Source organism: Gigantopelta aegis, unplaced genomic scaffold (assembly GCF_016097555.1).
Source record: "Gigantopelta aegis isolate Gae_Host unplaced genomic scaffold, Gae_host_genome ctg2940_pilon_pilon:::debris, whole genome shotgun sequence".
NCBI classification, from domain to species: Eukaryota; Metazoa; Mollusca; class Gastropoda; order Neomphalida; family Peltospiridae; genus Gigantopelta; species Gigantopelta aegis.
The window spans coordinates 1-60,334 of record NW_024533106.1 but is presented as its reverse complement, the minus strand read 5'-3'; the positions used below and the strand labels follow the sequence as shown (position 1 = coordinate 60,334).

General features: G+C 37.3%; 1 protein-coding gene across 1 annotated transcript; it reads left to right on the top strand.

Moving 5' to 3' along the window:
• The first annotated feature begins 16,959 nt into the window (after positions 1-16,959).
• On the top strand, positions 16,960-36,492 carry LOC121391773. The gene is made up of 4 exons (XM_041523282.1): positions 16,960-17,152; positions 23,178-23,315; positions 24,146-24,230; positions 32,830-36,492. Exons 1-4 carry the CDS (start codon positions 16,960-16,962, stop codon positions 33,131-33,133), a joined length of 720 nt encoding a protein of 239 aa, XP_041379216.1. The 3' UTR covers positions 33,134-36,492.
• The last annotated feature ends 23,842 nt before the right edge of the window (positions 36,493-60,334 follow it).

Below are 60,334 nucleotides of genomic sequence, written 5' to 3'. Positions count from 1 at the left end.
GACTAATGTGACTACCCAGCTGGGGTTTTGCCCTGGCAGTACAGCCCTAAGGTCCCCAAAATGAGGGCCTCCTGTGAATCATGCATGTGTATAAAGGCAACCACGAGTGTCAACCAACGTGAATGCATACATACCCATCCCTTCCGAATGTCCACAGACGAAAGGCGGGGTACACCTACCTACGCCATTATAGCTTACTTATCTTAAACGTGTATTATAAACATAGATATTAATATGCCCGCCCACCACAACTCCGCCACAAGACTCATCTATACAAGGACACCCCACTCACTAACAACACTACTTACATATCATACATATTATAGTTCAATGGCTGTAATAAACATTGGTGTCCTTTTTTTAAAAAATAGCCTGCAAACCATCCTGGAACGTATTAAAAATATCTTGTTTCCCAAATTCGATAAATGAATCATCTCCCTTGAAACGCACCAGATCTGATCTCATGCTTTATTCCTAATCCCCTATTTGACAAACCCACTCCAGCCCAAAACGATTCACTTTATTCTCTATTCCCAAATGCAACTCAGCTCCTTGCCAAATGATTCGTGGAAGCAACGTTGGCCAAATTATTGTGACATGCGACAAAACCTATTTGATCTCCCCAAATCCTGAAATATTGTATTCAGTTTCTTTCCCTGCATATTGAACCAGATCATTTGATCCCATATGAAAATAAAATATGTCAGGTGTGGAATACCTTTTAAGTGTTTGCTTTATGGAAAGCACCAGGTTACTTCAAGCCACTTTAATCCAAGATTAGGACGAATTAGACAGTCAACCATTCTCCGATGTGCCCAATAAATTAAAGAAGATCTCACCATCCAGATATCAGAAATATAATATATAAGAACCAATTCAAACCAACCATGGTATTTGAATATACCGAAAGTAGGCATTTGTATGCACTCACAACTTAATATTCTCTGTATTGACTCCATATGACCAAAGAACCTTGCTCTCTGCCTGTAGACAACTGGTATATCAAAGGCCGTCCTATGTGATATCAAGAATTACATCACAACAAAACTAAATTTCCTCTAGTCTGAGGTCTACCCAGGCCACAATTGTTTTCACCATGACACTCAAACTGACATACGGATGTCGAGTTGCATTTCCTTCCTTCCATTATTATATTCTTAAGCAGACGTTATATTTGTAAAATAATTATAACTATAGGTCATCAATAAAACAAAAACTAGACTAAATGTTACAATTTATGTTTTCCATTGCTGGTTTCGTGTTTTCTATTTCAATAATATATGTTGTCGTTGCTGCTGCACTCTTTGTTGTTTTTTGTATTTTATTTTGTTTGTTTCTTTGTTTGCGTTTTTTGTTGTATTTTTATGGGTTTAAAATATATATATATATATATTATTTATTTATTACGTTATAACAAAGTGTATGAAAGGCTATTTGAGCACAGCAGTTAAGAGTATTATTCACGTTGTCAAAAATAGCACTTTTAAACTAAAACGGGCACATTTCGTACTCTTCTGTGGAGGAAATCTGCTCTAATATCAAAGAATACTCCTATTTTTGTCATTTTAGCAATATGTTCAAAGGGCGTCAACTATGGATCCGGTTGTAAGAAGCTGTGTGAGTCCCGGCACTGTACAGACACAAATGCAACCTGTGTTACACAGACTGGGTCTTGTAATGGAGAATGTCAGAAAGGATGGTCTGGACCTGACTGTACTGAAGGTACCTGCTTTGACCTAACTTATCCTGAATATGGCTTGGTGCTTCTCGGTTATAGTATATGTGTTTGAGGCAGTTAGCCATTACTTTTGATCAGTACCATAGCAAGGCGATGCCGTAAGTTGGAGAAACCATTTCAACATGTTATGAAGAAACCTTGTTTAAATATTAACGTTATTTGTGCATAACAGCTGTCCATGAATTGCGTAATGCTTTAATAGCTTGCTACAAAACTGTTAGTGTAACACGAATTTAAACAACAACACTAAACAAAACAAAACAAAACAAAGAAAACAATGAAACAACAAAACAAATCTAAACACACATACTATAAAACAAATCCATAGGGTCTCCGTGAATTGTAGACAGCACATGTTATGTGGTGGTGGTATTTTGTATTATTTTATGTTTTTGTAGTTTTATATGTTTTTCATTTCGGTTTTGCTTAATTTATTCAACAATGTTTCAATTTACATTAATTACACTTTCAATTAAGATGTCTGCATATTACTTCTTGTGTTAGCAGGTATTTGTTAGTTTAATTTGTAGATTAAAACACACATATATCATTTCAGATTCTGTAAAGTCTGCTTCACAAATATTCAAGTTAAGATTTAAATATTATTACATTTTATTTTTCTTATGAATAATGGTAAATAGAAAGACTAAACAAGACACAACATTATGCTCGTTGTGTTTCGTTCTGTTCGGTTCATGTTTTTGGGTTGTTTTCTTCTTCTTCGGGTGTGGCGTGGTGGTTCGTTTGTGGTTGTTCTTTTTCTTTCTTTTTTATATAAAATATTATTTATAAATTAAGTAAAATATTAAGGACAAACATATTTAGCGTATTATCCAGCTAGACAAACGGACACTAAAACAATGGGATGTGACATAGCCCAGTTTGCAATATTGTTCAGATCCAGACATGGCATGGCTGATCATCTTGTTAAGATTTGAAACGTTCTGTAGGGAAGCTTTCATCCATAATAAACATCCAGTGTCACTGTTGTCTTTTATTTGGAGAAAGCTTACAATACAAAGTGGCGGTATGAGATTGTAAAAGACCTCCATGGCAGGAGCCAAAGAGTTCATTTGGGGCCAACTTTGTCCAAAACTACCCACTAGAGATGAGTGTATCTCAAGGTACTACCATGTCTGTAACGTTATGGTCTGTAAAAATGAACAGCATCGCCCAGTGTTTAAAACCTTCTTTGACAGGCGTGTACATTTCTGTCCCATCTAAAATATGTTAAAATGAAGTGGTTAAAGACCCTTAATATTTTAAAAGGTAATGGTAATACAGAATAGGGAGTAGACCAAACGGTTATGCTTCATCTGTGTAGATCTATTTAGGAGATAACCATATGGAGTTTTTAGATTTGCGGGTGTTATTGTCTATTTGATCCCGCAAATGTAATTTTTGACCGAAGGCGTTAGCCTGAGGTCAAAAATGAAACATTTGTGGGATCAAATAGACAATAACACCCGCAAATCTAAAAACTCCATATGGTTATGTCCATTGTAAACTGAAACGTTTTTTACAGAGAACTATATAATTGTTTGGCATAATAACATTCACTGACGTCGTTAAACGGCTTTTTCAGTTGCTATGCAATGCATGCGATCCGTGAATTTCACTTTCTTTAGTCTGCTTAATTGACATCCATTTTTTAAATGCTTACTGAAATGGGAAGAAATTAACATTTACAATGTCAATGAAATATATCCTATTTAGTGAAAAAAAATCCAACCGTTGACGTTTGAACAGTTAACTTGCAACAACTGTACCGCTTTCCAATGACGTCACTGGTTGCTGATGCGAAATGAATTCGTCCATAGGGGTGTTGGTTTAACTGTATTATCTAGTGCTTTAAAACAAACAACAAACATTGTTTTCTTACATTTGTCAAAGTTATTTAATCAAATCAGCAGAGTGTCAATACATTTTTAATTGGTGAACCTATTTTTGGTGTTTTGTTGAAACCAATTTTAACAATTTTATACGAACAAAAATTAATACCCTACTGTAATGGTAATGGGACAGTCTTGACCTACTGAAAGTAATTATTTATTGTGACAGTCGAGTTTTGCATGTTGAAAAGACCACGTGTTACATTTTCTGCAGCACTATCAAATTGGAAATTATGTACATTTCTGTTTGGATTTGGTCTGTTACCATATGGAGTAAGAACACCCCTTTCACCTTGCAAGATTTGGGAATATGCACGTTTTTGGACAGAGCTTGATTCCAGGGAATATGATTTTAAAGATTCGTCAGTGCGATGACCCGTGATTTTACAAATCTCCCTGTTCTCTACACCAGCGTGCGACAGCAAGGTGACTGCGGTGGCGCGAAGACAATGGTTTGTGTACACTTTTTCAATGTTTGCGGCTTTGCATATTTCTTTCATGAATGAAGCTATGATGTTTTTCCCAATTGGACGTGCCGTGTGCCAAACTGAATCGCTTTCAGAGACGGATTGTTTTGGCTGTTGGTAAAACGATGGATTATTTTGATTCATTTTGGATTTGTAAATTTTGAACGAGGAAACCGGGCAGTACACGGAATTTGTTGCATAAATGCGTTTTTTAGGTTCAACGGCATCTTTTAAATCACCACGATGATTTTTTGTGATTTCGCAATGTGTCATTTCGATGAACTCGTAACCATCCTCATCAGCTGAAATTTTAAATGAACTGGATGAAAGTTCTCGCTGATTTTCTGACCCACGGCGTGCAAAACCTAGTGTGATGTCAAACCACACCTTTCTAACAAGATCAAGGGGAGAATCTAAATTGAAGCTATTCCTAATCTTGTCAAGCTCTATTGCCGAGATTGCGGGGTGGTGTTTTGTTTCATCAAGTCCCTCTTTCTTTAGATTACGGATCATCGACAGGAAAATATTGTTAGATGTGTGAAATTCGCTATCTTTGAGAATGTTTAGGTTTCGTTCAAAAGGAGGTGCCCTAATGTGCCTATGGATTGCTGCTCGGAGACCAACAAAAGTCGATTTAGAGTACAGTTCGCCCTGGGTGTTCCGGACTTCTGCATAAAACAGACGAAGCCTCTCGTTCAGAGTAGTCGCATCAAGAGTTTCAAAATCAGTGGAAAATCCAGGAACTTCAAGCCATTCTACACAGGAAGAGAGAAAAAAAAGAAGAGAAAACATAAGGTGTGCAGGCAACGAGTGATGAGGTACCTGTAAGTAATTTTAAAATAAAAATGAAATTTAAAAGAATACGATAGTGACCAGTAATTTTGTATTATATATATATATATATATATATATATTTTTTTTTTTTTTTTTTTTTTTTTTTTGGGTGGGGGGGGGGGGGGTGGGTGGGGGGTGCTTCTAAAACATTGCTACTGTAAACTTCTATAAACAAAGCATGTCTAAGGTTAAAATAACCATGTAGATTGCAAATGTTTGGTTTTGTTGTTGTTTTTATATAACGTTTGTGTTGCAGTACGTCATACATAGTTATACAAAGCGTTTACAATGGGTTATTTATAGACGCAGAAATGAATCGATCGACGTGTATGTAGGCCTTTTTGTTTACTATATTTTTTTAATTGCGGACAAGGGGGCGTAACTCTGACATGTTTTGTTTTAACGCTTTAAACGTTTTTGTTTCGTTAGGGCGGCGGATGGGGGGGGGGGGGGCCTTACGTTTCAATATCTTGACACCCCATATTGTATTCCGTCCTGTGGCTTTTGACAAAGAATCCCCAATTATCTTTTTTAGGTGTTCTTCATCCACCTTGACAAATCGCTGGTTCTTGGTGTCTGTTGCAACTTGTTGAGCAAGTTGATCAAGGTCATCCAGACCGCTGTTGCCATTGGCGCTTGTCGAGGACGTTGCACTTGCTTCAGTTGTATCATCAAGAACTGAAATAGAGAGAGGAGGCCTATTCAGAAGATAGTTAACCCATCATTTTCCATCTCAAAAGAAATTTAAATTTTGAAGAAGAAAATAATGAAATTGGAAATCAACTGACTCATTTTTAAAATGTCACAAAATTATATATCAACAAAACTTGCAATTTAAATGACTCACACAAAATTATATCTAAGTAAACCTTACATTTAAATTACTTACCATCATCTTTCATCAACATATCTATCAGAACTTCATCTGTCTGCCAATTTGTATCGTCGTCAAATAGGTTAAAATTTGGCGTATCCATTTGAAGAGGTGATCCACTTTGGTTGTCTGCCATTTTGTTGTTTGAAATAGTAACAATGTATTCATGAGCAGTGATTAACTTACTAATTTGAGGGTATCGAATGCCATTCGACAATGTTTATTAGCCAATCATATTACAGAACATACTTACCATCAGTTTACAATGTGACGTAAAAACTTGATTACGTATGCCTTGTGTATTAGTCGGTAAGCAAGTCTTGTTGCAGATGCTTAGATCAGATACATAATCAGGAACTTGGGCTTTGTATTGTAAAGAGCTTGTACATTTATGCACACGAACCTTGTTTGGGTGCTAGACGTGCAAAGCTTTCTCTGCAGTATGCAGATTAAATTATTGCCTAAACATCCTACACATAACGTGGTGTTTGATAACAAATAATTGAAGTTATTTTGTTGCAAGGCCGAATGCTATCCTTACATTTGGTCTTCACATTAAGCCTTTGTTTGCCAGAGTCCAACATTGAATTAACAGATACTTTGTTGCATCAAACCACTTAAATTGTGTTTGATCTTGCGCATCTGAAGAAAGATCGTGCAGATCCTGTTGTATACAAACGTTTTTTTTTAATGAAACTGCAAGACAAGTATCGTGATTACATTCCTGTCTGTACAGATGGATCACGGGATGGGACTTTTGTTGCTTGTTTTTCCATCAGTCACAATAACTTCCCAAAGACTGCCGGATTCAGCATCAATCTTTAGTGCTGAAGTTTGGGCTGTCCGTAAAGACTTAGAAGAAATAAAGGATTCTATTGCATTGACATTGATTATTTTCACATATCCCTTTCATATCTCCAAGCTTTAGGAAATACGAAGCTGTAACATCCCTACAGTGAGTTTAAATTTCATATCAACTAATATATCTTGGCAAGATGATTGGGACGGTGCGTAATTCTGCCAAGGCATTCCTAGGAGAGTGGCAGTCATCCTACAGGCGGTGCAGGAAGGATGAAGTAGTCTTATGCCATACATATTTGACGCATTCATTTATTTTAAAGAAGGACCCTCCTCAGTGTGAGCACTGTTAGTGTGCACTGACGGTGCGCCACATTTTGGTGGAGTGTGATCATCTCAAGCCAACAAGAAATGATATATTTGGCAACAGAAATGTTGCGAATATGGTGAACATATTTATTATTCTCTTTTTATGTCCACCATTAGATGCATTGTCCCTGCAACATGGTACAGGCGTTTGTATAATGGTTTTATGTGTCTTAGATTTTAGTTAATGGAGGTCATTTTGAAATTCAAAATAGCGGCCACCAGGTGGAGATATAACTTTTTTATGTCCTGATTTAATTTTTTAGAACATATGTTTTTGGTGGGTTTTTTTGTGTTTTTTAAAATAATGATTAAAGTTACATTCTCTGGTTACCATATTATAACAACATGTACAAATGTGAAATACAAGCTCAAATGCACTTTTTAAAAAGTCGTATACATATACGCTTGATTCGTCGCCTGTGCCGCCATAGCTCGGCAAAGCACAAACGACAGCCTGTTGTCCGTTTCAGTTAAGACGTGCGTTTCCCAATTTCATATTGTAGGGTCCGTCTCAACAAATTAAAAGAGAAATCTTGCGCTGTACGAAGAACGTTCGGTTGAGGATACGGTACTAGAGTATTTAGTTAAGTTGATCTTGACAACGTATTATCGAGTCGTACCTTCCTATTTCAGAATTGATATTTTAAAAAGTGTTAGTAGAACTTTCAAAGTTTAGTTTATATACTAGTAACACATTAACCATGTAGCCTATATATTAAATAAAATATACTAAAGTAGACAATGAACGTTTTCACAACTTAATTTTACGTGTTAAAATCGACAAATTCAAATAAATATTATTTCGTTTGGAAAGGGTAAAATTGGGGGGGGTGGGTGTTGTTTAACGACATCAAAGATAAATATATTGATTTAATAATCATCCGACACCATACAACCGTAAATAAAATGTGTTGAGTGCGTCGTTAAATAAAACATATCCAATCCTTCCTTCCGTCTGCTGTTGGATGTCTAACATTTGGTAATTTTGACATATAATCTTAGAGAGGAATCGGGTCCATGTGTAGGGGGAGGGTATTGGAGGTCGAAACCCTTACTTGCCCAAGCTGAAAAACATTGAAATGTATTTTTTGGGGGAGCATGGCCCCATATAAACTTAGCTCAACACAGTCTATAACACCAAGCCCGCTGGAATCCCTGCACATGCGACTTGGAAACCCGCTACATTTTTTTTTTAGCAAGGGATCGTTTATATGTACCATCCCACAGACAAGATATCACATACCATGGCCTTTTTGTATACCCGCCGATGGGGATCATTCCTAGACTGACCGCGCATTTCCACAAAACACCGTTTTAGGTCTAAGTAATGAATAAAAATAACATAGTCTTAAAAAATGTTACATAAATAGAACACAGTACCCTCTTTCTCTACCCATAGAGCGTTATGCAATTAGTAACACCCCCTTACATGTAACGCGTACGCCAAAAGCTGGCCACTGTCAACATTTCAAGGCAAATCCCCAACTCACCGACTCCTATAAATATGTTTTGGAGATATGAGACGACCCCTCAATCAAGACAGTTAAATTTGATCAAAAATTGTGAAATCTCACGTGATCTCTTGTTTGGGAATTCTATACTTGTGATACGCCAATGAAAACCGAGCTCGGTACGAGCCCGTCAAAAGTGTCCCACTTTCAAAATACTGGCCTTGTGTTTGACCTGGATAAGCCAGCGTAGTGAAACCAATGCGGAGTGCGTCGTCATATATGCACAAAACGTAATTGAATTTTCTGTTCTATATCCTTAAATAATAAAAATATTCCAGTGAATGTAGTTTTAATATATAACAGCAACACATAAATAGTAATGATAGGCATTGGAGCTAATATTTTTAGCTTCACTTTCAAATTTGATACAGAGTAAGAAGCAGTTAATTGGCGCTCATGTTAAATTGTGACGTCACCTAACCTATAGGTGACACTGCCAGGTGTTGTTTGTTTGTGGGGGTTTTTCGGGGTTGGGTTGAGTGGGTATTTAACGACGCACTCAACACATTTTATTTACGGTTATGTGGCGTCAGACATATGGTTAAGGACCACACATATATTGATATATAAAACCCGCAGTCGCCACTTCATGGGCTACTCTTTTCGATTAGCAGCAAGATATATTTTATATACACCATCCCATAGACAGGATAGCACAAACCACGGCCTTTGATATACCAGTCGTGGTGCACTGGCTGGAACGAGAAATAGCCCAATGGGCCAACCGACGGGCATCAATCCTAGACCGACTGCGCATCAAGCGAGCGCTTTACCACTGGGCTACGTCCCGCCTCCACTGCCAGGTTGGTCCTATACCAAGGTTTACTCTACACACGATGGTCTATACCATGCAGAGTGGCATGTTGGTATCACATTCTCCACTATTGTACCACTGTATGTCACAACTCTACTACAGTAATATACAAGGCCAATATGATACCTAAAGACTAAATATGCAAACGACATGAATATTTCCTTTGTACATTTAGCTTGAACATAGAATCCGAAGACTATGTCTCTCTGTTGGATTCCAACACTTATTAAGCATCCATACACGAACTGATGCATCGCGGGGAATGTCCAGCAGATGTATCACCAAATCTGCATCTTAAAGATTGACAACTGCCCTAATCACTATCAATGATGGCCTTTCCAGGCGTTGCCAAAAGGTATTCGAGAAAAGTCGTATTAATCATATGTGGATTCTCAATCATTCCAACGATTTACTTAAAACTATTCGCTCTAAATCCACATCAGAATTCACTAATACTTTACATATTTGATTTTTCAACATCATACACATAAACTGCCCGAGAGAAACTTACGGGGAAAACTCCATTATTTTATTATGCGTTACAAAGAACGGTGAAATAAGATATAAATGCATAATTATATGACGGGCATCTGGACAATTAAAGAATACCGAGAGTTAATAAAGTATACAGAGACAAATATGTGAAATGTTGCATCTCCCCTTTGACAAACTGCATGTCAAATTTGGGGATAGGACATAGAGAGTAAGAATTCCCTGGGACCCCAACTGTGCTCCGCTACTTGCTGATTTGTTTCTCTTTGCATATGAATCAGACTTTCTGACTAATCTGGTTGAATCAAAACAAAGGAATCCGGCTAAAACGTTCGACTAATACCATTCAAACAGCAGGATTACAGATTGTCTTCCAGTGATTTACCGATTTAACCACTATAGTTAGAAATAAACGAATATCTGAAGGTATTAAATCAGATTCGTACCTCGATCTATGCATATAGTTAAAGTTTATTCTGTTGAACGACATCACTAGAGCACATTGATATATTAATCATTGGCTATTGGGTGCCAGTCATTTTGTAATTCTCACATATTGTCTTAGAGAGGGAATCCGCTACATTTGTCATTATTATCAAGGAATGTTTTATATGCACCATTCTACAGACAGAATGGCTTATACCACGGCCTTTGGTATACAAGTCATTGTGCACTGGCAAGAGCGAGAAACAACTGACGGGGATCGATCCTAGACTGACCGTGCATTAAGAGAGCGCTTTACCACTGGGCTACGTCCCACGACAATATATATAGATTCAAAGTGACACTGGTCTCCAGACTAAGCTGTATGACAAAAGGGATCAATTAACTTTCCAATAGTCAATTTTCCATTAATATGAAGTATTAATATCTGCTCCTTGTTTGCAGATTTAAAACAACATTATATCATTTAGGCACATACCTTGTTCCATCAGGGTTATTATGGTGGGTATGAAACATTTTTCACAACATTGTGGACATAATGGTATATTGTAATGTTGTTTAACTGGTTTCGTTTGATGATGACATTTCTCCTTTACCAGCATGTACAAATAACTACAGCTATGGACCCAACTGTGAGAACTTGTGTAGAGATCGTCACTGTTTCTCGTCATCTGCATTCTGTGATACACTAACGGGAGACTGTGGTACCCGTGGATGTAAACCAGGCTGGAAGGGAGGCGACTGTACACAAGGTAACCAATGCTACAATGTTAGTAAACAGCGTGCTTCTTGTTCACGGAATTCGGACACGTTTGCGCAAATAAGCAGTACGATTTATAGAGGGGGGGGGGGGGGGGGGGGCATTGGTATTTTAAAATATTTATCAAAGCTATAATCGAGATGGGAGTCAGCTTGTTCTCATTCCTTACTTTTCTGTCTATGTATTTGTATATTCTTGTTTCTACATTTCTCTCTCTGTCTCTCTTTGTGTCTTTCATTCTCATATCGCTTCATCCTGATATCTGTCCCACTTTTCAGTTCCTCCCTCTCTCATAATTGTTTTAATGTATTGTGACACTTGGTGGAAATGGATTTGTACACACACACACACACACACACACACACTCTCTCTCTCTCTCTCTCTCTCTCTCTCTCTCTCTCTCTCTCTCTCTCTCTCTCTCTCTCTCTCTCTCTCTCTCTCTCTCTCTCTCTCTCTCTCTCTCTCTCTCTCTCTCTCTCTCTCTCTCTCTCTCTCTCAGTTCCTGATCATTTACAAAATAGTATTATCATTATTTTAAAGTGGCAATCTGGATGCAAATCGACTTGTTCTCTTATTCACACACAAACACAAACACACCCTCGTAATATTGTATTTTTTATTTTATTTTTTTAATTTTGTTATTCCTACTGTTTGTTGTTGTCTTTGTGGATTGGCACACAAACATGTTTATTTATACATATACACAGTTCTACATTGTATAGTAATATGTATTGAAATAACTAAAAAATAATACAAAACTAGAAAGTTAAACAAGGGAAACCATTACTACAGATTGTTGATTCATTATTTAATTCGAATTTAGGAAGAAAGGATACCTCGGTGGTGTCACTGACTTATTCAGTTTAGTGTAAGGACATATTTAATTCCATGGGACTTGAATGTTTATTTTTGGAACCATCCATGATTGTAATTGTTATAGTAAGTAGATTACAAAAACAAATGTGGTTCCAATTTTGCTGACGAAGGTCAAGTTCAGTTTGACGTTGTTCAAGGTCATTACCCAAAATCGACTTATAGCATAAATATGAGTGATATTTGTTTATTCAGAACATAGACATATAGTATATCGATGGACTTCTTGTGGTCATGATAGTGCAGATAAGTCAATATTGTGTAAGTATATCGTTTACAGCGTAACAAAACATATTAATAAACATGATTTATTATGTTTTATTATATTTATAAATAGCTTCTTTTTGTCGGAAATCTATGTTGATTTAGTTTATATGACACTGTTACCAAATTTTATATGCCTAAGTTGTCTCTGTTTCGTAACATAAAGGAATATATGGTGTGTTTTATTATGAGCATACTCTATTACCTGGCTCTTGTATTTAAATATCTGCATTTCAACTAGATTGTTTCACTAAGTATTCAAATCATAATCCGACTCATCACCACCAAGGTTAAATGTGTGTCTTTTAGGATTTTCGGACACACCTTAGGATATAATTTTCATATAGGAACACTGAAGAATTATTAGATGTTTGCCATAGCAGCAATCTTTAAAATGGCCATTATGGCTGCCATGGAATCCAATGCAGGTGTAAAAATTGAGCATACACAGTGTTATTTCATACTCAGTTACACTGATTGACATACATGTATATTAGTCCATTACACAGCTTGTAGAGTTACTGTAAAGGTAGATTCAAAATAAAAGCCACATACACTTGTTTGTGTATTGAGAACGATGTGCACATCTTCTACTTTATTGTTTTTAAAATAGCTCACATTAAAAACTTACATGTTTGACAATTATATTTAAAATCTTTTACGGCTTCTATTTAATAGATATTTCAGGGGTAGCATCTTGGATAAGTGTTATAGTGTTATGCCCACATTACCTCTTTGGGTTCATTTTACACACATTGCTAGCATGGACTGTGTAAGACATATGAGTCACAAATACATGGAATAATTTTCGGATGGGATGAAGGTGACATTATTTCAAGGTCTGTATTCCATGATAACCATGGGTCAGCGAGTACCTCCCCTAAGAGAAATGTGGCCATTATTTCTATTGTATGCTTTTTCTGTGATGCAGCCTATTTATCACACCATGAGTGTGGTGAAAACGGAAGTTAACATATTGAATCCAAACCAAATGTCCATAATCATCCTGGATCGGCCTTTTTTTTATGCCAATGACATTTGGATCAAATGTATATGCATATTAATTCAAAGTGAATATCACTTAATTGTGCCTTCATGTGAAGATGGAAGCTCTCAAATTGGCAATGCGTTAAAGGGACAGACCCTAGTTTCTAAACACTACAGCATATGTTTCACTATTAGAGTCGTTTATGATCGCTAAAATCAAACATTACATTATTATGGTTGAGATTATCCATTTCCGTAGAAGCGAAGTGTTTCTGGTCATCCTGTTATTTCTAATATCACAAAATGCATGTTTCATATTTTTAAAAAGCCAGGGCATCTGAAAAGTAGTTCTAGTTCTAGCTTTTAAGGATATTTCCCGGTTTTAACATCGAAGACTCATGTTTCACTCTGTTTAACTTTATCCAAGTGCGTTAATGGTTTGTAGATTAACTAAACTTAGTGTCCATTTTTATGAGTTGAAACTAGGGTCTGCATCTTTAATGGATGGACTTGTATAGGCTGGAGTTGCTTTTTCCAGTACGACAGACTCCCTTCCCAAACGTCGCTAATATGACACATCCCCACCATTCCACAGTGGAAAGCATGCATTACTTATATTTTATGAAGATCAAAACCTGATGTAGGCACATAGCTGAATTATGTACCCAGTTTTGGTTTCCAATTCTGCAGATGGAAATAAAAGTAATGTTCCTTCTCTGAAAAATTTGAGAAGCATATTTTCTTTGTATTTGGGTATTCTAGTCAACATTTTATCATTATTATTTTCTTCAAACAACACAAACTAGATGACTTTCAGTCCATTTGCAGGATTTGTCGACAGAGAATTCAATATGGATGTATATGCTAAATTTTGGCAAAACACTTCACAGTGAAGAAAGCATGATAATCAGTGTCTGCTTTTCTTGTGAACTATGACCCCGTTCCACGAATCAATCTCAGCTCATCTTAAGTACATCAGGTAGTTACCATATGTATTTAAGGTGATGTTAGAACTAATATTGGGTACTGGATGGTATATGGACCAGAAACATGCAACTAATAGTATAGTTTTAGTAATCTAAACCGACAGGTGTCTTTCACTGCCCATGCTTCTTTGGCGGCTGTGACAAAATGATTTTGTACGCCCGTCTGTAATGTATCGTATTGTGGTATGGTGTTGTCCATCTGTCTGTACGCCAGTCTGTTAATGTTTTCTTGTCCGGACCATATCTTGAATACAGGTGCATACAGTGTCGAGTACTATTAATAGGTCACTGTGACCTATTTTTCACGGTCTACTTCACATAAAAGTAAATCCTTGTCGGGACCATATCTTGCATACAGGTGCATACAGGACCATCAAAACTCACATGTAGGAACAACTTGTCGTGTATTATTACTAGGCCACTGTGACATACTTTTCACGGTCTACTGCACATAACAGTAAATCCCTGTCCGGATCATAGCTTGCATACAGATGTAGGAACAACCTGAGATGGTATTATGTCACATATAATTACCAGGTCACTGTGATACAAATAAAACAAATAATTTGTCTATATTCTTGACATCATAGGAAAATCTTGCTTAGCCTTTGAAGAAGTAAGGACAATTTACTTTTCCTAATAAAGAACAATAACTTTTTTAATCAGATAGCACCTTATCCAGTGGATACAGTATCATCATTTCACATAATTAGAATTGAATCTTACTCGTAACATATTCATTAATATCTATGGTTCTCCTGACATGCGTATCATGTACCTCACCGGTGCTCTTATTGTTTATTAGCAGGGGAAAGAAAATATGCTGGATCACTGGGGAGGCAGTAAATAAACTAGTATAGCTTGATGTGATTAAAGCAGACCAGCATCCAAAGAGCATGGACATTATTTTTAGCCCCAATACAGCATGCCAAAAAAGAAAGGAAAAACCCCCCAGTATACCATAATTGCCAGTGTCAACTTCATGTACACATGCATTGCCTTGGAGTAACGCAGAGAGCTATAAAGTTAAATTTCATTTGTTTAACAGCACCATTAGAGCACATTGATTTATTAACAAACGGCTATTGGATGTCGTACATTTGCACAGTGTGATGTATACTTATATTACATTACATTACATTACATTACATTGCATTATATTGTGCCAGTTGTTGGATACTGGCTTAGACAGGACAAAAACAATCAGAACATGAGCCAAACATGTATAACCTACCATACTCGTTAAATCCCGATAGAAGTACTTGCCACACAATTAACAGACTTTACATTCTAACGAACATGTTCGAAAATATCCCCGACAGCTTTGCTTTCAAAATGATGTATTTTTACTTGGGTCCTATCATATACTGGTAACGGAGTCAAAGGGCCGTGTACCGTATAATGCACAAAGTACAGTATAAAACAAACACCTGCTGTCCATATACTGTGTTTCCTGTTCTACTGTGTTCATTTCCAGTGTAATTGTTTTCATTATGAACATTTTCTTTGCAGTAATTATTGCTATAACGAACATGAAGTAAAATATAGCATGGACTGTGTCTCTTTATTTACAGTGAGTGTATCACTACAATGTGCTTTAAACAAATAATAGTTGAGAACACTAAATTCTGAAGACATTATCCAACAGGTGCAAACGAATAAGAAATGTCTCCGCATAAACGTTCTTAAGCACTTTGTAGTAAAAGGGATGGACACAGATCTATTGACTAAAGAAAGTCCACTTTGTCACAATAACTGTTGTCGTCAGTGATGCTGCAGGTACTGCAGTAACTGCAGACAAATGTGTGTTTTTCGGATATAGCTATAATGTCTCAAATATAACAGGACAAAGAGAACACAAACACTTTTGAAATGTGCCAAAACAACATTTAAACTGTAGTCTAAAAAACATGAATTACAGAGAGAGCAGTATTATATGCATGTTGGTTACTTCATATTAGGCCTAAACAAATGTGTTTTTGTGAATATGCTAAATAATAATAATAATAATAATAATAATAATAATAATATATTTTCTTTTGTTTAATTATGTAGGTTGGTATTTAAAACACCAATTAGTGGCGGGGTTGTGTTTACAAAATTGTTTAGGTTTTTTACCAGTAAATTAATTTTTTAATAATAAGAAAGAAAATAATACATTAAAAATAATCAACTACACTGAGTCAAATTAAAAACTTCACAACCGTTTCATCTTCGCTAATTAGCAAATAAGACAGAAGAACGTATTTAAAAAAGTATTTTTTATTGTATGACGTCCAAAGAAAGAATAGGAATAAATGTTGAGTCAAAACTCTGTTCCATGCGCCCACAGTCAAAATGGTAATTCACAAGCAGGGTCGACTGATCAAATCACAGGTTCAGTAGCGCATATGCCCTCCATGTGTACCCACAACTGCAAGGCAACGTCTCCTCATTGACTGCCTGGTGCGTGTAAAGACAGCATTGGGGATACGGCGCCATTGTTCCTGCAAAGTCTGTGAAGGGTTCCTGAGAGTGCGCAGGCGTCTTCCCAGCATATCCCAGACGTGCTCGATGGGATTCAGGTCGGGCGACCTTGAAGACCAATCCATGACATTGATGCCCGCGTTCATCATGCCATCCCTTGTCAAGATGGCCGTGTGGGGTCTGGTGTTGTCATGCTGAAAGATCAGGCCTGGGCCATGAGCTGCCATGAAGGGCATAAGTTCCTGGGCCAGCACCATGTTGCGGTATGCAGCAGCGTTGAGGTTGCCACGGATGGCAAGAAGTCGAGAACGTCCATTTCCACAGAAAGCACTCTCAAACCATTACACGTCAGCCTCCGAATCTGTTAACGTCACTAACACAACACTGAGCATGACGTTCACCACGTCGTCTCCAAATTCTCTGCCTGCCATCGGCAAATCGCAGTGTAAATCTTGCTTCATCGCTAAACACGACTATTCCTTTTCCTCTGAGTCGATCGCAAGTGGAGTTGTGCCCACAGTTGACGTTGACGTCGATGAAATTAGGTCAAAATGGTTTCAACATATGGACGCCATGCGTGGAGGTTTGCGGTTCACAGGCGAATTCGGATCCTTTGCGCGGACGCCCGACGTCTGAACAGTTAATTACTGATTGCTGTAGCTGTCATGAAACGGTTGCGGAGGTGACGTAACACAATATGACGGTCGTCTGCCTGTGACGTCACACGTGGTCTACCCGGTCGGGGGCGATCAGCTGTGGTGCCCGTGTGTTGTACTCGTGTCCGCAGATCATAAACTGCCCGTCGACTGCAACCCAACGCCCTTGCGACGTTACCTACTGACATTCCTGTGTGCAACATGCCGACGGCACGTGCACGCGACACTTTTGTGAGGCGTGGCATCGAAACAGGTCGTAATAAATATCGTTTTAATATGTTTGTTCGTTGTGTCCGACAACTGTGATGAAAACACGTGTACTATTGTAGTCACGTGACCAGTGACACGTGCAAAACCACTTTTGCCTCGATAGTGCTGTGCACGTGCTATGGATCGGGTCACGTGAGCTGTGATGGGCATCAAATGGAGTATCGACATTGCCATTACAATATTTATTCCTGACAAATACCTGCTTTTAACACTCATTGACTTTATTCAAATTTTAAATTGTGAAGTTTTTAATTTGACTTAGTATACTTAACTGTAAATAAAGAGATAGAGGTCATGCTATATCCAATGTCTTATTTTAAACTTGGCTATATTTTACTTCATGTTCATGGTTTCTTGTTATAGCAATAATTAAGGTTAAACATAACATTAATAAAAACAAAAATTGCACATTAAAAAAAGTATTGACTTACTTTGCATCTAGCACTATCTTGAATGTAAATACCAGTATAAGTGTGATGCATAACTAGTATATTTAAATCTAAAACAAATGCCAATATGTGCAATTCGGACTCCCAATAAGTGAAAGTAGTATCCAATAGTTTGTGTATTTTGGCACCCTGCTTATACTTATTTGCGTCATACTCTAAGTTAAGTTAGAGCAGAAACACTAGAAACAAGCACAATATAATTTTTAAAGTATAAGTTTAATATAATTTCATCCAGTTTACATTTTGAATGTCACTTCCATACCATTATGCTCAGCTATGAATTGAACACAACTTGGTTCGACGGCGTTGGATGTATCTTCCGATACGACTGTTGCATTGTTCGATCGACTGGCCTGTTCATGTACAGGGGACCGTTGACTTCAAACTGTTGGTGGTAACGGAAACTGTTCGTTGCACCACGTCATCCACATCTTGAGCAAATCGTAGCTCATCTGTCTGTACCTGTAAAGCCAAAAGAGGTTTAAAAACATGTAATTTGCTTCATGTTTATATTGAACATGGACGTGAATATACGATTTTTAAGTTCCAGTGATTGAATGCCGATGTGGTGGTATTACACTGACATCCCTCCTAAATCCCTTGGACTCATTTATCAAACATACTGTATTACCTGAATGCTAAATATGTAGCGCTGCAATTTTGAGATATGGCAATTCACGTTACGTATAGTTTTCTGGGAAATGTTCCTCCTCTTTTTTCACCACTGCCTATATCACTGATTGGTCCATAAAATTCTTAGTTGCCATTTAGCGAGTGTGAGCACATTCAATTGCTAAAGGGCCCAATAACGTAGTTGTCTGTCTTGTTTAGACCGTAATGCTATTACAAACTTTGTTTTATCTATATGTTCCAACTGTATATATACTTTCTATAATTATAATTCTAGAAATTTTAATTTTTATATAAAAATATATTTTAGCTTGATTTGTGTTTTTACATTATTATATAAATAATGTTTTCATATACTTACCTTTTGTGACACCCAATAGCCGATGTGTATTTTTGTGCTGGAGTGTCATTAAACATTCATTGATTCATTCATTCTTATTACAACCTCAAAACGACCGAAAACTACACTATTAGGTCATCTAACTCAAGACATCAATGACATCCTCGGACAGCTGAATAACTGTGACCAGTCCGTACAGCTATCATTTGCTTGTCAATGCCACATTCTTACAACCGGGTGGCCGTCATGCCATTGAATCAAGCATTGACGCAGAGTCGCCTAACAACCCCTGATGGAATGTATCGGCCAACGGGAAGAGAACAAGAGCCTAAGGCGAGGGGGTATAAGAGCATACAAAGAGTACAAACATCCATAAGCCCTTGGTGATGCTTCTACAACTTATGACCGTATCACCATAATTTGTCCTGAAAGACACACACCCCGTTGTATTGTTTAAACAATTCTAACCAAACTTGAAGGTCGTGTTTAATACCTTTTGTGATTTCAGTCAAGTGATGAGGCTTATTGACAATGTTCGGCCATAGGGGTGTCGAGGTTAAGACATCGGGCTAAAGGCTGGTAGGTACAGGGTTCGCAGGCCAGTACCGGTTCCAAAACAGAGCGAGTTCTTAAGGGCTTAATGGGTAGGTGTAAGGCCACTACGCCCTCTTCTTTCTCATTAACCAGTAACCAACTAACAACTAACTCAGTGTCCTGGGCAGACAACCCAGATAGCTGACGTGTGTGCCCAGGGCAGCGTGCTTGAACCTTAACATTGCTGATATTGTCAATTAAGCTTCAACAAAATGCACGGCCTGGTCTAATAGCCGTTCAGAAACAATTTAATGAACCTATCAGTGATTGCATTTGTTTCAGAGTAACTTTTTTCCTGGCCCAATACAGACTAATTTTGTAGCTACGTTGTTTAATTTATTATCTGGAAGTCTAATAACCATGTCAATTGTGTCGATTTCTAAGCCTAAGAATGACCATGTTGTGGCCGGACCTGCTGTCTTAGCATGGACTATAGGTACACCCAATCTTTTTACAGATGTACTGGAATGTGTTAGGGGTGTTTGAGCAAACATTTTAATGTTCTCTTCCAACAAAATAAAAAAGCGTCTAAATAATGTTGAATGTTTTCTATTCTTGATTCCAATTTTGTAATCCATTCCAAACACGTGGACATTTTTTCAAATAATGCACAAGAAACACTACAACCAAATGCATAGATTTATCAATACAGTACTGGCCATTAAATTTATAACCTAGTTGGTCGAAATCCCCTAGATAAATGGGCATGATACGGAATGCCGACTGTAAGTCAGACTGTGCGAGCTCGCAGACAATGTCCAAGTTTTGAATAATTCAAATATCATTGTCCATATTTGAATACGAAAGTAATCATAATGATGGTTGTGGTTGGCCGGATAGAATAAACGGCGAATCAGGCAGAATTCACCAGGCGTTTGTTTGAGGACCAAAGCAATAGGCGATATTCGTAATGTAGAAATAGGTCTGAAGGGAACTGGTCCAAAAACTCGATCCGACTGTACTTCTTTATCTGTTTTTGTTGTATAATGTCAGGATTATCTTTTGCAGATTTGAGGTTAATTGCCTCCCTTGGCATACGTGGACCATCATAATGTAATTTAAAAAACATATTTGAAACCTGACGTGAGGTCTTGGGCGAAGACCCTTCCCTCCCAAAAACGTGGAAAGATTTTCAAATAATGCACAAATATAAAAACTCAGAGTTTATATATTTTTGAAATAATTTCCTGTTTGAAAAAATATGCACCTGCATGACAGCCTCCAAATTTTAAACGTAACCGACGTTGCACACTGCATTATGGCAAGCACAATATGATACACAAATCGCGGGGCCCAAAGAGGGAGACTAGGTTTGAGCTGTAAGCCTTCCTTAAATAAATGGGGGGAGGGGTTTAGATAATGGAAACAAAATCCACTTATAATATATATTAATGACGGTACAAACAACTAGCATTAACAAAATGACACTAACGCTTAGACTTAAGCAAAACAATCAGACTTATAACCGGCCATTTCACTATAAATCACGACAATGATGTTCGTCATGAATGAACGAATGGATGAATGAATGTTTAATAACACCCCAGCACAAAAATATACATCGGTTATTAGTTGTCAGAAAAGGTATGTATATGAAAATATTATGTATATAATTGTGTAAAACAACAGTGTAAAAGATACTCATCATGGCCAAATAACATTGTTATAATTATTAGTGCGAAACAGTTGGCTTATGAATAAGTTTCAATTCAGCAAATTGAATTTTAATCTAAAAACTATAAGTATTGGATGTATTAGTATATAAAATAAAAACTAGAATTACTTCAACGGTCAGTAGCGCGTTTTTCTTTTGGTATCAGACACGGGAGTCATACGGACGAGACGAACATGATTTTGTGGCGCAAGATGTGGCGTTTTGAACGCTCAGATATTTATCAATTAATTATTATCTGTAGGTATTCCTCAAGTTCTTCACCATTCATCCGCAGCTGTGTGCAAAGTAAGTGGTCTTTGTTTTTACGCCACGCGGATGTCACCTTAGGGTCATCGAAGTGAAGGTTTGGCCGACTTCTCCCGCTGGCGTGATTCCTGCTAAGTGGTTGGGTGTGTGTGGATGCTAATAACAAAGTTGTATAATGACAACACTTTATTTGAGTAATTTTTTAAACCATCCTAACTAAAGTTATCAACAATCTAAACGAAACAAATGACAAATATTATTCGATTTGTATACCACAAATGCTGTCATGTTAGTCATGTTGAATGTTTCTCAACTCAATATCTGACTTTTATAAACTGTTTTAGTGAACTCATTGACGCCAAAAACATGTTTTGACACCAAGAGATCACATTTCTAAGTGTTGTAGTTCTGAAAATGTATACTTTTAATGATGGGCTTGTGGCTATTTTTGAAAAGCGCAGCCATATGATTTGCACCAACTTAGAAAATGTCATCTTATATTGCCATAAACTCTACAACCTAGAGATTAATTTCAGCCATTGTGACGAATGCTATACTTTCGGCCCCGGTTATCTGATAGGTAAGGCTCATTTACAGCCTCTGCTGCAGGACTAATTTGTTAAACACTATGCATTTGCTGAAATGCTGATGCAGTCTTTGGACTATAATGTCATTTAAATTCAAAGAAATAAAACATTATTTTATTGTCCGAGCTGAACATTGATGGGTTACAGCTATATTCAGGACAATTTCAGGACATGACAATTTAAATATATAGATTCTAAAATACGAAATACGAAATATTGTAGAATATGTATTGCTACTATTTTTAGGTGTGTTTTTAAAAGTACCAAATAAACGTAAGGTCTAATGGTTTATATGGGTGGGGTTTTTTTCTGTTTTAAAATTATATAATTGTTTTGTCTTTTAGTTTTAGCATGTCCCTCTGGGAGATATGGTGAGGGCTGCCTTCTAGAATGTACAGACAGACGTTGCTATGGTAGCCAAAGATGCGATCCTGAGACAGGATTGTGTGTGGATGGATGCATTGCTGGATGGGAGGGAGAGGCTTGTATTACAGGTAATCAGGAGTGATGTATCAAAGGTTGCATTTAAAAAATATGTGTATACAGCATGTGAGCTTTACATACCATATTTTGAAACCTGAGATCACAAGTTTCTTTGCATTCATCTATTTCGCTATATTATGACTTACTCATATCTGCAAATACTATGGTATGTTTCAACAAGCGCATACAGACGTATACCAAACAGTATTTGTATTTCCACTTAATGCCACCCTGAAACCTGGCAAAAACAGAATTGTTCAATTAGCTATTTTGCATTTAGAAACATTATTAGGCTGCTCAACATATGATGGTAAAAAATAGGCATACATCTATGCGTACCAAGACTCCCCCACCCCCCACCCCCCGCCACACCCCCACCCCAACAGGAATAAGATAATAAAATCGTTTAAACAAAAATGACAAAATAATAATATAACATCATCTCCGTATGGTACGTAGTTGTTGGTGGTCATTGGTCTGGTTTAGCTTATTACACCTCCAAATTGTAAACGAAATAAAACCATAAAACAACATTTACTGACCTCTTGGTCTTTTCTCTGGAAGTAAATCTCAATTTAAATAATAATCACCAGCATGGACCATGGGCACAGACTACTAAGAATTATTGCCAAACGTCATTAGTATAAATTATATCAGTACAGGTACATGTACTTTCAGAATGTAGTTCTGGGAGGTATGGTATGAACTGCCAGTTTACTTGTGGTAAATGCAAGACATCCGAATCATGTGATACTGTTACTGGCAGGTGCATAGGAGGGTGTCTTGATGGATTTCAAGGACATTTGTGCAAAGAAGGTACGTTATATATGCATGTTATAGTAAACTAGTGTCTACATCAGTTGGACGTTTAAACGGAAATAGTTTTCATGCTAAGCATGATGAGCCTCATTGGTAGGGTACACGCAGAATCGAATCACCAGATCGACACCTTCTATGGATTCGGGTTTTCCCCAAACCAACCAGTTCTCCAAGAATGGTACATCAAAGGTCATGTATATAAAACTACTTTTGCTGCTTCATTGTTAGTAGTAGCCTATGTGGCATCAGCAGGTCGGTTTCCTCTTTCTGTCTGCCATAATATCGAACTAGCCATATATTAAACACCAAATAGTCCTAATTTACAATTGTTCTCAGGGTTTATTTCACGGAATACATTAACTGAGTAAATGCAAAAAAGTGCACCGTATTTTACTGGATACAATATAGGAAATTGTCTTCATGGATTTAATGGACATGTGCATGACAATTATCGCTTTGTCTGACTTGGAATTGGTAGATTGGACATTAGGTGTTAACTGAATGCACATTTCACTTTCCAAAGCTTTGCTGCATTAATGTTTATACTCTATGCATTTATTTCAGGGGGAAATGCATGCTGTTTAAATTAGAGCTAACAATTTGACATCTTTTATACTATATTCTATATATGTATCAAGGAAACACAGTCATCATGCCATGTAACTCGTATGCAAGTGGTCTTGTGATTGTGAAAAATATATAGTTAAAGAATAATATCCACAATTAATATGCAATACTTATAAGGTCGTGGTATATATAAAACCTTTTTAACGTATTCGCTGTACTGTCTATCTATTAGAGGTTAGAAACACACTTTATATTTTCAGCTCTTCCGCAGAAAACATATGTATTGGCAATTACTACGGGGATATTATTTCTGCTGTTTGTGATGTCAGTTTTCGTCATCATTAAGTGAGTAGTAAAATTATCGTTTCGGGTTATCAGTTTAGGTTGCCAAACCCTCAATGTTTGGCTTAACCTTGTGGATTCTATATCTTTTGAAGGTGCTGAATGCGGATAACAGGCGTGTAAACGTGGTACCTTGAGCATTTTTAAATATTCAAGATGGAATGGATGAATTCATGTTTAACGACACCCCAGCACGAAAAATACATCGGCTGTTGGGTGTCAAACTTTGGTAATGCAAACAAATAAAGTGATGATCAACACCAATATAAAAATTCAACAGTTACATTAAAACACAGTGTAAAGAACTGTGCACAAAATACAAATATAACAGATATATATAACTAAAATTTAGTGTAAAAGTCAGTATCACGTACAAACTGTAAAACCAATTTTGGATGGAATCGAAATGATTCCATCACATTTCTCTGACAACAAATATGTTTTCGAGTTGCTAACCAATGCTTACGCTCCACCAACATATGTTGCACCGTCAGAAGACACTGACAGTGCTCACACTGAGGTGGAGGATCGTTCTTTAAGATAAATGAATGGGTCAAGTAAGTATGACCAATGCGGGCACGGCACAAGTCTACCTCATCCTCCCTGCACTGTCTATAGGAGGACTCCCACTCTCCCAAGACCGACTTGATAGCATGAAGCTTGTTCGCAACCGCACCGTCCCAATCATGTTGCCAAGTCGAAAAGATAAATTAGTTGATACTATGTTTAAAATCAGCATAACGTAAATATTCAAGATGGCTGCCGAAACACACAACTGACAATATCTCGGATATTTTATCACTTATGACAGAACAGTTGACAGTTTATGGATCGAGAAATGCATTTGGATCTAACCCTAACTAATTGAGGCATCACAACATCATTTATATCCATGGTGACCGAACCCATATCAACCAGAACAACTAAATTGCAATGATCGCATGGTACATCCACTGGAAAACTATTTTGATGTTATAAATTGCATTTATAACATCATCTTACTATCTGGGTGATTGCATCATCATTTAAGCACACAAGTAGGCAGTAGTCATATATTACATTATATTTTGCCGCCTTCATATACCACATACGTTGATTAGTGAAAAACAATACGCTTTACATTACTTCCACAATTAACTACTGCATGTGCAGTCAACATTTTCTGAAATCGTGCAATCTATTCAATGTTAAAATTAATCCGATTTTAATAACTGGGTCATCAAATCAAATCAAAATAATGCATTTGTTCTAGGGTTGACCACCCTTTAGGTAGTACTATACCAAATAACTTCCGGCTGGGTCAAAGTTCGAGGTCCACCGAACTTTTGATAGAGAAGTGAACACCACAAGTCCTGTGATTGGATATAAATGTGAGTGTGTTGGTTGTAAAAAATAATAGTTTCATCTGGGTAAAATAAATGTTCAATTTTATTTCATCTAGTACCAATGTGTCAAGTAGCCTTGTGCTTGAAACATGTATGGGGTACCTGTAAAAAAAAGTACTCAAATTTTGTGCGAAACTAGGGTAGTCATAGACGCTACCCGTTATCTCAGAAACGAGCAGCTTGACCCCCATTTTTTTCTGATTTACTTTAAGTGTAAGGGGTGGTAGTATTTATATCCGTGGCGTTTATGTCGGTTGATACGTTGCAGGTAGGAGTTTTAGCCGCATATGTTACTATTGTCGTCTATGGGATTTGATTTGGTAGTATACACCCTATAGCACATATTCAGTGCATAATAAAAAATATTATGATTTTGTCATTTTATTTAATTAAACTATACTGGTTGATTAATTAGCCATCACTCGATCATGCAAGTTCACAATGACCTTGACCTTGACAATAATCTCTGTACATGGCTCTGAATGGAGTTTGAATCAAAGTTAGCACTGAAGAAAAGTTGGTTTTGGCCTATAATTCATACTGTAAAGATTTCAATAATTTCTTTTTACATGGTATTTGACTTGCCATATACAACTGCTCTTAAATATGGTATTATATATAGGCAACCTGAACTAAGATTTTAATAGCAATTTATTTTTATATTAAAATAGCATGTGCCAATAGTGGGTTAATGGCTTTAGTTTCCATTAACATTGTTAATTTTTTATGTATGAAATTCTGAAAACTCAAATTTGTAAAGAAGTTGATTTTTATTGTCATTTTGACATATTTATAGGGTGCTAAGTTATATTTTAGACAAATTTGTAGTTTTATGCAAAATTTAAAGTAAATTTGAAGAAAAACTTTACCAAAAACATAATTAAATTTGTTGTCACTATTGTGCCTTCTGTTCTTATTTGTACATAACAATAAGGTTGTTAAACATATACTTAGATCTCCAGATCATTTTTGTTTCTTAATAATCACTTAGTTAGCTCTCATGAAAAGCATTTTGAGTTTATACTAGATTCAGAACCAATTTTTTTCAGATTTGATTATCTGCCTTGGTTTAAGTTGATAATTTATTTTATTGTTAAAGCTGTATTACCTAATGTTACTAGCTAAATAAAATGCTGGATTACAGATTGTAGGAATACATCTAATGTACATATTGTATTCATCCGAATTAGAAAATAATGCAAGAAAATAGATGTTTGGGTAATTTTGTCATTTAAAAATAGTTTTTTTCAGTAATTAATCAAAAATAAATGTGTTAAAGCTGCATGATTATTCCAGATATCACAACTATTAAAACCTCCAACTACAGTAGGCTATAAATAAAATATAGTCAGGAATATTGGTGGCTGCCAATGGTTTTGATGGTTCATTATGAAAATCAGCATGGCCGATGGATTGAAATTCCCGCACCTGGTAACTTGAAGACACCCACACCCAGCATACAGGATTTCCTCCCAACACTAATGTTCAGGACATTAAGTCAATACTTCATACAGGTACAGTCATGTTTGTGTTTCCTTCCTCAGACAGTGTATTTTTTTAATACTGATATTTCTTTGATGTGCCTGTTAAGGTCTTCATAATCTAGGGGTCAATCAAGTGCATGTGTTTTAATGGCATTCTTTAAAGGGGTAGAGGTAATCTGACTATCCTTGTTGTCTCTGCATATATACCTGAGTACACACACCCAACTGAAAGTAAATATCTTCAGGAGTTTTATTTTAAAACATTTTGTTGTTTAATATGACATATTGCATTTGTACAAAACTATGTGCAATATATATGCTTTTTGAGGTGTACATTATATTAGGTTGCACTGTAGAAACAACAGTTTCAGTGAGGTTGTCAGTTTATGTCAGAATACACCAGATCCTGGTTGTCATAAAGACACATAGCTGGACACTTTTAGAAAACTGTATGTTATCAGTATAGGTAGTACTATACCAAATAACTTCCGGCTGGGTCAAAGTTCGAGGTGCACCGAACTTTTGATAGAGAAGTGAACACCACAAGTCCTGTGATTGGATATAAATGTGAGTGTGTTGGTTGTAAAAAATAATAGTTTCATCTGGGTAAAATAAATGTTCAATTTTATTTCATCTAGTACCAATGTGTCAAGTAGCCTTGTGCTTGAAACATGTATGGGGTACCTGTAAAAAAAAGTACTCAAATTTTGTGCGAAACTAGGGTAGTCATAGACGCTACCCGTTATCTCAGAAACGAGCAGCTTGACCCCCATTTTTTTCTGATTCACTTTAAGTGTAAGGGGTGGTAGTATTTATATCCGTGGCGTTTATGTCGGTTGATACGTTGCAGGTAGGAGTTTTAGCCGCATATGTTACTATTGTCGTCTATGGGATTTGATTTGCTAGTATACACCCTTTAACAATGAGTGGCGCGTTACATGTATATAACAAAATACAACATAAATATCAAAAATCAAATTAGGAATATACATGCATGTACATGCGGTCATTACCGATAGGTATTAACCTCCTGCAGACAGACTTGCCAAAGTACTATTATTAGGATGACACAAAATTTACTGCCCCTTATTCAAAACACATTTATCAATGGACCAGAAAGGGTCACAACAACAGTAAAAGTCAATAAAATGTTGCAAAGAGCTAGACATTTCTGTTTATTATCAAATTAAGCTATTTAGTAATAAAGTTATAATTCAGTCTGTTTGCAGACTTTTCGAGGTCTTAAAGCATCACAGACAAATTTATTTAATTTCCATTGATAAACATAAATTTTTGTATTAAAATAAATGATCCTTTTAAGTCTGTTAGGTTCACATCTGTATTGTTTTGCAGATATTTGATTCTTAAATCATAATACAATGTACAAATCAAAATAAAATGGAATTCATCTTCAACTGTATTAAAACAAACGGGACAAACAGGTCATGTCTATATCTATTTTTATGGCATTAATGTCAATATGACCGAGTCTCAATCTTGTAAATGCATTTCTAAGATTATATACTTTCCAATACAAATGTTGACTTAAACGATCTAAACAATTCATATCTGTCACTACAATTTCTGTATATTGACCATTCTTGTAAATATACATATTTTAGTCTTAATTTTGAAGTTGTTAAAAACAAAGCTTTAATGTCGCCTATTTCCTGAAGCCATTACGATATTACGATATTACGATATTACACATGTTGATTTGCTCAATTCTTTTTTTCAGTTGTTTTCTTGTTTTAATGGTTTATTGAACGACGCACGCAACACATTTTGTTCACTGTTATATGACGTCGAACATAAGATTGGGTGCCCGTGAGGGAGGGCACAGATAAATAAATTTAAAAAACAAATGTTTTAACATACAAATGTATGTACCATTTCAAATTTCAAATCTTAGAAATACCCCATACTTCAGATGGGTATGTTAGCATTGGTACAACTTGACAATTAAAACGTTTGACAAAACGTTGATTGTTGAACGAATTTAATGTGTATAATGATTAAGCAATCTGAATAACTGGACCTTTTGCTTTTGTCACAGCATGATGCTTAGCAAAATGCGTACTTAATGTTGTAATGAAGTTCGTACCAAGATTATAGACAAAACTACATATGTGTGGTTTTCGCGTGTATTTCCTGCCGGAAACCCCTCTGCCTGCTGCATCGGGGTTTCCTGCAGTGAACGTTACCTATAATTTTAATGATATTGTTTGAAATGCCTTTTAAAGACAATGTAATAGCTAAAATTCACGAACAATATAATATTTAATTTGCTCGTAATACGTCAGAAAACCTTCAGCGTGCCAGTTTTATCAACGAAGAAAAATGTAAAGAATTGTTCACTCAGTGTCTGAGTCGTCATCGGTGTGTTTTCTTTTACTGATGTTCATGGAATTATTCGTTGCTGAAAAGTTTTAAGTTTATATTAAATGTGCCTCCATAAATCATCGCTCCACTGAATAATCCGGTTGTCAGTTCAATCAATTTTTCTACGTGAGGAGACGGTGCATGCGACGGCATTGTTGCTAAAGCCGACGATAGTCACTTTTCGCACATTTGTTTTGGCTTCGTACACAATAAATATAGCATATCTTACCGTAATTTCACTAGAAATCCATATTTCGTAAAAGGTACAATTTTTTAATCACATCCAGGTGCATTAGTAATGTTTAAAAATAAAAATCAATAGCAATTTTACATTGGAATTTTTTCCAAAAAGGAAACGTCATATACCCAGTTTATGGTTATTTTAAGGAGATGCAAAGTTACGTCATTGGAATACTGACGTCATTTAAATTCAAAATTAGCTGTATTATTACAATGCTACGCCACATTGAAATAAAAACTAGTCTACTAACCTTGACCCCTGTCAAATTCCTATAACAAGCAGACAACGCTGTTTACAGGTCGGTACTTTTTTATTTTTCATAATTCTGGACAAAATATTAATTTGAAGTTTTGAAAGATGAAAGAAATAAAAGGTACCTTTTGTGAAATATATCATATCACAAAATTGCGGTTGGAGATGTTTTATTTATTGAATAAGAATAAGAATTGTGTACGAAGCCAAAAAAAAAAAAAGGTCCAAAAAGTGACTGTCGTCGACCTTAACTATCGTGGATTAAAAGCTCGTCGGTTAGTAGTGTTCCTGTCTCAAGTTTTGGTATCGCGCTCATTAAATTGTAAATATTTGTCACCGTTTTCGACTGTTTTCAGTTCAAATTGTCCACAAAACAGTATTTTAAACAAACCAAGCACAAACTTTGTTTACATATCGCGAAGGGCATTCCCGGTAACCATGTGCTATAAATAGTAACCATGTGCTATAAATAGTAGCGTTGAATGCGGTATAGTTCCGGCAGTTGAGTTGAATACGGAAAAGTGTATTTATATAGTAAGAGTTAATGGGTATGTAATAAATAAATAAATAAATAAATAAATATATATATATATATATATATATATATATATATATATATATATATATATATATATATATATGTGAATAGAAAATTCTTCTGTGTTAAAGCTGTAAATATAATAATAATAATATACTTAAGTCTATATACTATTAATAACTATCAGAAGCTTTCTTTAAATTATTAAGTCGTGTCTGTAGACCTGACAAGTGACAATGGAGCTATATCATCTGCAAATAATTGTAAAAATAAGTCCTTAAAGTTTGGTAAACTTTGAACAGGCAATTTACCCCCCACCCCCACCCCCATTTATTACCTCATGTGCCAATTAATTTATTTAAAAACAAAGAAAAAAAGAGGACTTGTTTTACATCCCTGTTTAGCACCACAAGGATAGTCAAAGAAATATGTAAACATATTAGGGTTGTAGCTAACACAAGCCTTAACAAAGGAATACATAGCTTGTAACATATTTATAATATTACCATGTAGTCTATTATTTCTAGGAATATTCTAAAAAAAATGTATTAACGAAATGGAACAGTTTCTTAAAGTCGATAAAACAACATACAATTTATTCCCTGATAATAGTCGTTTTAGGATTAATCCATAAAGAGTACAATGTGGTTAATAGTGGAATAGTTAGATCTAAACCATGATTGTTCTTACACAATGTTATCCATGCTGTCTGCCGAATCCGCTAGGCGCTTATTGGCAGGAGGGTTGACGTTTAAGGGGACGTGATGTACTGTCTCCTGGTGAAGTCCTTCATTGCTCTGAGGTAAAACGTGATGAAGTCGGCCTCGGTGGTCCTTTGGATGATGTAGTTACCTATGTTGGCAAAGGGGGGCCATTGGCGGTAGATTTCGTTTTGGCGAAGAGTTAACACCAGCTCAGGCTTGCCAGTTAACGTCCACAGTTATCACCAAAAGATGTATTGTCAAGCATTTCTTATTTGACAATTCAGAACTGTGATAACACTGTTCGTGCTTTGAGAGGAAAGCACGTTTTTGTTTTAGTGGGTTTTTTTTAATGTGTTATTATTATTATTTTATTATTATTATTATTATTATAAAATGTTTGGTATGGTAATGAATTATTATTATTATTATTGTAAAATGTTTAGTATGGTAGTGAATTAGGACAGGACTGCCATAATCTGGGGCATGGTAGCAACAAATAGCAGAGCTGGAGGCTGGTAGGCTGGTAGGTACTGGGTTCGTATTATTAAAGTCTGTTGTGTCGGATTGCTGTGTGCAATGTTGAAAAATCTAATGTTTTAATAATAGTGAACGCTGATCTGGATTGCGAGTGAATGATTATAAGTAAATGTTTTGGATTCTTGAGAATGTCTTTTCATGATACTGTTCAGGGATATGGTCAGACTTTGAGGCAAGGGTTTGGTGAAGCATTTTGTACACGTCTTCCTGTATGGATTGGAATGAAGTTTTGGAGATATTTTTGTGTTTTAAGATCAAGCCAAGGGGTGGGGCGGGATGTAGGCCAGAGGTAAAGTGCTCGCGTAATATGCGGTCGATCTTAGATTGATCCCCGTCTGTGCATCCATCGGGCTATTTGTTTGTTCCAGCTATTTTCCCACGACTGGTATATCAATGGCCAAGGTGTATGATATGCTGTATGTGGGATTGTGAATATAAAATATCGCTTGCAACTAATGGAAAAATGTAACGTTTTTTGTTTTCTTTCTAAGACTAAATGTCAAAATTACCAAAATATTTGACATCCAATAGCCGATGATTAATAAATCAATTTGCCCAAGTGGTGCCGCTAAACAAAATAAACTTTAAGATCAATGCAAGCCTTGCTTCAACCAATAACAAGTCGCCTTGTAAGTTATTATGACTGACCACATCATACAGATCAAGCCAAACCTGCAAAGGACAGATATATGTTTTTGTTTCGTATATCTTCTTCAGATAACAAATCAGGAAACAAATATTGGGTTGTTTGTTACATTGTGCAGTCATTATTATCGGAACAAAACCCAGGGATTCGCATAGCCAACATATAAAAATAGATTAGTGAAGATATATTCCCAGCCTTGGCATAGCTGTATATTGCTGATTTTAATACCTCTACTAGATAAGTCGTGGTTATAAAAATACACAAATGTGTTGCTTGGTAGGTGGGTACAACCAATTATTGAATGAAGTATACTGGTATTTAACAGATGCAGATGTTTTAGTATTTGTCTATGGACATTGTGTTTGTGGCATTCGTCTCTAAACATAAGAACAAAGGGTTTCTAGTTATTACTATAACGCTTTACCTCTTTCAGACTGGTTCTTAGAAAGCGATCGAAACCTACTGAAACCAGAGTAACATTTTCAACTGTAAAATGTGGTATCGAAAAGCCAGCCACTGCTGTGGAAGTGACTGTATCCGATTCAGTGTATGACGTTTGTGATGACAAACAGGTTGAAGGATTGTCTACACAAACTGAACCGGCAACCACTGGAGAACATGATTACCAAAATGCATCACAAATGGCAGAAAACAACCAAACAGAGATAAACACGTATGAAAAGTTGGATGTGGACGTAACTGGCGAATTGTCTCCATATGAAAAGATAAATGTATAAATATATAGTTGAACATTGTCAAGAATGTGCTGGCGATACGACATTCATTCTAGGCAATATGTTTGTCGACATTGTTGCTATAATACAGGTAAAGATAAAGTCATTTGAATGCATTTGTCTGTCAGAGTTATTTCACGAAAGTCTACAAAACGCCTGTAATGAAATAGATTCTGAATAGTTGGCAGGTGAAAGAGAATAGAGAAGTAGTTGAAATACATGTTTGAAACATCTGAATTACTTTACTAAAGTACTAGTATATAGCAGCCATTATGGATTTCAATACTTTTCACTTAGTTGTTTACTTCGAAAATAAATCTGTGAAGTGATTTTCATTTCAGAACGATGGAACGATGACGTCGGTCTAACAAACTGTACAGTACATCAAATATATTAATTTTATGCCAAATTCAAGTATTCTCCTTTCATTCATTCCATAAGAATCAAAGTGGCATCCTTAGAAACAAGATTTGATAATATAAGTGGCCGTTTGGTTTATTGAATACAAAGCCAACATTGATCATCAAAGTGACCGTTTGGTATACTGAATGCAAAATTGTACTATTTAAAACTACCACAGATCGGGCGAGTGTATTGCTGCTGTTTATTTTTGCTGAATTCTAACAAATTGAAATAAGTAATGTGTGCATTGCCCATTCATATCCATGTTAGATGTACTTTGTAGATATTAATATGCTTATTGATAATTTGTGTAAGTATATTGTACTGCTTATTATTTTGCTTACGGTATATTTTTGCATCAATATATGCACCTTATGTTGAATATATATAATGGAACAGTAAAAATGCACATACATTATGGGGTTAACATATAAGCCGGCAATAATACAAATGCAGAGAAGAAAGTAAGAAGGACAAATTGAAGGAAAGACAAATTGAATTATTAAAGAATAAAGTTTGCAATAGAAAATAATACATTTATCATTATTACCATCACTACTGCCATTACCAGTACTACTACTACTATATTATTATTATTATTTCACGTGTATAGAAATAATGTATATGGTGCAATTTAACTTAAAATTAAAAAGAGGAGTAAAAGAAGATGAATAAAAGATAGTGTGATTTGAAAGGTAAGACACACTTTGAGTAGGAAGGAGAAACATTGAGAGAAGGGGACATTGTCAAGACTATTAACTAGGATTGTTTCCCTGTTGGTTCAAATAGTTGTATTTTTTTAGTTTCATTCAAAGAAATCCGTTTTTATGGAATGTTTTATAGCTACAATTTTTAAAATGAATATATGTTTCCAATTCGAGTGTTTCTGTATGTTCATATTATAGATATAATACTTGATGTTTATGAAGCTACTGTTTTAGTTATGCCATATCTTTGCAGAAATTGATTTATTATTCATGATTTTACTTTTTTCCATAAATTATGAACTTTGTCACACTTATAAAAAATAAATGCTGTAGCGTTTCTGGATAATCACTGTTACAAGCTACATGCATTTGCATTAATGTAAGAATCATATGTAAGAAGTTGTTAGTCGCCAATATTATGTATAAAATTATATATTGAAACCATGCTTAGCATGTATTGTTCACGCTATGAATGGGGATAGTATAAAACGTTTCCCATTCCCTTATTTGCATATTTTATTTGTGATTTGGTTATTATTATTCGAGTATTTTGTATATCATACATTATCTTTGCAGCCAGTTTCGCCTGTTAACAACATGCTTAGTTTAAATGAGAAAATTAGATTTTTTAATGAGTAAAATATCATGTTACGTTGTTTAAGTTATGTATAAAGGATTTAGTAGCATTTATTAACGAAGCATATTGCAAAAAGAATTGTAGTTATGTAATCGCCTAGAATACAACCTCTTTCTAATGTAAATGATTCAGAGATAAATCCATTTCGATTATATAATAAGGTCCAATCACGAATGAGGTGTTTAATCCAGTTTTTAATTGGGGTTTAATGTTAAACATATCAAGTATGTATGAAAGACCAGGATATCGAATCAAAAGTTTATTCAAAATCAATAAATATCAGTAGTCCTGGGATGTCATTCATTTCGGTGTTAAACATGATATCGTATATTAAATTAATATCTTATCCATTATAAACCCAGTTTGGTCTGTGTTAATATTATTTTATCAAGACCTTATTTTAATTATATTTGTCATACAATCGGATCCCATTTCATAAGTACAATTTAAAATAGTTTTAGGTCGCTAATTGTGTAACAAGTATTAGGTTTATTTGGTTTAGGAATACATGTTTTAATACTTAACGTTAGTGCTGCAACTTGCTATTTTTCATATTTTAATAATTCCATTTTATAATTACTGTTTTGTAATAGGCGTCTGGATTGGTTAAAACGCTATCACTTGATCTAAAAAATCAACGCTTCCATGAACGTCAAAACTGCACTTTTTCGATAAACAAATAAAAACAGAATGTTATTACGGGAACTACTTTTTATCAATTACGTCAACAACGGAATCCCCGAGAATTCCATAGTTTCTATTTTTATCCCAATATCGTCTGCTCTGTGAGTGACAGTGGCAAACTGACAGACGACAATCACAGACCTACACCGCACACAGTCTGCGAACCACCTATGGTGACCTTTAGACCACCGGCCAGATTACTTTACACCGCAGTTTAGGCTTTAAACGACTCAAGTTTTGAACTGAAGCACATAATGTATATGACAGGCCACAAAAACGAAGCTTCTATTAGTAATTATAGCAGAGAATGTTCAACAAATCAAAAGCGAGACATGAGGGCAGCCCTGTCACATTTGACAAAAACACCAAATCGACAACTTACACGCTTGAAAAAAACATATGCCTTCGTCCTGTCCTTTCCGAGAATAATATCACACAATCACAAACATCCTCAGAAATCCACACACACTGTAAGACTGAAACCACTTTATCCCTTTCAAGTCAGTCTTAACATTCACGTTTCACTAATTCAACTGTTGACAACTGCAATTTTAAAATAGTAATTGATACAGCTTCTAAATAATTTTACGCTCTCCTTTATGTTAATTAGTTCAAAATCTTCCATGCAAGTATATAGATAGTTCAATTTTTAATGAACTATTGTTTGATGGTTTTGAAAAAAACCCTGTGTTGATGTTCAGTTATTTTAAATTTTATAACTTTTTATCCACATTTGATTCAGAAAATTAAAATTGATAAAACCATGTGTAAATCATTATAATGAATCGGAGATTTGACGAAAAAAACACGAATGTAACTTCCTAAGGGAATTCTCTTATTTGTGTATTGATACAGTTGTAAATCATTGTTGAATAGAGTTCGATTGGGTTTTTTAATATAGTTTTATATAATGGCAATATTAATGCATTTGGAATTATAAAAATTAAACGTTATATTTTTGACGTTCATGCGATGATAAACACGAACACCGTTTTACACACTTATGTATGGACGCCATTCATACAGTGTGTAAAACGGTTTTGGTGTTTATCATCGCTTGAACGTCAAAAATACAACGTTCAATTCTTAAAAAACAGTTAATATTTCTAAATATGTTAGTTGACCCTTTAGTTTCTCTGCTTTCTTGTCCGTCAAGGCGTACAAATGAAAGTGAGATATTATGTCGGTAATATCATTATTTTAGCCAGATGATGCAGAATATTATAAATTTTGATGGATTTTCACCTCTTTTTTTATCCATTTAGAATTTGATCTTATATAATGACCTGTAAGTTGTCCATGCCTCAGTTCTAATACTACTCCCTTTTTTATTTTCAGTAGTATCCAAGTTGAACATATTTTCATCTTCTGGTGCTTTGATTTCAGCACATATATTTTGTTCCAGTTCATTATGGGTTTTTCTTTTGGTGGTTTTTTTTTGCTTTTTTTTTTGCTTTTTGCTTCTTTTTTTTGGGGGGGGGGGGGGGGGGGGGGGGGGGGGGAGTGTTTTGTTTTGTTTCCTTTTTGTTTGTTTTGGGGGGTTTTCGGAGGGGGGTTGGGAGGGGGGGAGTAAGCTATCAAAACCCTATTTTAAAGTTTCTAAAACAAGCTGACTGCATATTACTAATTGTGTCTCATCATTTGAAACCATATTTAGATTTTTGAAGTCATAAACCTGTGCAGCATACCGACATTTTATTTAATAATTATTTATATAATATGTGTCCGTTAATACTGAATTATAAAATGTGCAATGTCCGCTGGCTTAGTATGTGATTTAAAATTAACCACATTGCTACTCACTACTTATGTTGAATATTATACTAACGAATACGTATTACTCCACAGTAGAAATGTATACAACTATTTGGTCAATAAAAAAACGTCTACGCAAAGTGGACCTTTGTCATTATTTTCGATACAACAACGTGAATACTAAATAATGTCATATAGCAAAATCTTTTTTTTTTCCAGTGTCCTGCCTTATGTGCAGCTTTAAAGAGAGCAGACTACAATACTAATTCGATATATTATACCTCACAAGTGAGACCAATTGTTGGTGCCACTCTTTCCAGGTGTATTTGAGAAGCTAGCGTTAGTAGGCTAATTGTAATACATTCCAAATATGCTTTAGTATCTAGATTCAGTGCTTTGCCTGTCAGAAAGTGCATGTTTGACCACATCTTTTGGATCAATGAAAATCTGTTTAAAAAATATAGTTTTCCATCTTATGTAATTTTTCATGCGACACCAGTGCCAAAATGCATTAAATCCTTGAAATACTTTGATAAGTGTATGCTGGGATCAGCGTGCCTAATACATCATGCATTAGCTTTAGGGATGCCTCTCAAGACAATGCTGTTTCACGGCTCCACAAAAGCGAAACTCTGAACTTACCCTACAGCAAGCTAGTTTACAATCATCCGCTTTCCAAATAACAAGAACCTTAAATCAAATATAACCGTAAAGGTCCATGGTGAGGGGTCGTTCTCTGACACACTACAACATTTGCCAATATGCAAGTATGTACGGCAAACCCCATAATATATCCAAAATCGATACATACCATAGCGTACTTAGATAAAATGTTTAGCTCAGCACAATTGTGTATATGCACATGCATATTCTGAAAAAGATCAACATTATTTCCTATTTTCATAAACACACTTTCTGCAATGCGGTGCATTCAAAGGGCTACTAGCTTGTAACAAAATATGCCTGAATTATTTAAAATGCGAATAAAAGTACACAAGTCCATAATGGTACACGTTTTATTTCTATTTTATATAATAGCAGGACACTCGCGATCTGATCACAACTGCGGTCCCTGTCTTGATTTTCAAGGTCGCACAAATATTTCATTTAAGTTGCTAATTCCATGTTTCCACACCATGGGATTTTAATAAACAGGATAATTATAATGTATTTTATTTTATGGGTCCCATTAGATACAAAACCCAGGTTAGTTGCACATTATTTCATTTATAGTCAATCTGTAGGGTAACATATTCCTTCACAATTAGGCCTACATTGTTCAGTGCACGGAGGCAATGCCGAAAAAATATTTCCAAGGAGGTTTCCATGCCTTCTAATCGGTTCCATACATGGTTTGGTTGCCTCTGATCATGCTGTCTAGAAATAATTAATTAGTCATTGGAGTCATTGATTTACTCTCGATCATACGAACTTGGTAGCTCTAGTTTAGCTACAAGTGATTAGACCCAATATGTTAAAAAAAAGTACTAGAATTTTGTGTGGAACTAGGGTAGTCATAGACGCTACCCGTTATCTCAGAAACGAGCAGCTTGACCCCCATTTTTTTCTGATTCACTTTAAGTGTGAGGGGTGGTAGTATTTATATCCGTGGTGTTTATGTCGATTGATACGCTGCAGGTAGGAGTTTTAGCCACATATGTTACTATTGTCGTCTATGGGATTTGATTTGGTAGTATACACCCTGAAGCTGGTACAACTTCTCGTCTGGTCCAGAACTCGAAATTTAATGAATTAATATTTCCCGATTTCGAAAATCCGATACCTTGGCATTAATGGTAATACTACTTCATGTATGAAGGACATATTTCAACTCAACTGCCTAGAGTGTGAATGATAGACACCCTGTGAGTAATTAAAGGGGTCATTGTTAAATTGTTTTGAAAAAAGGTGCCTTTACAACAAACGACATAAAGTCATATTTACACAACTAACATACAAGTGTAAAAAACACACAATTACTTTGCAGGCAGGCAACGGATACTTACAAAATATGTTACCATTGCCTTAGATTTCAACTTTTAAAAGGGACCACTTGTCATAGAAACGTTATGGTCGCCATTGTGTATTTCCAAGATGGCCAACATGCAAAAACCTATTGATACCAATACCTCAAAATCTATACCTCCTAGGCTCGTAACTTTTCTTTTAATCTATCTTAGAGTTTTGAGGGTAACGCATGTAGTTATATCACCCACAATATTACTAGATGGATTTAAAATGTTCCAGGTCACTGGTCTTATCACGAAAAGTATGGGTGCAAGAGATGAGTGTCATGTACATAAGGACATGTGTCATATCAGAGTAGCAGTTATATACACCCCAAGTCCTTTTGTTTGTTTTTTGTTTTTGTTTTCCAAAAGAAGTAGAGGTTATGTCATATTTTAAGACGTCATATATACATAAGTGCCTACATCCTCGAATACCTTTATCTTACTAAACTGTTGGAATGTTCTGTGTTATATGACATAAATACACGGTTGGCATACACACCAAATGTCGTGGTATGTCTAACTGGTATGATTTATTTTTCCTGATTGTTCGTCACCAAGCTGACAGACTGCCATGAAGCAAATAATCATGTCTGGTGTTACTGCTATTCTTCGATGACCCAATCGTTCAATGTCACTATGTGACCATGACTAAATAGATACTAGACTTTTAATTCATGTGCGTTCCTAAGAAATGAATAATATACTATAGGTAGGGGCGGCATAGATTAACTTGATGGCGAATTACAAAATATAGAGGCATACAATATAATTAAAATTAGCTCCACTGGTTAATAAGTATTACCTGTGGATCTACCAGCAGCCCGTTGGAGCTCATGTCCAGTTGACCTTTGACGAAATGATTCGGGTGAATTACGAAGTATGCCGGATTCGGGTTCGGGTATAGTATTTCCATGCTCATTTGCCACTAGAGCTTCAAGCAAGTATGTCTCGGGGCCGAGCTCTGGATAGCCAGAAGTCTGCTCCGGGCCAGAAATTATAGGGGCACTTTTGAATATTTACTCGAAAGACATAAAAGGGGGATTTTACTATAATAACTTTTGTTGGTGTAGTTCTAATATAAAATTATTTCGCATAAAATAAAACATATATAAATAGCCACATCATTAATTTAGTCACCATATTTTTTGAGCGGGCAATCCAAAAACCCCCAAAAGAATAATAATTAATATATAATCTTAAGCCCTGAATTGAGGGGGGAAAGGGGACAAATGGAGAGGTTGGGCCAAGGCCACAGAAGGTTTTGGTATCTAGTAGGTTCGTAAAAAAAGAAAATGACAGAGGGGTATCGGTCATATCAGTAACTTCGGCGTGACCGAAGGAGGGGAGGGAAGCGAGAAAGAGGGGAGGAGGGGACAGGCCCCCAGACTAAACCTAAACACACCCTACTGCCGAAACCGCTACGCCTAAGCGCCGTAACCCAATATTTCCGGTGGAGTACTGAATGCACACTCGTCTTATTATCTCGAGCTCTCGACCTGTTATCTTGAACGCATTACTGATTATCTCAAGCGCTCGACTTATTATCTCGAGTGCTCGACTTATATTATCTCGAGCCTTTGACTGAGTGCTAAACGTATTATGTTAAAACTCTTGACTTATTATCTCTAGTTGTCACGGGGATCCTATAATACCCGTAACTGAATAAAAACGATTATCCAAATATCTCTCCTAACTGTATATCTATTAGATTTCTATGCATCGGGCAGTCTATACACGAGTGGCTCGGCTCCAGGTATTTCAGAGATACGATCTTACATAAATATTGTTATATATAGCACGTTTAGTTCACTAGAAAACACAACAAAACACAATACACTTTGGAATCTGTATTAACCTTAAGCTGACAATTATATTTGCCGCAGTTAATTAATTAACAACAACAACACTAATAACAACCCAGAACTAATCACTTAATTAGTTAATCACTAGGTGTCTAGTTTACACAATATTCTAATCACTTCACCGTGATACAACACACACACATGTGATAATTGAGAAACGCTTCCAGGGGAACTTAATTAATAAAGGAATTACAACTCTATACCTAACTGGTTAATTTTTAATTAACCCTTAACTACTCATTCAGTAACCTTGTAATACAGAATTAATACTGGTACATATCACCATAAAGACAATAACCTACAGTTTACCTAGGTCCTCTAGGATGACTGGCTAAGCTTTAATATTTTAGACAGTGAATCCTACAATTTACTTCGTCAGATTACCAGAAACTCTGTCTAAATAATATTGGTATAATACAGTATTAAAATATTTAAAGTCACATCAATCACATCAAGGTTATACAACAGAGCAGAACAATATATTTACCAAGTCCAGTCAGACTAACGTTCCCCGGGAGCCTTCCTTTTGTTTCTTCTCGATATCTCTAAATCCTATCTATTTATTACAAATCCGAATATCGCCTGGGGGCACATCGCGGTACTCCCCCTATCATGTGAATTTTCCACACCGACCAAGGCGGCATTTTTTCTTAGATCGTCAGACTAGCTGTCGCCATTCCGCTAGGAATACAAGGTCGTAAAACAGAACTCGCGGAGGTATTACGTAACTACTGGCCACATGGCCTCCACAGCTGGTCTGGGTGTGTATTAGGGGTACGGTCGCGCGGAGGTATTACGTAACAAAGTGCCCACCTAGTCTAAGTGCATATTGGGATCAGCTCGACCACCGTCGCGCAGGGGTATTAACATCGCCACAGCCGAAAAAATAAGAGCATGTTCCGTCACACTAGTGCTCGATTTGTGATCTCCAGCGCTCGACTTATCATCTTTAGCTCTCGACTTTTGTATCAGTACTCTACAACCAAGAAGTAGACAAACATGTAACGGTGTTTCCTGTGATGATTATGTGAAAACTATTTTTAAAACCTGACTGTTCGGCCTAATATTTATATAATGTGTAGCATTTTAGAAGGTAGACCTGGGGTTGCTAATACATTTGTAAACTAGTCCGAGGGAATATGCCTTTAAGATTTGGAATCATGGACTTTACCATTGGTCTGTAATCTTGTGTAAACCTGAAATACATTTTTAAATTGTAGGGTGAGGCCTTGATACAGGCATGTTGCCTGTTGGCCAATCCCCAACCAGCATTATAATTGGGAATAAATATTGTTTAAACTACAGTCCAAAACTAAATGAAAAAAAAATGAGAGGATCGAACTATTTAATAATATAGAAAACAAGAGGTAATTTTGACATACAATTTTCAACGAAGGTCTAAAAGTTTAATGACCGATCTATATGACCGATCCATATGCCCACTGTTTGTAGGGATGAGATATGTTGCATCCCGTTGAGAAACCCGTAGAGTGACGGTCATTAGATGTGACAGGTGTAGTGCTGTGCGGAAATACAGTTCTTGAGAAGCTGGATCCGTCTGAACAAGAGAATATCAAACGAGGGTGTAGTCCACTTGTCATGGTTGGTATAGTGGTGCGGACGGGCCAGGCTCTGGAGTATATTTTGTTTCATAGTGCTACCATCTCGTAAAGTAGGGGTCGACCCCACTTTCTGTTTCTTCTTGAGTGGGGCTGTCAATCTTCCAGTGCTGCTAGGACAGGCTCGGATAGATAGAGACTAAACACAAACAAAAATGGCGTTCTGCAGAATGGCCGTCATACGAGTCACGGAAAAACTTGTCAACAAAAGTCAGCGGGAAAAAATGACGTGCAGTCAAGGAATCTCGCTAAAAGAAGAATCCAACCTGGTGGTGCAGGCTGCCGAAACGAGAAGCGTTCTAGTGTTCAATCAGTTCCAATGGCCTCGTTCATCCCAGTAGAAAACTCCATTCGCTGACAAAACAACGCCAATGGAGGGATTCCCTAGTCGAGCAAGCGAAAGCACGTGCAGTGTGCACAGGTTACACAAACCGCGGGGAGATCCAGACTGGGAATGCACGAAAATCACTTGGTACGATACTGATTATTGGTAAAGGGGAGATAACTCATGGAGGAATGTTTCCCTGATCCAGATGATAGTATCGAAAAAAACGTAATATATACTCTTCAAAAGAAGAAACGCAAAACCACATTGTCGTAACATTTGGAGAATTGATTTAATTATTGAATGGTGAGTCCGATAATTACCAAATGTTGCAGGATTGTTCACAATTCACTCTAGTCCATTGTGAGTAAGTGATAGGACACACCACCAAGGTCAAGGTCATCTGGAGTCAATACCGGGTGTGGCCTCCGCGTGTGTTGACAACTGCCTGGCACCGCCTGCCCATTGAAGCAACCAGAGTACGGATGACGTCCCAGGGGATGGTGGCCCACTCGGCCTGCAAGGCTGCTGCCAGCTCGGGCAGGGTCTGGGGCTGTGGTTGTCGCTGTCGGAGGTGTCGGTCCAACTCGTCCCATAGATGCTCAATTGGGTTCAAATCCGGTGATATCGATGGCCAAGGAAGGACATTAATGTTGTTGTTCTGTAGGAAAGCCGTTGTGAGACGTGCTGTGTGAGGCCTGGCGTTGTCATGTTGGAACACTGCGTTGGCGTTGGCCATAACTGGAACGATGTGTGGCCGGAGGATCTGGTCAATGTAGCCCTGTGCATTCAGGTTGCCCTGCACGTGGACCAGGTCAGTTCTGCCAGTGTGTGAGATGGCTGCCCACACCATGACACTACCCCCGCCGAATCTGTCCACTTCCTGCACGCAGTTTGCCGCATAACGTTCACCACGACGCCTATACACGCGACATCTTCCATCATGACGTCGGAGCAGAAATCGGGACTCGTCACTGAACCCACACCTGTCTCCATCGCAGTTGAGGCCATTGTCGATGAATCTGGCACCACTGCAGTCGGAGTCGACGGTGTTGTGGTGTTAAGATGACACCTCGAACTGGACGTCTGGCACGAATTCCTACCTCACGTAGGCGGTTCCGTACGGTCTGGTCGGATATCCTGCGCAAACCTGGTATTGCTGCGGCTGTGGAGGTGGCAGTAGTCAATCGTTCCCGAAGGTGGCGTACCCGGATGTAGCGGTCCTGCCCGGGGGTAGTGACCCGTGGTCGACCGGATCTAGGGAGGTCACGTGTTGATCCATGTTGCTGGTAACGGTCCCACAGTCTGGAGATGGTGCTTGGGGACGCATGGAATGCCCTGGCAACGGCCGTTCTGGATTCGCCTGCGTCTAGTCGGCCGATGGCATTGTTTCTCTGCGGTTCACTGAGACGTGGCATGTCCTGGATTGTCAACTGTCGGCCAGATACAGAGGCCAGGCAAGCGAACACCCTGCACTTTTATACTGTCGGTGTTCATGTTGCACGTGCAGACAATGCACGTGCAGTGGTGACATGGTTTGCACGTGGCTGCGTTTTTGCGAATATTCACATTTTGGAACTTTATTGTACAGTAGCTGTGTTTTATCGAATGTAACCGTGGGAATGTGTTTGGGACATGCAATGACCTTATATTCACAAAGCATGAACCGGTAGGAAACATAAAATCGGAGTTATAACCCATTTGTACCCTTTTGCGTTTCTTTTTTTGAAGAGTATATAATGTAAATGTAGGTTTGTTTGGGCTTTTTTTTTATTTTTTAAATAAATATTTCTGACTAATTGATGAACTGTATGGTATTATTCAAATATTAGGCTACGTACCGCTCCTGGGGGTGGGTGGGTATATTTAACAGCATTACATAACGCACTTCTGAGTGAGTGTTTTTAATTACTAAAGTGTTGTGGGGTTGTTGTTTTTTGTGTTGTTTTTTTTTTTCATAAATTATGTTACGGCGACTATGTTAAACATAGCGTCGTTGAACTAAGAAAACCTCGTATCTGCACTTTTGGCCATTTTCAGTGTTTTATTGCAGCAGAAGCTGAAATCTATTATCTTTTTGCTGTTAAAACCTCTTATTTGTCCAGCCAGTGGAAAGCAAGGAAAATGTCACGTGAGCAAAACTGATATTTGAAAGTTCCTTTTCTTCTGTCCTATGAAAACCACGTATCTACAGAGTACCGCATGATTATTTTGATCTCTCTAATTTACACCTTTTTTAACAGGTAAAGATTAAGTGTTAGTGATCAAAGAGTCTATACTGTTTATGGGATACCTGGGGAACATCAAAATGCTTTTATCATTCAAACCATTATCTGTTAAACGAAAAATAATGCAACTGATGTATGATCTTCGTGAGCGCATGGCATAGGCAATGCATTATGGCATGCATAATGTAGATACAAGGTTTTCCAGAAAATGTATACAATGAAAGTACTGTGCAGCTGTGTATACGTGTAGATACGAGGTTTTCATACTCCATGCCATTTTGCCCTCAAATAGGGAACGCCAGTTCTTAGATGATAACTAATCTGTTTTATGCATTATTTTTCCTGCCTAGGATCATACCAGGTTCCAAAGAATGCAGGTGCTCTATGTAGACGTGCACATATTTGGAATAATCAAAATTGGATATGTCCTGCCATCACCAACTAAATATCTTAAACATGTGGTGTTATGTCTATCGTACATGATACCCATCACTAGTTATGTAATTAATAAACACTTTCTGAGTATCAAAGAAATAATAATGCAGGGTTTCTGCCAGAGGGTAAAATTGGTATGGCGCCTTAACCCTAAACTTAGCCCATTTTCTTTCTGGGGGAGCCAACCCCCCCCCCCCCCCCCCCACCCCCATACTCCCTGTTGACTGCGGTTGCATTCAATTCAATAGCGGTGTACCCAAAATGTTCTTTCTGGTAGAAACATTGTAGCCTAATAGTATTTTTAAAAAATATGAAAAGGAAACATTTCATGAAACCTAAGTACTTTTTATTTTTCACATAAGGCTTACTTACTTCGTGAGTTTTAGTTAGATGGCAATGCCAGAGGACCAACCAATATACATATATTATTACTGTACAAGTCTTCTGAAGTATTTTAAATCAAGTTCAACCAGTGGGAATTAAAGGGTTTCAACTCCATATGTTGTATTTTTAACAGGATAGATGGCCGATGATATCTCTTTTGAAGAGCTCTGTATGTTAGCGAACATATCTTTCCATGCGACCGATTTCGAAGGTGAAGATGCTAGAGATGGTGATCCTCAATCTAGTGATGTATTAGCAGTACTTGACCCAGAGATAACTCGAAACCGTTACTGAACACCTGTCAGCCTGTGCTGATGACAATGAAACCGTAATTCACAATGAACAAACTTTTATCAGTTGTGAACAAACATTGAATGATGTAGAACCTCCTCATGCTCTAGTCTCTAATCAGGAAGTGGAACATACGAGCCAGCTCAAAGTGATAAGAGCAGTGGTGACGATCCTGACTGGCAGCCTGACGATGGAGAAGACCATGACAGTGACAGCAGGAATAACCCATCAGAAAGCAAGTACAGAACACACTTTTGCCATTTTTACTTTCTACACGACATCATTATTTTTGGAGTCAACATTTTGCCCCAAAACTGCAGTAGTAGGGATATAGCCACTGTGTCCTGTACCCATCCATCACTCTGAGCTCCCTCATTTTGTTTTCATGGATTCTGCTAGTAGTACAATTAGCAGATTAGTGAAATGGGGTCCTGCGCATGTGATATAATCATTCACGCTTGTTAGAGCAAACTATTTTTGTGTTTTTTCTGCGCAGGTTCAATAGAGGGTAAACATCGATATAGAGAAACGTATATTTCTGAAAGAAATTTCGGTAGAAATTTCGGTTGATATTTCTGTGACCAAAACGAAAGGTGGTTATTGACTAAGTATTTTTGATTTTTAGAATCTGTTGGAGCAGACAAAGGATGTGAAGAAAAGAATTGGAAGCAAAATAGAAACAGGCAAAGAAGGATGGAGGGCAAGGCATAATGTGGATGGAAACGGAATGCAGATGGGGAATATGTCACCATAGAGGCAAGGGTCATGGGTCCAGGATGTACTTCCGAACTATGTAAAAAGCGCCAGAATTGTCACTGTAATGATTTTACTAATGACTGCCGTCAAAATATCTGTACTTACTTCTGGTCAAAACTGAACTGAGAGAGCAGAAAGGTCTATGTAAGAAGCCTAGTTGAATCTAGGCCAGTCAAGCGAAAAACTGGTGGTGAAGTATCACGACGCAGTGATTCTCTAATATATTATCTAAATGTTGAAGGATCAGAGTGAAAGCCAGTATGCAAAAACACGATTTTGAGCACTCTTGGCATTGGAGAATGGTCTGTACATGCCTGGGTAAATGACCACAGAAAAGATGACGGAACTGATGAAATGACAATAATCCGCGAGAAGCAGATCGTCCTCGTCCTCGTCCACGTTCGCCCAAGGAAAAACTTGTTCTGTGAGGGAATTTCTGGAAAACTTCCAAAAATGCCCTCTCATTATTGCAGGCAGTCTACATTCAAGAAATACCTATAACTTATGGTTACATCATATTCAAAGCTGTATGATATTTATGTCGAATACTGTCATGGAAATGGAAAACAGCCCGTTGCACGAGGAACTATTAGCAAGATGGTACGCAGTATGAATATTGGTCTATACCAGCCTCGAAAGGACCACTGTGATCTATGCTGTGAATACAAAGCAGGCAGTACTACCGAAGAACGGCCACTGTGAACGTAAGGATGCTGCATGAGCTGCAAAGGACAATCATAAACAGGCTTGCTTAGAGGAGAACTGTGACACACTTGTGATAACCATGGACCTGCAAGCACTGCTACTCTGCCCTAAGTTGGCAGCATCGGCCTTGCTTTATAAAACAAAAATGGGTGTTCACAATTTCACTTGTTACAATCTAATTTGAGAGCTCAAGATAATAGGTTCAGCGCTCATCATAATAAGTCGAGATCTCAACATAAGGCCCACTTTCCATTAACGTGACCTATACGTTTTCGTAATTTGATGTCACCAAAGTACTTTTAAGCCACAAATAAATATTGATCGACGTTCTTGTTATTGCTGTTTTGTTTTGTTTTTGTTTTTTGGGGTGTTTTTTTGTTTTTAGCGCATGCTGGGTGTACATTCCACTTATTATCTCAGCTCTCAACATATTAACTTGAGCGCCTGACTTATTATCCTGAGTTCTCAACTTATCATCTTAAAAACTCGACTTATTATCTTGAACGCATTACTTATTATTTCAAGCACTAGACTTATTATCTCGAGTGCTCAATTTATTATCTTGAGTGCTCGAATTATTATCTCAGGTGTTCGATTTATTATCTTGAGTGCGTGACTTATTATCATAAATGGTACTGAAAACCGATTGTATTGGGCTATCAGTGTCGCCACGGTACCATGGGTGACAAACATTCTGCCTGAGCCCCACAGATCAGAATGAGGACCACAGACCGGTCGTAGCTACACACGCTTTCAATTTATTAACCTGCCTGCCCGGTATTACCTTTCACAAGGGTAAACGAACTCTTTCCATGGTACCACGGATAAGAGCGGGCTCCTCTCGGTAACAAGAATAGGCCCTATCCCACTGTCATTCATACTGCACAATATGTAATGACCCCTGAAAACATGTGCCGCCCAAATCTGTGGTCCACCCTAACCTCCCAGATCTATAGTCACTCACCTCCAAATTATAACATCGCCCACATATTTAAAATATTAGGCTCCATAGCCACTCACCACCGAATTTATAACAAGTTAAACTGGAAATACATTTCCTGAATCCCCAGCAAACATTAACAAAGCCGCACGAATGGAATTAAGAAATGCTGCATTCCCCAAGTCAGATAAGTGGGTTCCATCGTGGCGAAACACAGATTTCTCGGGAAAAGTAATGCTAGGGTATTTAATAACATTTAATAACAAACTTTTCTATCACCTTGTTGACACGGTTTCCAAGTTTGTCAGCTGCAACTGCATGCCAATAAAGGCGGGGGAGCATGTGGGACCATATGATACGCACACCCGGGACAAATGCCATAAGGCGATAAAATGAACATTTGATATTGTTAAACAACTCTACTGCTTTGACTGAGGTTAAATCATTCGAGCCTAAATCTACAAGAACGTACTCTGGTGCAGGATGATAATAAACTAAAGTTTGGATATAGCTATCAAATTCCTGCCAACGCGTACCTCTCTTACATTTCCAGAACATCCTGGAACCTAGATTAAACTGTGACCGTGAAGCAGCAAAGCGACCAGCCCAGTAAGGTATTGACGAACCGACAATCCATATGATCGACTCATTCACTGTAAAACGTAAATGAATAGTAAAGAAACAAATGATCCAATTCAAAGGTTACGTAATCAATAGAAAATAAGTGCCTTATTGACTTTACATGGTGAATTATAGATGTGCATTGATAATGCTGGGTAACATGTTAAATAATAATCATGTATTTATTATAGATAGTTGTTAAATATTCACTGAATCATTTGCTTTGGTATGTAAAGTGTTGGAAAGTGGCAATCTAATGTACCTTTCAAAAGATGAACTTTTCCAACGACCCCATGCTTTAATGGTTTCATCTGGAATTCCCCGCATTGCGCACTCAGTTGCTGCACCAATTCAGAATGAGTTTGATCTGAAATGTCCCGTCTGAATTCCACAAACTTTTAATGTTTTTTTTGCAGAACTGCAGAACTGCAGAAAACTGGTACCTTCTAAGTGGTATTCCATCAAAATGCACATAAAGTTGTGGATTTTCAGCTCCTTTGCGCTGCCCGATGAAGCTATGTAAGGCTAAAAGTATTTTCTCTAGTACCTATTTTGATGGTGGTGGAATATCTCCTTTGGTCCGTTTTTGATTCCCTTAGAATCAAATTTGGTGATGGTCTTTAACTGAAATGTCACTTAATTTCACTGGTCTTGGGTTTGGAGTCGGTATCTGGATTAAAAATTCCATGCCTCAACTGGGATCCGAACCCAGGACCTACCAGCCTGTAGACCGATGGCTTAACCACGACGCCACCGAGGCCGGTCTGCAAAAAGGAAGTCATCGAGATAATGCTGAATGTCCTTGCTGTTAGACGCAGTTGAACATTTTTCAAAACGTGCACAACTAATAGCTGTACCTATGGGCAGACATTTGTCAAAATGATATTCATTCTGAAATTTAAACCAAGTAAATCAAAGTCCCCTGGCCAGATAGGAAGAAATCTAAATGCAGATTTTATGTCTTGGTTTTGCGAGGAATGTGCCTGGCCCTAATGCCTGAACCATGCGTAATGCTTAATCGATGATAGAATAAGTTTTAATAAATAGTCCAGCTCCCTTCAAAACGTAACGACAAAGTATTTAATTTCCGTACGAACTTAAACAACGCTTGATATAATAATTCGAGCACGCGACATAATAAGCCGAGCGTCGAGAGTTTGCTATCTCTTGAGGAAGAAAATAAATGTGTGTTTGTCCTAAAAAGACCACCATAGTATATTTGTAACACACATATTTTACTTACTTTAAAGATCTCGAACACTTGGCATATTATTTTTAAGGCTCGACTTATTATCTCGATCTCTTGGCATATGTTTAGCGCTTACCTTATGCATTAGGACTGCCCAGATAAAAAGAAAATTGAAAACAAAGAGACATACTTGATGATGAGATTTAATATGTTGAGCGCTCGATACAATAAATCAATAGCTTGAGATATTTGTTTCCAGTAGCAGCAAGGGATCTATTATATGTACTTTGATAGGCCTTTGATATACCAGTCATTATGCACTTGTTGGGACGTGGAAAAGATACAGAAATGGCCCAGTGAGAAGATTCGTTCTTGTAACCAAAGAACCTCAGGTGATCAGTCTACCGACAGCTAGATCCCGCTCCCTTGAAATAATAAGTCGAAATTAAGATAATAAGTCGAGAGTTCGAGATATTTAAAGTAAGAAAAATATGCTTGTGTCCTAAACATACCACCGTAGTTAGTGGTAGTCCGTAAACAAAACCAAAACACAAGCAAATAAATAATAAATAAAAGTATGTCTTTGCAGTAGCTTCGTATCTCGCCAGACCGATCTCGCCAATACATTAAAACATGTTTTATTTTATTAAATAAATAATTTGTAATGTACCATTGAATATTGATATAGTTCTTTAAAAATATAGTAAACACCTGCAGTTCAGCAGTCGCCTAACCCGGTCCGTACGTATGGTTTGCGGTAAGCCGGCCACATAAATAGTCTCGTCGATATTTTGAGATATGCTCCCAAATAACGTTATAAAAGGCGAAGTGTGATTGGTCGATTTTTAAATTATTATTTTCAGACGAAATGTCACCTGGATATGGGAGTCCATGCAAAGCTGCAGATCTGACTTGGCAACTGACGAGTCCAGGACAGAATATTGTCGATGATGGATCATATAAAGACGAGCGTATTTGACGTGGTAAAATAGCATGACGAATCATAATGTTCTTTGTACCTGAATCCATTATCAACATGACGCAGAGATAAGCTCATAAAAGGTGGTCCAACTACATATATGGCCTACCAGTATCCCTATTCAGGGAATTAGTTGACAATTACATATTTACAAAGTCAAGAATTGCTGCATTATTTGACCATTGATGCTGGAGATATAAAATATAATGCTAATGTGACAATAGTAAACGACAGATAAACGGCACGCATATCTCTAATGAATTGAATCGTGCCGTGTACATAGACCTACAAACGTCGCTATCATATCATCAGGGTTTACACGCTACAATTGGAGTCTACTACAACTACGTTAGTACTACCACAGGTCGTTACTTTGGTACACAAAGAACATAATTAAGAACATATTTTGTGTTTATTACTTTCTCTTTGTTGTTTTTTCTAACCATGGCTCTCAAATACCGCGTTTATACTGCAAACAAATCCGGCAGTCGAGAAGAAAGAGCGACCCCCTGCCACCCATCACCAATATTTCAGTTCGCATTTTCTATGTTTAACTCCCCTGATATTCAAAAGTGTGTGCCTATTATTTACTTTACATTACATGGATATAAATGTTCCGGTAAGCCCATGTTAGTTAATTTAATAAAACAGTGATACCATTGTCAAAAACAACACATCTTGATTGTGAAGATATGTATACACTTTTCAGATAACAAATTAGTGGCATGCCCAGTAACTCTAGATTCATTTACACAAGGCTGGCATGTTCGGAAAGAAGGCTTTGAAGTAGCTCTCTGCTAATCATCCCGCTCCAAAAGCTATTATTCAATTAATAAGATGTGTGTAAACAAATTTGGGAACGCTGAAGGCATAACATCGTTTGTACCGAATTATACACCATTGTGGCAGAAGTAGATAACTGTGACAACCTCGGTGAAGCTGTGACATTTGATGAAGAGTTTGATGCAGACATGGCAGACACTATTAATAATCGCTTCATTCTCGAGGTTTTTGATTACAAAAACAACCCAAAACAAATATACTCTTAATTTGGTGTAAGATATTTTACAATAATCTCCACCATTTAACACCCAGTATGTCACAATTAACTGTACCGGTCGTGAAAACGTCAAAAATCATGTATATCACAGCTAACGAAGTAAGTTTGTCGGGGAAAAAAGTCACAATTAGAATTATAGATAGCCATTTTTAAAATGGCTGTCATATATCCACGATGGCGAAGAAAAAAAAGAAGAAAACATTAAGTTTTGTTTTCTTTCTTATTATAAAAAAAGTGATGTGTTTCTAAAAATGTATAGAAAATATTAAAGACACCTAAATTGTCGACACAACAGAATATATACTACGTAGCACGAATTTGATTCAATAACAAAGAAACATTTCTTTAACAACATTTCTGCACATTTTAAACTAAGAAAAATTTTTTTTATTTAACGACGCACTCAACACATTTTATTTACGGTTATATGGCGTCAGACATATGTTTAAGGACCACACAGATTTTGAGAGGAATCCCGCTGTCGCCACTATATGCGCTACTCTTCCGATTAGCAGCAAGGGATCTTTTATTTGCGCTTCCCACAGGCAGGATAGCACAAACCATGGCCTTTGTTGAACCAGTTATGGAACACTGGTCGGTTCAAGTGGTTTACACCTACCCATTGAGCCTTGCGGAGCACTCACTCAGGGTTTAGAGTCGGTATCTGGAGTAAAAATCCCATGCCTCGACTGGGATCCGAACCCAGTACCTACCAACCTGTAGACCGATGGCCTACCACGACGCCACCGAGGCCGGTCATTTTAAACTAAGGCTACTAAGCTAACATAAGTAAGGTTAGTTCACCTTGACCTGTTTTCACAGTATATACTCCCACCGAAAAACAGCAAGCGATTTTTCATATGCGCGTTTCTATTGACCGGACTGTTCGTACAAAGACATTTAATAATAATTATCGGTAATACCTGATAATTGTATTAAATGAAGTTTTGAGATAGTTTTGTGTTATTATCAGTTCCATTGTATAGTATATACATTAATTAATTATATGTGGTACAGCGTAACACATAATACAATTAATCATTTCCTCTCTTTGTTTGTAGCTTGAGTCAGATAGACGTGTTTGGAAATTGAACAGAAAATTATCCTTTAAATATCATAGTATTTTTTCATCATCTGTATTTCAAATTGGTCTTGTTTAAATCAAAGGCAAAATTGTTTATAAACTATATTTCTAGGACTATTTGTATTATATCTTTATTGAGTGACGGACGTGCCTCGAAAAAACCCACAATCGGTCATGTCTGTGCGGTCACGGATGGAAACGAGGGAAGTCAGCCAGAGCACATGGTGTTCGCCAGAAGAGAAAGAAAACAACTTTTTCTAATCAAGTTGAAGAACCGACTTCTATCAGGGAGGGACCAAGCGCAGTTACTGTCGTGGAGAATGTGATCGGTGAGTGTGTACTCGGTAGTAGTGGCAGGTACCGACAATAAATTGTGTTAGTATTTTACAGCACACCCATTCTGTTTCAATAATCCGCACCCTCGTCCTCCCTTCCTCCACTGTCGGCGCCTCCTCGGGTTGTAAATGATACCATTCACGTACTAGAGGAGAGTAGTTTTGATAGTGCAGCAGACTACATTCCGATAAAGTTAAAGGAACACATTTGGAGAGGAGAGTATATCGAAATGACCTTGCTTCTCAAGTCTGCAACGGAGTTTGATAGCACATCAAATGGCTAAATAGTGTTTATCTTGCCATTGTCAACTCTCCCAACAAACCCATTCCAAACATTCACACTTGGACAACGGTTTCCATCGTATACATAAGCATAATGGTTGAACATTTTCCAAATGAGGCACAAGAACTTTTGAAATATGGCAACCGGTTGGGGTAATTATGATGTACAGTTTCATCTTAAAAAAAAAAAAAAAAAATAATAATAATAAAAAACACACCAAAAACCCCCACGTTATCCAAATTCTCCATGGGGGATAATTGACTGCGAAAAGTGGGCAATGTACATACTAACAGGAATAACACATGACACCAGCTCTTTTACCGCTAACACTGATATCAGCCAGATGACCTCATATCGGAGTTGTGCTATGGCTATTAATCAAACTGGAAGGTCGACATTAATGACACGCAACACAACACACTCTTGCTGGGGTTATAACAAGGGCAAATGTATGTTTAATTCCCTTTGCAGGTTTAGTCATTCATGCGACAAGTGTGGCGAAGCCGATCCCAGTTTCCTGTTTTCGTTAATTCGGAAGCAACAGTCGCCGCTAACGCAACAGCGAACCAACTTCTTTGGGATACACGCCAATCAAATACACTGCATTAGAATCATATTTACGCAAATATCCCGACGAGCATTTAGTTAGATTTGTTAAATGACTTTGTTTGTTTTTTCTCTAATTGGACGGTGCATATACAAGATCCCTTGCTGCTAATGGAAAAGAGTAGCCCATGAAGTGGCGACAGCGGGTTTCCTCCCTCCATTAACTGTGGTCCTTAACCATATGTCCGACGCCATATAACCGAAAATAAAATGTGTTGATTACGTCGTTAAATAAACTATTTCCTTCTTCCCTTTCTAATGGTCATGTCAGTGTCAAACAAGCACCCAGAGTATTAGCTCAAAAAAATAAATATATATATAATTATTACTTTGACAAAAATCTCCCCATGGGGGCCTCTATCAGCTGCGCGCTGATTGAAAAATGTTCTACATTTATCAATTGGCTTATTTCGGACAGAGCCAATAATAAAAATGTGCTGCATTTCTTGGTTGATTTTTTTATTGGGTGTCGAATAGCGTTAAATGATTGGTATAACCTTCTTCAGACGTTCAAATGTTATGGTAAACATCTTGGGGTCCCTCTCGCTGAAGACAAAACAGAGGATCCAAATTCTGTTCTGTCTTTCCTGGGCGTTGAATTTGACACGAACGTAATGTACTTGAGATTGCCGTGTGATAAACTCAAGAATTAAAAGAAAATGTAACGCTTATACTTGGAAAGAAAACAGTTTACTCTTAGAGAGCTACATTCATTGTTGACCCGTTTAAATTCTTCCTATCGAGTCGTGTCTCCAAACCGATCGTTCTGTAGGTGGTTAATCAACGCTACTGTCGATATGTCAAACCCTTACTATAAAATTCGAATAACAGTTGAAATGAAAGATGATTTATACCTGTGGCTCCAATTCATACATAAGTATAATGGTGTCACTTTAATGCCCGACAGATTGCGGGTAGATGATCATGAGTTGGAGCTATTTACCAACAGTGCAGGAGGTGAAAGTTTGGGATTCGGGATCTATTTCCAAGGGAAATGGGCACATGGTACATGGTCATTGCAGCGGAGTGAAAGGGGGGGGGGGGGGCGGGGGGTCTCACAGATATGATATCACTTTTTGGAGTTATTTCCAGTGGTCGTATCTAAGCTAAAAAACCCAAAAACAACAAGAAGGTTTTCTTTACTATAGATAATAAGGCAGTAGTTTATATTCTTAATAAAAATACTTAGTTAACACTGCATTATAACATTCTCATAAGAGCAGAGCATATTAGTGGGAACATGTCATGCAGTTTCTCGTTGTCAGTGGAATCAGTTTCATTTACCGAGTCAACGCCAGAACCCATCCCAGCTTCTGTGTAGGATTACTGAATCAAGAGTACTGTCGTCTAGTAAGAATGTCTCTGTCCGTCACGGTTACACATGTCGTACAGTTTATTTCATATTGTCACTAAAAATATTTTAACCATCAACAATTCAAACCTATATTAGCGCGTTATCTTATGTACACAATATACGAATTTTAAATGATCCAACCAAGTATTTTATTGTGCAAATGTTACTGGAAGGAGTTATGCGCTCGATAAAACTATTCCATACTGGAATGGTCGATATGCTACTTATAACCCGGATGGTATGAATCTTTGCTTCTCCCCTTTAAGTGTTAACATAGAGTGGAAGACAAAACGAGGTATGAAATGGCACGAATTTGGCAAAGTTATTGAAACACATCTCCATCGCCATCGCCAAAGTTGGTATTAATTCATCAGGGTGAAATGACCTGGTAGATCTGAAATCAATAAAATTAATCGAGGATATTAAGTGTTCACCATATGGTCGGACGTTTTGCCACGATTGTACAAGCACGGTGCTCAGTCACCTAAAACGATAGAAAAGGCAAGGAAGCGAGTCAACGCTGCAATTAGATCTGTTTTATACAGCTCAGGTGGTTACTCCGTCAATCCAAGCTCGAAATATCGAATGTTTTCGGCAGGATGGGGTACATTTGTCGGATGTGGGAATTCAGCAGTTTTTTAAGGATTTACAAAATGCACTGGGAATTGTGGTTGGAAACAGCAGCGATACGAAATGGAAAGTCCTATAGGTAGTACTAGACCAAATAACTTCCGGCTGGGTCAAAGTTGGAGGTGCACCGAACTTTTGATAGAGAAGTGAACACCACAAGTCCTGTGATTGGTTATAAATGTGAGTGTGTTGGTTGTAAAAAATAATAGTTTTATCTGGGTTAAAAAAAAATGCAATTTTATTTCATCTAGTACCAATGTGTCAAGTAGCCTTGTGCATTAAACATGTATGGGGTACCTGTAAAAAAAAGTACTCGAATTTTGTGCGGAACTAGGGTAGTCATAGACGCTACCCGTTATCTCAGAAACGAGCAGCTTGACCCCCATTTTTTTCTGATTCACTTTAAGTGTGAGGGGTGGTAGTATTTATATCCGTGGCGTTTATGTCGGTTGATACGTTGCAGGTAGGAGTTTTAGCCACATATGTTACTATTGTCGTCTATGGGATTTGATTTGGTAGTATACACCCTATAAGGCAGCTGGTGTGGCGTGATCGGGTATAGACCCGTTCATATGGCGAGATCAGGGGAGACACGATATGGATTTACGAGCATACTGGCCCTTATTTACCCCTACCTGCGTACAGTGGAGGGGAGGGTGTATTATGTTATAAATACTAATTATATTGGGGACTACTACTGAGGAACCAACGGAGTCTACTCCTTTACGGTACCGTATTGGAGTTGCCCTCTAAGGGAAATCTAGACGGCGGAGATAGGGGTAAGCGGTATGTGGATAGTGGATTCTCCTCTTTGTGGGGCCTAAAGAGGTGGGGCACCCAAGGTACCTAGGGAACACCTTCATACCAGGGTTAACGTTAAAGGCTGTTGGTTGCCTCCCCGGTTCTTGAAAAACAAAAAACCGTTTGCTGCGGCCGAATTGATCCAACATTTTAAACTTGTTTTTTTGTGTTGTGTTGTATAGATGCTGAAGTCTTATATCAAAATCTATGCATTAATAATAATTATCGGTAATACCTGATAATTGTATTTAATGAAGTTTTGAGATAGTTTTGTGTTATCAGTTCCATTGTATAGTATATATTAATTAATTATATGTGGTACAGCGTAACACATAATACAATTAGTCATTTAAAAATACGTAACTTCCTATCTTTGTTTGTAGCTTGAGTCAGATAGACGTGTTTGGAAAGTTAACACCCACCCACCCACCCTGTTTATTGATACTTTTCTACTACGTTTTTGTTTATACACAATGTCATTTTTAAGCTACATGTATATTGTTTTTGTGGGGGTTTTCTTATGATTTGCATGATACTGCCGAATTTGTTTTGGAATATATTTTCAGGTGGTTAGTGTTGAACCTGAAGGACTTCGTTAACTGTTAAGACATGAAAAAGAACATTACTTGACATATTCCACATGTGTAGAGGACCTGTTTTCCATAACATGTTGTTCATTAGTGGAGGTATTCGTTTTTCGCGCATATATACATCGTTGACTTTTATTAATACACAAGTGGATTACTTCTTAGATGAAGATACGTTTATTTCCCATTTTACCTGGACGCGTTCTCTTTTCTCATCCATTTTCTTATTTTGTATTTGCGCCTATCTGGTATTAAAATAATTTTCGTCGCAGTTGGTGGAAATTTGATCGGCGAGATCCGGGAGACACGATATGGATTTACGAGCATACTGGCCCTTCTTTACACCTACCGGCGTACAGTGGAGGGGAGGGTGTATTATGTTATTAATACTAATTATATTGAGGACTATAACTGAGGAACCAGAGGAGTCCACTCCATTACGGTACCGTATTGGAGTTGCCCTCTAAGGGAAACCTGGACGGCGGAGATATTAATAGGGGTAAGCGGTATGTGGATCGTGGGGCCTAAAGAGCTGGGGCCACCTTAGACACGATATGGATTTACGAGCATACTGGCGCTTATTTACCCCTACTGGCTTACAGTGGAGGGGAGGGTGTATTATGTTATTAATACTAATTATATTGCGGAGTGCTACTGAGGAACCAGTGGAGTCTACTCCTTTACGGTACCGTATTGGAGTTGCCCTGTTGCGTTTTAAAGATGCTGAAGTCTTATATCAAAATATATTCATTAATGTATCAGTTGTGCGTCTGTAGTGCCCACAAAAGTCGCAACGACCACTTATGTCACAACGACCACAAATGTCGCAATGTTACTACCACAAACGTCCTAATCGACCACAAATGTTACACGATCGACCACAAATGTCACAACGCTGAACGCCACAAATGTCACAACGACAAATGACGCAACTCATGAACCACGAATGTCATAATTTACATAGAAGTTTAAAAAAAAAAAAAATTCTTGTTTTGCCTTTTTGGGGTTATACCCTTAGCTCAAATATAGTGTCCCTTGCTCGGCAGGATCCCAGGATCTATTCCCACTGTAGCATCCCCTAAAATGTTTCATTATTAGAACCAACTTAGTGGACTGAAAACTCGATATCAAATCAATATTATACTGTGCAAAAGCACTGTTGAATAAAATTACTCTCGTACCATGTTCAGCACCATGCATCTATTTTAAGAGAGAGAGAGAGAGAGAGAGAGAGAGAGAGAGAGAGAGAGAGAGAGAGAGAGAGAGAGAGAGAGAGAGAGAGAGAGAGAGAGAGAGAGACAGAGAGAGAGGTTTTATTTAACGACGCACTGAACTCATTTTATTTTACGGTTATATGGCGTTAGACATATGGTTAATGACGAGTCTGATTGGCAGCAAGGGATCTTTTATATGCACCATCCCATACCACGGCCTTTGTTACACCAGTTGTGGAGCACTGGCTGGAACGAGAAATAGCTAAATGGGTCCACCAGGCAGGATCGATCCGACGACCCACCGCACCATGAGCGGACGCTCTACCACTGATCTATGTTCCGCTCCCTAGCTCAGCGAAAGAGCGTCCGCTCTTGGTGCGGTGGGTCGTCGGATCGAACCTCCTGATTGGACTCATTTAGTTACGTCATGTGTTTCAATTAGTGATCAATAACTAGTGCATCAAAGGACCGTGTTAAGTGTTGAATGGTGCTATCATAAAATAACCCTTGTTGCTAAGAGTAGACAACATGGCGGCAACGGGTTTCACATATAACTGCAGCTGATCAGTAAATAATGTACTTCAGTAGTCTTGTAAAACACACAGATTTTATTTTACCATTTTCATATAATATTTTATTTATGCAATTAATAAGAATAGTGTCAGAACGGTCCGATGTAAATAATTGTATCATGTGTAAGGTACTGGGATCGGCAAATT

Excerpts from the sequence above, each read along its gene's own strand:
- LOC121391773 (XM_041523282.1), top strand. The coding sequence starts at position 16,960 with ATGACGTTCACCACGTCGTCTCCAAATTCTCTGCCTGCCATCGGCAAA. Across the intron at positions 17,153-23,177 it reads TATGGACGCCATGCGTGGAG|AATGTAGTTCTGGGAGGTAT; the intron begins GTTTGCGGTTCA and ends ATGTACTTTCAG. Across the intron at positions 24,231-32,829 it reads TCAGTTTTCGTCATCATTAA|ACTGGTTCTTAGAAAGCGAT; the intron begins GTGAGTAGTAAA and ends TACCTCTTTCAG.